The 58,361-nt window shown below is 38.1% G+C and overlaps 2 protein-coding genes and 1 long non-coding RNA gene across 9 annotated transcripts; 2 read left to right on the top strand and 1 right to left on the bottom strand.

The window, feature by feature from the left end:
• The first annotated feature begins 7,991 nt into the window (after positions 1-7,991).
• On the top strand, positions 7,992-20,631 carry LOC125261021. 3 transcript variants are annotated; one of them, XR_007183192.1, is made up of 7 exons: positions 7,992-8,342; positions 8,712-8,839; positions 9,633-9,651; positions 9,776-9,913; positions 14,584-14,666; positions 14,805-14,925; positions 20,106-20,631. It is a non-coding gene; the product is annotated as an uncharacterized LOC125261021 (long non-coding RNA). The 3 variants fall into 3 exon arrangements; XR_007183193.1 differs by lacking the exon at positions 20,106-20,631 and adding an exon at positions 18,278-20,087; XR_007183191.1 differs by lacking the exon at positions 20,106-20,631 and having other exon boundaries at positions 14,805-15,550.
• A 1,083-nt stretch (positions 20,632-21,714) lies between these two features.
• On the top strand, positions 21,715-35,744 carry LOC125261015. 5 transcript variants are annotated; one of them, XM_048179555.1, is made up of 17 exons: positions 21,715-24,454; positions 25,185-25,603; positions 26,172-26,277; positions 26,877-27,094; positions 27,395-27,526; positions 27,717-27,884; positions 27,985-28,121; positions 28,343-28,454; positions 28,556-28,636; positions 30,913-31,093; positions 31,161-31,250; positions 31,395-31,472; positions 31,670-31,730; positions 32,854-32,892; positions 32,983-33,170; positions 34,406-34,590; positions 34,739-35,744. In XM_048179555.1, exons 2-17 carry the CDS (start codon positions 25,187-25,189, stop codon positions 35,132-35,134), a joined length of 2,589 nt encoding a protein of 862 aa, XP_048035512.1. In that variant the 5' UTR covers positions 21,715-24,454; positions 25,185-25,186; the 3' UTR covers positions 35,135-35,744. The 5 variants fall into 5 exon arrangements, with proteins under 5 accessions (XP_048035512.1, XP_048035513.1, XP_048035514.1 ...); XM_048179556.1 differs by having other exon boundaries at positions 21,718-24,454; positions 25,185-25,255; XM_048179557.1 differs by having other exon boundaries at positions 21,719-24,454; positions 25,185-25,225.
• A 1,293-nt stretch (positions 35,745-37,037) lies between these two features.
• LOC125260994 (highly divergent homeobox-like) lies at positions 37,038-41,756 on the bottom strand. Its single transcript, XM_048179530.1, has 7 exons — positions 41,450-41,756; positions 40,953-41,080; positions 39,997-40,159; positions 39,745-39,875; positions 38,978-39,098; positions 38,461-38,621; positions 37,038-37,199 (listed from the first exon to the last, which is right to left on the bottom strand). The coding sequence occupies exons 3-7, from the start codon at positions 40,007-40,009 to the stop codon at positions 37,038-37,040; spliced, it is 588 nt and encodes a 195-aa protein (XP_048035487.1). The 5' UTR covers positions 40,010-40,159; positions 40,953-41,080; positions 41,450-41,756.
• Positions 41,757-58,361: the final 16,605 nt, after the last annotated feature.

The raw sequence follows: 58,361 nt of genomic DNA, 5'->3' as shown, positions 1-58,361 counted from the left end.
CTTTATTCTACTAAACTAATAACCTTTTTCAACATAAGCATGGCCCTCCTGTGTCCTCCTGTGATGCAAGTTAGATTAGCATGAAATTTATTCAAGGCAAAAGATTTTTTAATCAACGAAATCAATTTCACATTAATTCTCTGTTGTTGTCTAAGCAACTTAATTATCTCCTTGGCTGTAGGACTGATACGATGTTGTCCAAGAATAGCAGCTCTTCGCTTGCGTCGCCTTTTTCTCCATCTTCCGGAAGAGCTTGGCTTGTTGTCGTTGGATTCCTTGTTGAACCAAAGCATTCATATCAATTCTAAGTTCAGTTGGTCTACATAAGGGTCTGTCAGCAGAACACACTTTACTAGGATTTGGGCTATCAGGATTTTGATCCTGATAGGTCGAATACGAAACAGGATGGGAATGAGGTTTAGGGGGGTGAGTGTAACGGAGGCCAGCTAGTAGTTGCTGTGCAAGTAAACCTCACTCCTCTAATCTCAAGAGATGCTCTAGCGACTGACGCTAGAGGTTGCGGCCTTTAGCCTCCTTGTTAGAGCGTCCGACTCCCACACCAGAGACCCAGGTTCGAGGCCCACACAGTTGCTTCTAAACGATCAAACCGAGAAACCCCAAGGAGCTTTTATCATGCACCAAAAGTTGTTGTTCATCGGGGGGGGAATGCAAGAAATTGACTGAAAAATGCATGGAAAAGTGGCTTGTAGTCGGGTGGAGCTGAGTCGGATAATGCTTGTGTGTACAGTGACCACTTTTTCAAAAGTTGATATAACTTGCATATGCAACCACTAGTATGCCTCACTCTGAGGACACATAAAAAAGGTGGTGGGATTGTGCCTCTTGGTGGCGCTATAATTGAACAAAACATGAAATTGCCATTAACTACAATACAGTATTATGATATAAAATGCTATGTAAGGAATAATTGATTCCGGGCCATTCAATTCTTCGAAAAAAAATGCACACAATAAATATTATAGGCCTATCAATTTCTGATAATTGACCCTTCACAAAGTACCGCCCCCCTTAGTTACTGTTGGTTTGTCTGACAAACCATGGCGCTGTCATGCCACACAGAGTGAAAAATGCATCACGGAGCAAAAAGGACACTGACAACACGTCGACAGCCAAGACAGAGCAGGTTACTTATGATATTAAACAAAGACCCAGGCAGCTTTCAAACTGTGTAATTTTTTTAAGAAATTCGAACAATAAAAAATGTTTTGTGGCTCTTTAATTTGTTGTGACAAATTGCTGTAGCACCTCAGCTCAAGAGGCTCGTGAATAGATCATCTCTTCTTACTAGTTATTTCATAACATCAAATAAACATGAATGAACATCAGAAAGAATGTTGTTTCAACTGCGGAAAGATGTCATTACACACCATTTTTCAGGTTCAAGTCCACCAACGTAATCTACGAACTCCCCTGACTGCTTTGTCGGACAAAATGGCAGATTCTGCGTTAATATGATTGGTTAGATCGCTTGTCAGTCAAACTCCCGGCGAAGGGTCAGGTCAATTCCAGGTTGTTATGGTCGCATAGGTTGTTTACACATTTAACTCGTGGCCATGAGAAATATGCTGCCTTTGTGTGCTATTGGAAATTTGATAATTCCCACTTCTGAAGTTGTGATTACAAGCTCATCGCATTCAAGTTTCAAAATCGGACGGCGTTCAAGTGCAATTTTTACATAGGAATATCTCGTGGTGGCCACAACAAAACTAACGCAGCGTTCACGCCACCTCGTATTTAACGGAATCTTGAGATGATAACACGTGACGTTGTATTCGGAGCTGTTCACTTCCTTAGACTGGGAATTATGCGTTTCTATAGGTGTGTTCGACATCAGCTGCGGCTGGATGTAACCGATCTGCGAGAGTATTCACGTGCAGTCGGGGAGGAGCTGAAAATGGAGACGTGAAGTCGGACACTTTCTACTTCTTGCCCAGATAGCAAACGGATGTGGGCCACTTTAGGCAATGATGCGGCACTACAGGCCTTCTTATGGCCCCGACAAAATGTATGTGAGCCTTAAGTGGCCCACATGTAACATGGCAAATATGGCCCAAATATTTCAAATCACATGTGGGCCTTTTTAGGCAAAGATGCGGCACTTACGGCAATGTGTAATCTGAATGTGAGCCTGAAGTGGCCCGTGTGATAAATAATGAATATGGGCCAAATATCGCAAACCAAATGTGGGCCATCTTTGGCAAAAATGTGGCACAATCAATAATGGCTAATCTGGCTTTAAACCAAATATGGCCCACATATGCTGCAGCAAATGTGGCCCAGTTATCTTAAAACACAACTGGGCCAGTTTTGGCAAAGATGTGGAAAGTAAACACTGGCGATTCTGAATGTGAACCTTAAGTGGCCCAGACATGGCATAACAAATATGGCCCAGATACATTACACCAACTTTGGACCACATTTGGCTAATGTACGGCACAGTCAGCACTGGCTAGCAGGGTGTAAGCCTAAACTGGCCCACATATAATGCAGCAAATGTGGCCCAGTTATCTTTAAACTTATCTGGGCCAGTTTTGGCAAAGATGACGGAGTGTAATCACTGGCGATTCTGAATGTGAACCTAAAGTGGCCCACAAATGGCATAACAAATATGGCCCAGATACATTACTTCAACTTTGGACCACATTTGGTTAATGTACGGCACAGTCAGCACTGGCTAGCAGGGTGTAAGCCTAAACTGGCCCACATATAATGCAGAAAATGTGGCCCAGTTATTCTTAAAACATATCTGGGCCAGTTTTGGCAAAGATTATGGAGTGTAATCACTGGCGATTCTGAATGTGAACCTAAAGTGGCCCACAAATGGCATAACAACTATGGGCCAGATACATTATTTCAACTTTGGACCACATTTGGCTAATGTACGGCACAGTCAGCACTGGCTAACCAGGATGTAAGCCTAAACTGGCCCACATATAATGCAGCAAATGTGGCCCAGTTATCTTAAAACATATCTGGGCCAGTTTTGGCTAAATTGTGGGACAGTAATAACTGGCAAATCTGAATGTGAACCTTAAGTGGCCCACAAATGGCATAACAAATATGGCCCAGATACATTACACCAACTTTGGACCACATTTGGCTAATGTACGGCACAGTCAGCACTGGCTAACCAGGATGTAAGCCTAAACTGGCCCACATATAATGCAGCAAATGTGGCCCAGTTATCTTAAAACATATCTGGGCCAGTTTTGGCTAAATTGTGGGACAGTAATAACTGGCAAATCTGAATGTGAACCTTAAGTGGCCCACAAATGGCATAACAACTATGGGCCAGATACATTATTTCAACTTTGGACCACATTTGGCTAATGTACGGCACAGTCAGCACTGGCTAACCAGGATGTAAGCCTAAACTGGCCCCCATATAATTCAGCAAATGTGGCCCAGTTAGCTTAAAACATATCTGGGCCAGTTTTGGCAAAGATGACGGAGTGTAATCACTGGCGATTCTGAATGTGAACCTAAAGTGGCCCACAAATGGCATAACAAATATGGCCCAGATACATTACTTCAACTTTGGACCACATTTGGTTAATGTACGGCACAGTCAGCACTGGCTAACCAGAGTGTAAGCCTAAACTGGCCCACATATAATGCAGAAAATGTGGCCTAGTTATTCTTAAAACATATCTGGGCCAGTTTTGGCAAAGATTACGGAGTGTAATCACTGACGATTCTGAATGTGAACCTAAAGTGGCCCACAAATGGCATAACAACTATGGGCCAGATACATTATTTCAACTTTGGACCACATTTGGCTAATGTACGGCACAGTCAGCACTGGCTAACCAGGATGTAAGCCTAAACTGGCCCACATATAATGCAGCAAATGTGGCCCAGTTATCTTAAAACATATCTGGGCCAGTTTTGGCTAAATTGTGGGACAGTAATAACTGGCAAATCTGAATGTGAACCTTAAGTGGCCCACAAATGGCATAATAAATATGGCCCAGATACATTATTTCAACTTTGGACCACATTTGGCTAATGTACGGCACAGTCAGCACTGGCTAACCAGGATGTAAGCCTAAACTGGCCCACATATAATGCAGCAAATGTGGCCCAGTGATCTTTAATCTTATCTGGGCCAGTTTTGGCTAAATTGTGGGACAGTAATAACTGGCAAATCTGAATGTGAACCTTAAGTGGCCCACAAATGGCATAACAACTATGGGCCAGATACATTATTTCAACTTTGGACCACATTTGGCTAATGTACGGCACAGTCAGCACTGGCTAACCAGGATGTAAGCCTAAACTGGCCCCCATATAATGCAGCAAATGTGGCCCAGTTAGCTTAAAACATATCTGGGCCAGTTTTGGCAAAGATGACGGAGTGTAATCACTGGCGATTCTGAATGTGAACCTAAAGTGGCCCACAAATGGCATAACAAATATGGCCCAGATACATTACTTCAACTTTGGACCACATTTGGTTAATGTACGGCACAGTCAGCACTGGCTAACCAGAGTGTAAGCCTAAACTGGCCCACATATAATGCAGAAAATGTGGCCTAGTTATTCTTAAAACATATCTGGGCCAGTTTTGGCAAAGATTACGGAGTGTAATCACTGACGATTCTGAATGTGAACCTAAAGTGGCCCACAAATGGCATAACAACTATGGGCCAGATACATTATTTCAACTTTGGACCACATTTGGCTAATGTACGGCACAGTCAGCACTGGCTAACCAGGATGTAAGCCTAAACTGGCCCACATATAATGCAGAAAATGTGGCCCAGTTATCTTAAAACATATCTGGGCCAGTTTTGGCTAAATTGTGGGACAGTAATAACTGGCAAATCTGAATGTGAACCTTAAGTGGCCCACAAATGGCATAATAAATATGGCCCAGATACATTATTTCAACTTTGGACCACATTTGGCTAATGTACGGCACAGTCAGCACTGGCTAACCAGGATGTAAGCCTAAACTGGCCCACATATAATGCAGCAAATGTGGCCCAGTGATCTTTAATCTTATCTGGGCCAGTTTTGGCAAAATTGTGGGACAGTAATAACTGGCGATTCTGAATGTGAACCTAAAGTGGCCCACAGATGGCATAACAAATATGGCCCAGATACATTATTTCAACTTTGGACCACATTTGGCTAATGTACGGCACAGTCAGCACTGGCTAACCAGGATGTAAGCCTAAACTGGCCCACATATAATGCAGCAAATGTGGCCCAGATATCTTAAAACATATCTGGACCAGTTTTGGCAAAGATGACAGAGTGTAATCACTGGCGATACTCCAACTTTGGATCATATTTGGACCATATGTATTTTTTTTAACATAAATTTATTGGTGTGTTTGTGTGTACAGGTATATGTGGTTTGTGAGGACACAAATATCTATAATGACATTTGCATTACAACCAAATGGCTTAAAAAACATACAAAACGTTTTTCTTTTTTTAATTCAAAACATGCAGAAAGTTGTGTTTGGTGGGTAGGTTTAGGGCTAGGGGAGGGGGATGTACAATAAATGGGGAAGGGGGGTAATAATAAATGATGTTTTTGGAAAATGTAAATTGTAGAAAGTTTTCTGTGATGGGTAGGTTTAATGTAGAGGGATAGGTTATGCAGTTTGTACAGTATAAAAACCATTATGTCTCTGCATGGTCCCCATAAAACATGAAAACACAGCATGTATGTGTGTCTGTACTGTAGAGCAGAAACACAGATGTGCACTATTACAGCTCTTACAGTCAGATATGCTGTACATGTACAAGTAAAGTGTCTGATTGAGAAATGTGTACAACATAGTTAAAATTAGTGAACTATGGTCTTGGAACATATATTTAGTAGAGTGACATTTTGAGCTGCTGTATGTTAAAATCTTTGCCATGGTTTCAAGCAGAACATATTCCACTGTCCATGTTTTGTTGAACTTGTAACAATATCCCAAGGACAAGTTAGTCCTAATGCTACCCTAAACCTAACCCAACCCATTATCCTTAAAGTAAATGATAACCGGCACAAAACCCTGGTTGTATGCATAAACTTGACATAAACTGTAAACTTGTCACTCAAATATGATTGGTTGAATGAAATGCAGGATTAACAATGTAAGCAGGCAGTGTCATTTTATAAACTGCTTCAAGTGACCCTGATATTGTAATAAGTACATAAATGAATGAATGAATGAATAAACTAATAAATAAAACATTACAAAACAAACATTAATAAAAATATTTATTTTGTCTTTATTTTAACTGAATATTGACATTTACATTTATAAATGACTTTTTTATTAATAAAAATAGCCTGTCATATTATTAATTGATAAATTAAATTAAATTATGAATGGGTAAATCAGCACAGCATAAAACTGCAATGAGAACATTGTTTTTTGATATTATTTGATTTGATATTAGGCTATTAACTTTTCAAACATTTTGTATTTTTATTTTATTATTATTATCATGTTATAGGCTTCAGCTAACTTTATTAGAGATCATTATTTAAAGGCAGGGTAGGCAAAAAAATGTATAAAAAACTTTTTTTCAAAATTTGTTTAAACTTTATTTATATATCAATACATAATTAAAATGTAAGTACTCTGAAAAAGAAAGTATAAAAATCGAGTGTCTGTAGACCTCTCACGACTGTTTTAAAGACAGCTCATTATTTCCATTCACTCCACCCCCTCCCTTCTGGGCTCCTTCCAAAGCCACGCCCCCAAAACGCATGAACGTGTGACTCCGACCACTGAGCTGGAAGACGCATTATTTACCTGAGACGAGCGGAGAGGAAGGAGCACAGTGCATGTAGTGACATCATGTCAGAATCACATGTAATAAAAATAACTTTATAATTATGAAGATAAACAAGATGTATTTTAGTACTCACTATCAAGCTAGCATATTGATATTGGTAAAGTTTAAAATATATATTTTTTGAATCGCTAACGAGCTAGTTATCTATAAGGCAAAGCTAAAAACAGGTTGCATGATACACGTTTTTCCATTACCATCATTTACACTGTGATGAAGATGAATTTCGTGTAAGATTCATAACATATACGTTGTTCTACAGATCAACAGAGTAACATACACTCAAATATCAACTCACAACTGCATTGCAGACACAAAATAATAACACACACATACAACAAAGTGTGTACGACACACACAGATACAAGATAAAGACATCAGTAAACATAGGTAGAGAATATAAAAACAAAACAAAGGCGAAAAAAACGTGCAGGTAAACTTACAGGTGAACATGGTAAAAGACTTAGACAGAGGGTAAAATTATGCACAATTCAACACTATAGCTATCATTATTTATCGTCTCTACTACGGCTCGCTAAGTAATGTTATGTTAGCTATATTACGCAGCTACGTGTGCTAATGACACATGCTTCATGAAAAAATAAACAAAAAAATATGTATGATCAAAATACAAAAAGAAAGATTTACCTGTCCAGCAGAAATAAAGCCATCAAGGAGTCACTTTTCAGCCCCTTGAGTTCCCTCAGTTCTCGCCATCGCTGGAAAGCCACGCCGATATTAACTCGCGTTTTATTTCTTTGTTTATCCAAAGACTTTTTGTTCATTGCCTTTTCTTGTACTGTTACTGTCTTCCTTTTTTTGCCTGGTTTGCCTTCACTAACTGCATAGGCCGGTACTGTGAATTTAGCTTGCTGTTTCTCTGCCATTGTTTTGGTATTCCTAGGATCCATGCCTCTTGGATTCCCCAAATCAAACGTGTGCGCGCAAGTGGGCAGGTCATGTGTGGCAAAAGGGTGGTTGCCATGGTTGCGAGAGAGTGACAGCCGCCTAAGCCAATCCTATGTTTCGTCCCGGATGGAAATAATGAGCTGTGTTTAATACAGATTAAACGGTCTAGAGTCACTCGATTTTTATACTCTTTTTATCAGAGTTCTTACATTTTAATTATGCATGTATATATATAGAAAGTTTAAACAAATTTGGAACAAAATTTCTTACCTACCCTGCCTTTAATAGAATTCAAACTGTTTCGAATTCCTATTTCCGGCCCTTTAAATTTAAAAGTAGGCGCGCGGAAAAGGCGCCTAAACAGCAGCACCCGCTTCGAATGTTATCACTCGATTGAATGGGCGTTATCAGTGGTTATCAGCTCATAGATATGGGCCAGAAGGGGCCTGCTGCGCCTACTGGTAGGCTCAGATGGCTGTTATCATCCATCTACATGGTTAATCACCGATACAAATACAAGAGACGATTCCAGATCCAATCAGATCGGAAGTTCACTGGATGACGCGGCATCGTTGCGGTATTTCCCGCCGGTTGATATTTTTCAGGTAAGACATGATAAAACCGAGCATTTAAACTGTAATTAATTAGTCAATAATCGAAAACAATACAGAAAATGTGTTTTAAGGTGGCGTAACTTACATGAGATAACCGTGTTGCAATTGTGTTTGTTATATACTTTATTAACCTATCCTTACATGAGATAATCGTGTTATATATTACATTACTTGCTTTATGTGAGCATTAACGTTGCTAATTAGCATGTTTTACGTGTCTAATGGGGTAATTTAGTTTAATAGTTCAACATTATTGTTTAATTGTTTTATTATGTAATGTTTATAATAGAGTCGTTAGTCTGAGATCGATTCGTTAATCTGAGATCGATTGCTTTGCTTATGTCACGCTCTTTCACACAGTATCGCGAGAGTTTCTCCATGCGAGTGAACGTTATGAAGTGAGATCGCGAGACTTGGCTCATACGAGTAAACGCCATCACTGAGAGCATCATTCATCTCTTCTTATCATTTTCCCTGTTTATTCTCAGGTAAAGGATCAATAAAGTTAATATAATGCATTTAGAAAACGAGTATATAATAGTAAAACTTTTACTATTTTCTTACTAAGTGTGTTCGTGCGTGTTTATGCGCAGAGCACATGGTAGTTGGGCCTAAGGCATGGTTGGGTAATATGGTTTTCGCCATGTGGAAAACCTAAAAGGCGTTTATATATTTTGTATTCTGTTTCATACTGTTTTGTAACTGTTTACGAGTTTTGTAAGAGTGTACGCCACTATTCATGTTTTGAAAAGAGTGAGAAAGGTTTAAGTTAGATAATTTTTTGCGTGACCAACCTGTATGTGAATATGAGTGGTATCTTTAACATGAAAATCATACGACTAAACGCCATCAAAAATATCACTCATCATCTTTTGTGATATTTTCCCTGTTTATTTTCAGGTGTAACACTAGTTAACGTTTCACTGAAGCTAACGTATATTATAGTCATATTGAGTGGAATAGTCAAACCCAAGACGTATTTTATGGCTGTTTGGAAACCCTGGGATCTTGAATAGAATGTAAGATAAAGTTCTGTGGGTTTGACACATGAGGAACCTTACAATTAAATTGATTTATGTAAAAGACGAACACTGGCAATCTATTAGAAGTAAATATTCTGTGGTGTCTGTATGTCACATTTATTGCTGTCCTCAACATTGAACTTGAAAAATAAAACCCAAAGGCACAGGTCTGCCCGTCTGTCTGCTTAGCTGTCTATCTATCTGTCTGCCTGCATAACATTAATATCTCTTTACCTAACTTTTTTGTCTCCCTCTACAGCATCAATTTCCAGTGTGTGGTAAGTTTGTTTTATTTATTTCCATGCTCTATGTCTGTTGAACAATCCAAATTTTGTTTTGGGCTGTTTAGAGAGCCCATTCACAAATCTATCTTGTGCAAGTTTCTCTCTGTTTATGTTTTAGGCCCCTTCTGGCCCATATCTATGAGCTGATAACCACTGATAACGCCCATTCAATCGAGTGATAACATTCGAAGCGGGTGACAGCAGAGAGGATCGGCTGGAGAATTGACGGTTGAAAACTGCACAAAGTAAAGTCAAGGTAAGACTTCATAAAAAATAATGGATTTAAATAATGTTTTTATGTTGTTGGCGATTGCTTCGTTATATTTGATTGGAGTATTTATGTGATATTATAGTTAGCTAATGATTACTTAAATCGTTAGCAAGCAAACGTTACTTAGTCATTTCAACTTTTGCTATCTCTGGATTTTCAGGATTTTATTAAAAAAAAAATATGAATGTTTATGTAGAAGATTTGTAGTTTGTGTAGGCTACAAGTGACCGGACATAGTAATTTGCTATGTTCGCGCTGTTTACATTTTTCTTATGATAGGGCCAGTAGATCAAGACTGATTAGTTCATTGTTTTTAACTATTTTATGTAATATCTCGTGTAAGGTGACCAGATTTCTGAAATGGAAACTGGGGACATTTCCTATGTGAGTGGTCAAAATACCACCAAAATCTAATTTTTTATTATCTATTAATTAAAAAACGGGGACAGTACATTTTTGATTTTTTTTTTTTATTGCTGTGGGTTTCACATTTTACATTAATAAATATTATGATTTAATTTTATTATTAGGATTTTTGGTCTGGCTTTATTACAATTCACCAAAATAACTAGCCAGTAGGCCTAACTACAAAAAAACTAATAAACTGTTACACTATTTTGAAAAATCACATTACAAAATATAATGTGAGATAAATAACACAAATAATATTTGCAACATTTATTATTGAATTGAATATTTTAATTTTCACGAGCTGTTTATACTGTACGAAATTACAACTTTTGTCCAATGACATTTTAATTTTCTGTTAACAGCTTTACTGACATAAAAGGAGCTTTGTTGTAGTATTCTTGAGTAAAGTTCATAAAATGTAGGCTACATTATTTCCCACTGGAATTTGTAAAATGTTCTGTATACCTCCTCTAGGGGGGTGCGGGGGAATGCACCCCCGGAAGAAAATTTTGTACATTTTAAGGTTAAATGCATCAATCTGGTGCACTTTGGAAGCTCAAAATTAAGAGCTTCAACCCATGTACAGTGTGCACATTGAACAAAGAAACAACATTGACTTGTACCTGGATATTAAAGAGAGTTCAAACATCTTTTTAGTTGTGATATAAAGTCTATATCGTTTTAGGTGTTCTAGGATGCCAAACAATTATTACAATAAAATAATAATATAATAATGTTTTAGGCCTAGCTATATAATTATTCATATGACAATAATATCCATATAGGCTATTGTAACAAATGCACTCTAATATATATATATATATATATATATATATATATATATATATATATATATATTTTTTTTTGGTTAGGCTACATTACACAACGTATAGGGAAATTAAAATACTATTTGTAGCCAATTTCTAAGATAAATCCTTGAGTTTTAATTTTGATCACGACACCAGCTGATCGTGTGAGGAAAGTGCGCACTTCTCTTTAAAACACGCAGCACAAACAGACTGAATATATAGGCCTACTTAATCACTGTATTTTGGTGCTTTATAAAGGCACAAAGCCATATCACGGTTTCGATTTTAGTTCGTTGGCAAAATACAATGTTAGAGACCATTAGGCCTATGTTTTAAATTTTCGGTTTATTATGAAACGGTGGCGGCGGCACAGGGTCATTAATGGGAAACACTGAATGAATGTTTAGCTGACACATGTGCTAAAGTTGTCATATCAGTTTTTATATCATAACAAAAACCCTTCAACCGGACCGAAAGAGTCCGAGGCCAAGCGGCAACCTCCCCCAGTTTCTCGTGAAGCCAATACGGAAGTAATTTAAACTGCGATTCATCGACTGGCCGCTATAGGGACAGGCTGCAAAAGGGAGCAGAATCTCATTGACCATAATGTTAAAACAGCCAAGTTTACAGCGGAAAAAACATGTTTACACTCTGGTTCAAATTGAGTTTTGGTCTATACTGCTAATTTTGCCCTTCATGACAACTCTGAGGGGGTGAATTTTTTTATAACTTATCCGTTTAAATTATATTAAGCCTTAAAGTTCTGCATAATTAAGGGCGTGGTCACTTGAGTGACAGGTGGCGCTGCTGTCTGTGAGCCGTCACTTTACCTCAGCAGCTAATTTCAGCCACTGAATTTGGCATCTCAGCCGTATTTGTGCCTTTTTTTCTGGATTATTTTATACAATATATGGCTTGCTGCATACTCGAGACAGATGTCAGTCTGTGTACATGTGCTCGCATGCGGAACACACGTAGTTGGATCGTCGTGGCATTGGCTGAAAGTTTTGTTCCTGAGATTTACTACAATGACAATACCAGGAGGATATACAACTCCGACAGCACTGCTTGGATATAACTAAAACTGCTGCACTATTTTGAAAAATTATACTTTGGGAACGTGCTCATTAGTTTGAGAGAACATTTGAGAGTTATACAAGTGCAACGGATTGGATTCATCTCGCGATCTCTATTAAAGGTATGAAGTCCCATTTGATTTTTTTGTGTTATTTGCACACCCCACACAAATTAATTAGACTACTGGTGTTATAGCATCTATAACGTTATCTTAAAAAACACCGTAGATTGACAGTAAACCTTTAGTACTTTCTAATGATATTGTTATCTTTATTAATATTTTAGATAGTATCTAAGATAGATATGCTAGGCGGGCGTGGTTTCAGCAACAAGTCGCATGGGCTCCAACTATGTCCCGCCTCTTTGCCCATTTTCAGTTATCCGGGAGTGACGTGCGGTGACGCGCTGCTAAGATGGCCGCGGCCTCATTTGCGCGTCAAAACTGATGTTCTCTATGGGTGACGTCACGGACACTACGTCCATATGCTCGAGGCCTGTCGCTGCGCTGAGTGAGTGACAGGAGGCGTGTATGGAGTCAAATTAATGCCTTAAAGTTTTGCACAAAAATAAAGTTTTGCAAAACCAAAAAAAGAATTGAGCAATAAAAAAAATGTTTTGCAAACAAAAATAAAGAATTGCAAAGGAAAAATAAAGTATTGAGCAGAAAAAAATAAGTTTTGCAAGCAAAAATAATAAATTGCAAAATAAAATAACGTAGTGCAAAAATAAAAATATAATCAATTACAAAAATCAATGACAGCTGTAATCCTATTTTATCTTTGCCACATATTTTTCATGCTCAAACCTACTAAATCATTTGCAACGCTCATTTTATTCTGCGTTTCAGTCAAGCGTGCGCTCACGATACCGGCTTTCGTTTGCGCTGCACTGTTCTGTGCGGTTCTCTTTATGGCACTGGTTTGACGTGGGGGTGGAGTCAAGAAACGGGGGCACGCCCCCGCGAAACACGTCATCGGCAGGAGACGCAGATCGCAACAGAACAGATCAAGCATAGAGACAGAGCGCATTTATTATAATCTGAAAACCATGCCCACCGGGGAAAAACAAAAAAAACAACCGTCTCCATTGACTTTGTAATGCATGAGGCTGCCTCCTTGTCTTTTCTGACTCATTACAAAAAAACAGAACAATGCCTAAAAGCTGCTGTGTGACAAGGTGTACAGCTAACAAGCTAAAAAACCCAGAAATAAGTTTTTATAAGCTGTCGACCCCAAAAAACGAATGTTTAAGGACACAAAAGTGGATACAGGCAGTGAGACAGAGCACAACAGGTCATATTACTATAAGAAATGCATTGGAGGGGGTCGTAATTGGCGACAACATATGCTAAACAAACCAACAAAAACAAACCATTCATTATTTTTAACCATGTCAAAGAATTATTTCACCTGTCGTTGATTACGTTCCCCTCCAATGCATTTCGCGGGGGCGTGCCCCCGTTTCTTGACTCCACCCCCACGTCAAACCAGTGCCATAAAGAGATCCGCACAGAAAAGTGCAGCGCAAAAGAAAACCAGTATCGTGAGCGCACGCTTGACTGAAACGCAGAATAAAATGAGCATTGCAAATGATTTAGTAGGTTTGAGCATGAAAAATATGTGGCAAAGATAAAATAGGATTACAGCTGTCATTGATTTTTGTAATTGATTATATTTTTATTTTTGTACTACTTTATTTTATTTTGCAATTTATTATTTTTGTTTGCAAAACTTATTTTTTTCTGCTCAATACTTTATTTTTCCTTTGCAATTCTTTATTTTTGTTTGCAAAACATTTTTTTATTGCTCAATTCTTTTTTGTGTTTTGCAAAACTTTATTTTTGTGCAAAACTTTAAGGCATTAATTTGACTCCATAGGGCGTGGCTCTGTTCAACTGCGGTGTGTGTGAACTCGCTGCCGGTGTATACTGTAGAAAAGCGGTATTGAACTGTTTAACATATTTTAATAGAGAGATATGTTTAGAAAAAATATATATATTTTAATAGCACTATTAAGATTTTTTTGCAATGTATTTGCGGATTATTTTGAATAAAACGGGGACATTTCCGGGGACAGCTCCAGTCGGGGACGGAGCACCAAAAACCGGGACTGTCCCCGGAAAACGGGGACGTCTGGTCACCCTAATCTCGTGAATAACGTTGATTAGTTCACCTCCGAGTCTTTTGAACCGAGTCTCTTTCGTTCATTCACGTCACGTGACGGCATACATTCAGTTAACGTTAGTTTGGTTTTACTTAAGTAACATGATATACAGTTAAGTCCCATGTAGCCCAGTTAAACTGTAAATCCAGTGGTCAATAATACTGAAGTGATACATTGTCTGTCTCCTCAATGTAGATCCTCCTGCTGTAAAAACCAGCATTGACCAGCATGAATTCCCTTTCACTCACTGTTTCCCAACCTGCAGTCGGTTCAGCATGGTACTGTAGACAAGTGTTTTTACTTATGCTTTATTATGGCATAACAGTAAAATAAAAGTATGACTATAATTCAATTGGACATTCATCTATGTATTCATTGTACATTATACTGCACTAACTAGTTGTATTACTTGTCAGAAACATCAGGCTCACAGCAACAGATTAAGAAGAATCCTGCATCAAAAGATGACTTCAACTTGCATGTGAGACAGAGTGAGAAGAGAAAAAGAGGAATGAAGATGGACTGTCTAAGAAACCTGTAAGTCAGTTACACTGTCTATTTTGCTATATGTGTGTATTAATTTGTATTATACTACGAGGATGTTGAATGCTTGAATTAGAGCTACGATAACCGCAATACCGCAGTAATGAGATGCCTACCGCGATGTTGAGGCCATCACCGCCATCACCGCTCTGTTTCTATGGTAACCAAGAGCTCAACTCTATGCCGGAGTGTTGTATCTTGATCTTCAAACTGATGGAACCATATGAAATATTCTAGATTATAACAATCCACAATCTGACTTGTGTTGCTGCCTGAATCACATCACACCATATTCGTTCATTGGCCAGAGGAGAACTGGTCCCTGACTGAGCCTGGTTTCTCCCAAGGTTTTTTTTTCTTCTCCATTTTTGTAACCTGATGGATTTTGGGTTCCTTACCCCTGTTGCCTTTGGCTTGCTAAGTTTGGGACACTTAATATTCAGCAATAATATTGATTTGATTGCACTGACACTATCATATGAGAACTGAACTGAGCTGGACGATGACATCACTGTTTTTTGCAGAGCTGCTTTATAACAAATTGAACTGATTTCATAATTGATTAACTTTATACAGCTATTGAACAGAACTGAATTAAAACATACTGACTTCAGCTGAACAATGACACTATTTCTTTTAGAGCTGCTTTACAGCAGAATTGAACTGGAATAATTTAGTCATTCTCCTGTTTATACCTGTAAAGCTGCTTTGAAACAGTCTATAAAGTGTTAAATTAAAGGTGACTTGACTTTTGAAATAGCCTGATCTGGTAAACAGTAATGCGTTGTCAAAATGTCACCATTCTAGGCAGCATGTGGGCCACATGATTTTTATTTTAATCCACTAGGGTTAAAATAAAAATATACTGTGGCCCACATTAGGGTCAGTTCTGGTTTATTATTTGGTTTGTTATTGGCTTACGTGTGGCATGATTGTGGCTTTATTGTGGCCCAGATCTTTCAAACAGGAGTGGACCGCTCATCATGCCATCATTCATGATTATTGCTTATGGCTGACATGCGGCATTGGTATGGCTTGCTTGTGGCCCAAATCTGGCCAACAGGAGTGGTCCGCCTAAGTGCCATCATTCCATGTGGTATGTGGACCAGAGCAAAGGGGTTGGATCTGTTGCACACTTGACACTTTCATGTGGCCAACATTTGGCAGGAATAATGGCACTTGGGCGGTCCGCTCCTGTTTGCCAGATTAGGGCCACAAGCAAGCCACAGTTATGCCGCATGTCAGCCATGAACAAAACAAATGAAGCAGAACTGGCGCACATCTGGGCAACAGTTCATTTTAATTCTGGCCCAGATCCAACACCTCGCTCTGGCCCACATACCACATGGAATGATGGCACTTGGGCGGTCCACTCCTGTTGGCCAGATTTGGGCCACAAGCAATCCATACCAATGTCGCTTGTCAGCCATAAACAAATCGAATAAAGCAGAATTGGCCCACATCTGGGTAACAGCAAGGTGATGGATCTGGGCCAGAATTCAAATGAACTGTTGCCCAGATGTGGTCCAGTTCTGCTTCATTCGTTTTGTTTATGGCTAACATGCGGCATTACTGTGGCTTGCTTGTGGCCCTAATCTGGAAAACGGGAGCGGACCACCCAAGTGCCATCATTCCTGCCAAAAGTCAGCCAAATGAAAAGTGTCAAACTTGCGCCAGATCTGGGCCACAAGCAAGCCATACCAATGCCGCATGTCAGCCATAACCAAAACGAATATAGCAGAACTGGCCCACATCTGGGCAACAGCAAGGTTGTTGGATCTGGGTCACAATCAAAATGAACTGTTGCCCAGATGTGGGCCAGTTCTGCTTCATTCGTTTTGTTTATGGCTGACATGCGGCATTACTGTGGCTTGCTTGTGGCCCTAATCTGGAAAACGGGAGCGGACCGCCCAAGTGCCATCATTCCTGCCAAAAGTCAGCCAAATGAAAAGTGTCAAACTTGCACCAGATCTGGGCCACAAGCAAGCCATACCAATGCCGCATGTCAGCCATAACCAAAACGAATATAGCAGAACTGGCTCACATCTGGGCAACAGCAAGGTTGTTGGATCTGGGCCAGAATCAAAATGAACTGTTGCCCAGATGTGGGCCAGTTCTGCTTCATTCGTTTTGTTTAAGGCTGACATGCGGCATTACTGTGGCTTGCTTGTGGCCCTAATCTGGAAAACGGGAGCGGACCGCCCAAGTGCCATCATTCCTGCCAAAAGTCAGCCAAATGAAAAGTGTCAAACTTGCGCCAGATCTGGGCCACAAGCAAGCCATACCAATGCCGCATGTCAGCCATAACCAAAACGAATATAGCAGAACTGGCTCACATCTGGGCAACAGCAAGGTTGTTGGATCTGGGCCAGAATCAAAATGAACTGTTGCCCAGATGTGGGCCAGTTCTGCTTCATTCGTTTTGTTTATGGCTGACATGCGGCATTATTGTGGCTTGCTTGTGGTCCAAATCTGGAAAACAGGAGCGGACCGCCCAAGTGCCATCATTCCTGCCAAAAGTCAGCCAAAAGAAAAGTGTCAAACTTGCGGCAGATCTGGGCCACAAGCAAGCCATACCAATGCCGCATGTCAGCCATAACCAAAACGAATATAGCAGAACTGGCCCACATCTGGGCAACAGCAAGGTTGTTGGATCTGGGCCAGAATCAAAATGAACTGTTGCCCAAATGTGGGCCAGTTCTGCTTCATTCGTTTTGTTCATGGCTAACATGCGGCATTATTGTGGCTTGCTTGTGGTCCAAATCTGGAAAACAGGAGCAGACCGCCCAAGTGCCATCATTCCTGCCAAAAGTGGGCCAAAGGAAAGTGTCAAATTTGCGCCAGATCTGGGCCATATCAATTTTGCTATCTGGGTGTAGTGATGCTCGCACTGCGTTTACATATTTTATCACAGCTTAAGTGAAATAAATGCAATATTTGACTAATACACTGCTTACAGCGTCTGTTTTTGAGTTGACAAATCCACATAAATCCAACCTGGTTTAGATCAGGATCAACTGTTGCACAACGCTCGGTATAAACTTTCTCTGTCAACTCAGGTTTAATCCAGAGTTTGCAAAGCGCATGCACCTGAAAGTGTGACACGTGCGGCAAACAGCCAATCACACGTTGGAGATTAATATTTTTTAAATAAAACGGTAAATTGTGTTTTTTGCACCAACAAAGCACTCGCGTCACTTCATAAACCACTGGAGTCACACGGACTACGTTAATGTATTTACTACCTTTCTGGTGTTTGAAAGTAGCCTAAGTTAGTTGTAGACTGTCAATGAAGGGACAGAAAGCTCTCATATTTTATTAAAAAGATCTTCATTTGTGTTCCGAGGATGAACGAAAGTCTTACGGGTTTGGAACGACATGAGGGTGAGTAATAACAGAATTCTCATTTTTGGGTGAACTAACCCTTTAACAAAACATTCATGAAATATTAGCATATCACTTATTAATCATGTATGAGCGTATAGTCATATTTTGTAATCATTAGTTCATCATTAACTATAAACTTATAAATGAACATTATTATGAAGGGTTATCGATATTTGAAAAGTTGTGTTACAACACTTTCTTCATCTATTGTATTCTATAAATATCACATAAAATTCAATTTTATTGCTTACCAAGAGGTGTTGTGGTCCCTGTAGTAGAGCAAAACCACGCAATTCAGTATTATTACGACAGTAAACAGCCTCAAGATCCATTTAATATATGTCATACTCATATTCATCTGTAGCATTGATTTCAGTGTAGAAAGAACACAGGTGCAGGTTTCGATGAGAGAGATTTTTTTTTTTTTTTTTTTACCTCTCACCAAGTGGGTTTGTGTCGGAGATGGGTGGGGTCAAGTTACATGCCTGAATTTGGTCTTCTAAAAACTGGCTTAGTACATGAAGCCTTTTCTTCATGGTTTTCTATGGGGGAGAAGAGGCTCAAAATAACACACACAAAAAATAAAAGACATGTTTTATTATTCAGAGAGATCTTTTCTTTTGGTTAAGAAAATGTGAAAAGTAGGTCTACTCAAGCCAGTAAATAAATCGAACCAACATTGAACTTGGGTTGAATAATGATATTATTGTCTTAAAGTTGCTTTGCAACTAAAATTTTATTTATTTTATAACTGAAGAACTTTGGAGCTTTTATGTCCTTGATTTTTTACTGTGAAGCTGCTTTAAAACAATCGGTATCACATAAAGCGATATAAACATAAATTTGACTTGATCAAGTAACATTTGGCTGGTCATGTGATCTTAACATGAGATGACCTGCTCCCTGTAAAATAAAACATTAATTAGGAAACTAATATGACTGGAATATTAATATCATGTGAGTGGACATGATTTCAAACTTATTTTTTCTAAAGTACTATTCTTTTTTTGTAGGGGTAAAACAATTTGAAGAAGAATTACAAAACCAACCAGCTCAAACACAATGCATGTGATGGTTGATTACAAATGTTTTAAACAAAAAATGTGGCCCAGCCTGTTTATCTGAACAAACAAGTACCATGTAAACCAGTCCATTCCTAAAAGCCACAATGTGATCAAAGAGTCAATAGGCCATGCAGAGACAGTGCCTCAACATGACATTTACTGTATATATTTACAATACCTTTCAGTTAAATTTACTTACTCTATCCTGGTGTAGTCATGGTTCACTCATTTACCCAACACCAAAATATGATGATACTGAAATGTCACTTTGCAGGACAGAATTCATTATTTTATTGTATTTCATTTATTTTATTTTAAATGAGATATTTGAAACCAACATACAAAACCACTGCTAAAAAAAGCCCACAAATATTTGTAACTGGACTTTTAACTTAAAACCTTAGAGTGAAATATACACAGTATAGAGTTTGTAACTTCTCTGTATTCTCATCTCTTCTTTATAGGCCTATTAAAACAAGTAAAACAGTTATTGACAATTAATTTGAGTAATTAATCAACTTTAATAAAAAATGAACAATTAACACTGAAACGCTGAACTGTGTTCACTGTCAACTGTGTATGACAACGGTTCAAATTGTGATATAAAGTCGTTATTTTTGTTTTGTTTTTGAACACAAAACGTATTCTTGTCACTTAATAATATTAAAGTTGAACCACTGTAGGCACATTGACTATTTTAACGATGTTTTTACTACCTTTCAGGACCACAAAAGGTGCAATGACGTTGCTGCCAATGTGTGCTTCAGAAACCCTTGGATTTCATTAATAACATCTTAAATCTGTGTTCCGAAGATGAACTAAGGTTTTAAGACGACATGAGAAAGAAATTTCATTTTTTGGTGAACTAACCCTTTAAAGGTGACCTATTATGCCCCCTTTTACAAGATGTAAAAAAAGTTTTTTGATGTCCCCAAAGTGTGTATATGAAGTTTTAGCTCAAAATACCCCACAGATAATTTTTTATAGCATGTTAAAATTGCCATTTTTATGGGGTGAGCAAAAACGTGCTATTTCAGTGTGTGCCCTTTAAATGCAAATGAACCTCTGCACTCGGCCTAAGAGGGAGGAGCTTAAAGAGCTCATTCTCCAGTGTTTGGAGTTAGTCAGGATGCACTATAATGTCAGAAACTGCAAATATATGGTGCATGGAGATAGAACAGGTATAGTTTAGTTTAATTACTTTTATAACTTATATTGTCTTCTTGTTTTTATCAACTATATTAGTACAAGCCAGTTTACTAATGAGTTTTATAATGTTTATTGTACTTCACACAAAATATGCAGCTTCTGTTTTCACTCTAGAAAATCACTGTAAGAGCTTAATAAAACACGGTGCAAGTGTGCATTAAAATATTATCCATAAACTCTCTCTCTCTCCCTTGCATTATCATCAACATACATAGCGAATTACACAGAAACACTCATTACATCTAACAGTATACAAATATATAAATACCTTACGCCTTTTCAGGTGGTGCTTAATAAACTGGTAAAATTTATATCCGTAAATCAACTCCAATGAACTGTAATAAAGTTTGTACTGATCTATCCTTGAGTAACAAATTTTTAGCACAACCTCTGTTTTGTATTGTCCATTTGTATTGACATTCTTTCACAAAGCAGTCCGGTGTGAAATGATTTGCGCAGATATAAACAAATTTCGGTAGAATTGAAGGAGCATTTTCTTTGAAAACAAAATTAATCCACCTCTTCTTCAGAGGCTCAGATTTCAGGAGTAAATTGAGAGAGCTATGTGGATTAATCCATCCAGCTACAGAACACCTAAAACACTTGGGAGACATCAGTGCAGCAATGGTGGACTGTGTACAACTCACTGTAAACTCGCTCAGGGTGGTTCTATGTTAAAACGGCAGTGTCTGTCAACATTCGTGGACGGGGCCTGTGGCTAATGTGATGTCACATTGCCAGGATCCTGCAAACGACTTGTTCTTAGACACTTCTTATGATTTATGGGGATTAAAAAAAAAAGGAGTGGTTGGATTTTTATCATTATAGGGTGGTTGTGTACACACACTGCCAACACACATTTATGTCCAAACATCATGCAAAAGTGAATTGGTAACACTTTACAATAAGGTTGTATTAGTTAACTTTAGTTAATGCATTAGTTAATGTTAACTAACCATGAACAACACCTCTGTTCAGCATTAGTTAATGTTTGACAACAATGCATCTATTCACGTTATAGTGTTAATTTCGTCACCTATTTTTAATTTAGTCTTAGTCTTAGTCTTGTGCCAAATGTCCTTGTTAGTTTTAGTCATATTTAGTCATTCACATATCTTTTTTTGTTAGTCAAGTTTTAGTCGACTAAACGTCTCGTCATTTTAGTCTAGTTTTAGTCAAAAGAAAACTCAAGGTAACTTAGTCAAGTCTTAGTCGACTAAAAGTCTTTTAATTTTAATTTTAGTCTAGTTTTAGTCAAAAAATTGTAGTCTTTTTTTTTTTAAATAACACATTATTAACACATTACTGAGATTATTACTGATAAACATTTCAGTAAAAAAAAAGTGTTTCACATATCTCAAACATTGGTTAAATGTCATAATTACCTGACAAAATACACTTGTTGAAAGATTTTTGTTGAATGCAAATGTTAAACGTGTCTGGTTTTCAATTTTTGATTTAGGAGACACACACAAATGATTAACCTGTTCTGAAGAGTATTTTATTTTAACCAACACAATTCAAAAGCTAGCATGTCGTCGTCGCTCGTCACTCGTGTTCGCTTTGGGTGTTGTGTGTTCAGCAGTTTCGTGTTGCAGCCACAGGCGTATGAGACCTGTAAAGCCTCGCTTACACTGCATGTGTGTGCGGCTCGTTACAGCTGCGACGCGGCTACCGGAGCTGATACACGACCACTCTAGTCAATGCTTGTGTTTATGGCAAGCCAAAGTACTCACAAACGCCTGGTCGGACGTCTGATTGCACACTGACTCGTCAAAAGCGCGCGTTTTGACAGCAAAACGCGCGTCCTCGACGTGTGATTTGCGTTAAGAACACGCGTTCTTAACGCGCGCTTTGGTATCATGGGAAACGCGCGTCAAGAACGCGCGTTTTTGTGTGCCAAAACGCGCGTTCTCGGCGTGTGATTTGCTATTAAAACGCGCGTTCTTGACGTGCGCTTTGGAGTGATCAAAAACGCGCGCTTTTGACGTGCGTTTATCATAACAAAAATGGGCGTCGAATACGTGCGTTTTGAGTCAGACAAAACGCTCGTTATGAACGTGTAAACGGGTAAACCAAACAGGCAGTGCAAACGTGTGTTTAAAGTGTCCATCAGGCGAAGAGAACGCGCTCTTTCCTTAGAGTTCTCAAAAGTGCATGTCGAAAGCGTGTGCTCACTCTTTAGGGCTTTGAGTCTGTTATGTTTTTGTCCGCTATAGGTTTAGGACAGTATTATCATTAAACTCAACCAAAACAACTTGGAATTGTCGAGGATAAATTTGGCAGATGATTATAATGGTTGAGTTATAATCCAGAATAATTAATATGAAATATGCATATGAAAACGTAAAACTATTATTTAAAATAGCCGTGGGGGGATGACAGTGGATATACCTTCGATCAAGGCCAAAACTTTGTAAATTTGTAAGGAGCCAATAAAATACTACACCATATGTGTGATCATCTTGGCTATATATTACGGTGGCGTATTGCCTCATACATAATATTTTTTTCCCCTCAATTATGTCGTTAAGACATCTTTTCTCGTAATAACGAGAATTTATGTTGTTAAGACATCTTTTCTCGTAATAACGAGATGTTATGTCGTTAAAACGACATTTTGTTGGCATATATGACGTGAATGTATAGGCTATACCTTTATCTGATCTATAATAGAGAATTTATCATGCCTTTATCACACTTCCGCACTCGAAAAGCAGAAGCAAATATAGTGTAAAATACCTTTAGATGCCTGTATCGATGGCAATGCCCATAGAGTAATGAACACAATATTATTGTTTTATTGGCGTGTAGCCTATGCAGTTTCTAATAGCCTAATAAAACACAGTTTTATTATTTAGCATTACTTACTTTCTGGAAAATAACTCGCACCTGATTATGCCACATGCACCAAGTCAAGTTTTTGAGAGAAAAAAATTATCATTGGTGTTTCAGTCGCATTTTATTATAGGTCTATTCAAAAATAATTTTGCTAAAATAAACAGGCCTGCGCTACGGATACAACAATAATGCTATATTGTCATAGATCTATTCAAAATAAAACTGATGAATGAAAGTGGAGACAATAGTCTACCTCAAAAAAGGTCTACATTACTTTTTCAACATTTGTGTCATTATTCTTAAAAGTAGCCTAATGTAAATTATGTTTGCAGCTGTAGGTTTATTGGCCTCGATGAGTCTGAGATTCCCGGTCAGAGATTGTGTCTTAGACGGCATTAAATAATTCGTGAATATTTGTAAATATTCGTGGCTTAAACAGCTGGAAAAATTCCTGTATAGGTATACTGCAGTTCTGTGGATGTTTTGCCTTGGCAAGGTTATTAGCCTATAGTTAACTAAAAAAACTATTCAAAACATTTATGCTAATCGAAATAAACCTGAAATATAACAAAATATAGCCTAAATATTAGTTGAAAATTATATTTTCAATATAATTTCCTTTCCCCAACGACCTTCAACCGACGCGATCCTTTCATTAACCGACAAGATTATGTTAAATTAGAACTAAATGAAATTAGAATGAGGAAAAAAAAAATCCCATGGCTTTAGTTTTAGCCGAGGCTATATAGGAGAAACAACAAAACATGAGGATTCATTGCATCACCACCCGCTTCGAATGTTATCACTCGATTGAATGGGCGTTATCAGTGGTTATCAGCTCATAGATATGGGCCAGAAGGGGCCTGCTGCGCCTACTGGTAGGCTCAGATGGCTGTTATCATCCATCTACATGGTTAATCACCGATACAAATACAAGAGACGATTCCAGATCCAATCAGATCGGAAGTTCACTGGATGACGCGGCATCGTTGCGGTATTTCCCGCCGGTTGATATTTTTCAGGTAAGACATGATAAAACCGAGCATTTAAACTGTAATTAATTAGTCAATAATCGAAAACAATACAGAAAATGTGTTTTAAGGTGGCGTACATGAGATAACCGTGTTGCAATTGTGTTTGTTATATACGTTATTAGCCTATCCTTACGTTACTTGCTTTATGTGAGCATTAACGTTGCTAATTAGCATGTTTTTACGTGTCTGAAATGTCTAATGAGGAAATTTAGTTTAATAGTTAAAACCAAAGTTAGCCTGTGTAAAAATTACTTTTTCAAAACTGTAAAACAATAAGGATTATTGCATATTGTATCTGATCGTTAACGTTTCACTGAAGCTATATCATACTCATACTGAGTTAAATATTCAAACCCAAGACGTATTTTATGGCTGTTTGGAAAGCTTGGGATCTTGAATAGAATGTAAGATAAAGTTCTGTGGGTTTGAACAAAGCTTGGCTGCATTTGATCCCACATGAGGAACCTTGGGGAACTGCGTTAATTTTAATCAGGCTGCTGCTCTATTAGCACACCTGTCACCTGTCTGTCTGTCCATCCATCCATCCATCCGTCCATCCATCCATTCGTCTGTCTGTCAGTCTGTCTTCTCAGGCACCAAATACATATCCCTCATCTGCATCCCATGTTCACTGATGTGTTTCTGTCTTTTAGGCTGTGATAAGAAGTACAGGTTGCACTTTGGTTTATGTAATAATTGCCAAATATTTTTATTTCAGATATGGGAAAAGCACGTTTGAGGAGTGTAAAGATTAAGGTGGTGAGGAGGTGTATCACTGGCCCTGCAAAGGTTTCGTACCTTAGTCATTGTCTTCCCCAGCCCAACTCCAAACAGACTTCCAAACCTTGCATGTCTATTACACCTCAACAGGCTGAACATGATGATGTGGCACCGAGTTCATGTTCTGAGACTGCATACAGTAAGGCAAAGAAGAGAGAGCTTCATGCCTGGGATGCAGTCAAGGATGACATGCTTAAAGTGTCTTTTGAATGTTCAGCACCATTCACTACCCAGTGTGTTGTCTGCCTAGAACAGGCTGATTATAGGTGCATTGAGTGCAGCACCACTGCAGTGTTTTGTGGGGCTTGTCTGAAGAAGACTCACAGAAATTCACTGCATCTTCCTGATAAGTGGAATGTAAGAACAATCCGCTTGTTAAGTCGTGACGTAAGGAACGCCGTTACTGGGTCTAAGCCTTGACACATTTCACTTGAGAATGCCATCTCCACAGATGTTTATGAGCACTATTTATTCATAATAAACATTTAACATTTTAAAGTTAAACATTTAATATACTTACAGTCTACAAAACAGTCTCCATGCTCACAGCATCACAGACATTAATATTTTAACGATTTATAAAAGATGAATCACTGTCTGGCCATCTGGGATTTTGGTATGGAGATAAAGGTTATTTTTATCATTTTTTGATAGTATTACATCACATCGTGTGTGTATATTAGCACCATTTGTTGTTTTCTTGTGGTATGAGATTGGACCCGTTTGGACCCGGAAGCGTTATTCACGTGACGTCAGACTTAACAACCGAATAGCATGCAGTCACACATACAAACATCAAACTCACAGTAATTTCAACAGATTCACTAGATTCTTCAAATTGTTTTAGCACCATGTAGTATCAACTGTTAGTGTCTCTAGTTTGTTGTTTTAAAAACATTGTTAGAGCTATCAATCTTTCTTACAGAATGCCTACTATGAGCCATCCTCCCTGGGGTTATTCCTATATTTACCTGAAGGCCATGGCACCCATGCTGTGTATACAAAGGACATGAAGGTCATTGTCAGTACAGGTGTGTTTTTTGACATGATACAAAGGTTAAGGAATCTAATTGTATTACATGTGGAATAATGATTTTCTATAAGGAATTAATCAAATTTGTGATACATTTTTGAAAATTCTAATCTGTGCCTGTTTCCTGATTCCAAAAATAACAAACATTAAGTTATTAAAGAGGGTATGCATGTAACGTCACGTTTATATAAAGTGTTCACAGGCAGATTTGCTTTATGTACTTTTCTGTCGTCGAAATCAGGCACATGTAAATGTCAGGAAACATGACTCCTGGCTGCATGTCAATATCCATGGATTAGGTTTATTTGACAAGTTGTAAGGAACACTTTCCAGCCCAACCTTTAGAGTAATCGTTTGTTTTACTCGCATTTTCACAGTTTCCCCTATTAAATCCAGTCATGCAGCAGGTTCTTTTGCCACTCAGTCCAGCTGAGGGAGCGCGTTCTGGTGGGAAAGTGACTTCAATGCATACCCTCTATAGGTGACACACTCAAGTGATTTAGTCTATGCTGATATGGTAGTCTCTATATTAGTACTTGTTTACTATACTAGTACTTGGTTATGTTTTTATTTTATTTCCCTCTTTTTATTTTGCAGGACGGCTCTGCACCGTCACAGTCAATATGTGTGCGTGTGAACCAGAAACCTGCACTCTGCTAAGGTATGGGCTCTGGCCAGCATCAGCCGACAAGCCCCAGACAGCCTTCTCCATCCCTCTGCTAGAGCTTTTTGTTTGTCTGTCACTGGAGTGTCAGGTTTCTGTTGAGGGTTTTTGCAACACCCTGCGCTGGAAAAATAACCTCACACTTGCAGAGGTAAGTCAGTTTGCAGTGGTTCTTTCATGGAATACTGTCGAGTCCATATAGATGTGAAAATTACACCTTCTGTACACTACACTACTGTACACTACTTCTCCTTTCTTTCTTGATTGTACTACATCATTAATTATCACAACTAAAAGTAAATATTTATGGAACCATCTAGGAGTGTACAGATGAATGCAAAAGTATTCTGGATATTTTTCAATAAAATAACAACTTCTGAGTGAACCACCATCACCAGATGTTAGTATATGAAACAGTTTGTTTTCACTGACTGCTACTTATATACCTTAGGTTAACACACTCTACAGAGCCCTGGTGGGAGAATCCATATCCCATTTTAGGCATCACCACTTCCGACAAAGAAGTTTGGTAGATATTTGCCCTCAATTAGATGATGGGACCATATGCCCAGCATGTCCAAAGGTTGGTTCTAGTTCCAGCATGGTTCTTATTTGATTAACCTGATTGCATTTTCCATGACCTGATGGCATTGAATTGATAACTGCAAAATTTGTTAATTTTTGTATAAAGTATTATAATAAGATAGTAATAGTATAAATGTATAAACCTGGTGCAGATACAAAACCAGGATTACTATGTGTTTGTTTTCCAGGCGGATGGAGATATGATTGTGACATTGGATGCCAACTTTGGCCTTGTGAGGAAGCAAAGCTCAGGTACAAGTGTGGTTGAGCCATTACATGGAACCCGCATGTTTGTTGATGAAAAGGATGTAGAAGAATACCTGCTATCACATCTTGACAGCTCAAAGCCTCACGAGGTTAGTCATAGTTGTAGAATTTATATAAATAATAAATATTTATTTAAAAAGATCATCATTCCTCCCATAAATCGCATAAATGTTTTCCTTAAATCTTTAGGACTGCAGTAACTTCAAGGCTGGCAACATGCTGAGGTCACAAAAACAAGCAAAGAAACTTGATGTTACAGGAGTGTTTGGAGCTTCTTGTCGTCATGAAATGCCCCTAATGTTTGTCAACATGAGCCAAGGAGAACGGCGAGTCTATGCCACAGTAGTGACATCTCTGACTATTGACCCAGTGTTCCAGAATGATAATTCCCCTGTTTGATCCTACCGATTTATAAATTGCTTAGAATAGCATGACCCTAACATAAGCTGTATTTTATATGGTATTTTGGCAATGTATATGGGAGAGTATTCATTTTTACTTTTCCTCAGTATAAAGTGTCATTATTAATTTTTTTGTGTTGAAATAGATTAGCCTATCCCCTGTATGTCATCGATGAGCTACTTCGAAGATGTGAGGACAAGAACATACACCTGCGAGTAGTCTATGACATTGCCTGTGTTGTTGCCTCACATTTGCATGTAAGTACAATTTTTTTTTTTCTGTTTAAAACTGAATTATTGTTTTGAGAAAAGACCATGACACATTAACTCAAAAATTATGCCATACTGTGTTCAATCAGAAATCAGGGGAGGGCATACCACACAACATCTCCTTGGCTGTACCAGCATTTCACGTTTATGGACACAAATTGCCCTGCCAGGTGATTCATTGACTTTATAGAGACATCAGGACCTGTCACACATCATTCACTCCCTGTTTGGTCTCCATTTTCCTGTCTATCAACTGCACAGCTGAAATTAAGTAGATATGCCTAAAAGTAATCTTTAAAGAGGGGTATCACACATTAGTTTCTCATGCCAATCTCATTTTAATCTTGAGTACATATGCAGGTACATCTCAATAAATTAGAATGTCGTGGAAAAGTTCATTTATTTCAGTAATTCAACTCAAATTGTGGAACTCGTGTATTAAATAAATTCAGTGCACACAGACTGAAGTAGTTTAAGTCTTTGGTTCTTTTAATTGTGATGATTTTGGCTCACATTTAACAAAAAACACTATTCATTATCTCAATAAATTAGAATACTTTATAAGATCAATAAAAAAGGATATTTTAAACAGAAATGTCAGGCTTCTGAAAAGTATGTTAATTTCTATGCACTCAATGGTTGGGCATGCAGTAATCCGAAAAAAGCCGAGCTCCTGGAGGCGTTCCTGCTGTCAGTGCTGTGGGCAGAGCTAAAGAGTCGCATCTAAAGGCTGAATACTTCATCAAAGATGTCATATTTAAGAAAAGTAACCGTAATTAAATTGACTGATATTCATTGTAAAATACTGAAATTTCTTTCTGATGGGCGTGATCTTGCTCTGGGTGATGTGTGTGTGTGTGCACGCTTATCAGGGAGAAGTGCCTATAGAAGGAATTCCACCCTTTATGACATGGTACATTCATACCATGTCATAAAACATTCAGCGAAAACATTGGGCGAAACATGTCCACAACCTGAAGTTGTATATTTGGCACAGAAATACTCCGTCATATGACCAACTCGTGTTTTGGCCATGTTTAGGATGAGAATGCAAATCTTTTACAATGTAAATTAGTCAGAAAGCATGAAAAAGCATTACACCCCCTCTTTAATGTAACATTTTTCCCACCTGGTGTTTGCCTAAACTTGTTTCAGAGATGCACTGTTTAGAACCATACAGTGCAAACCGCTTATCTCACATCTGTCTGGGTCAAAATAATCACTGTAAGCAGATGATTGTTATAACCAATTTTTTTTTCTTTTTCTTTTTAATTTATGCAGATTACTATGTAATGTGTATAATTATTACATGGATATAATGTAATAAAATGAACAGCTTTGCTATTTTTACTGATTTAAAGATAAAATAATATAAGCTGCGCCAAAGCCCTCTCCTGCTCCAAGCCCTGTCTAAATGGTCAGGGTGAAAGCATTATTGGTGCATTCAAGTTATGGTGGATTTACGAGCTGAATGCACATGAACGCCACCACAATGTCGTAAATACCAGTGGGAATCTCTGGATTTGCCTTAAGCTCCGATCTGTACGAGTTGGGGGCGTGTCAGTGAGAAGCATGGCGAAATACCACAATGCTTAAGTATTTAGCAGTGACATTGTCAGGCTTTTCTATTTACAATGAAGTAAGCTGATTCCCAGAAAAAAATACGATAGCATCTTGATATAAAAATGTAACATGTAACAATAAAGTTTACAATGGCTTCATAAATTAATTAAAAACATAAAAAAGCAACATACAACCATTGCACATTCTTTGCTCTACATTTTACACAAGTGTTGTTATTTTGTGTAATTAATTTAGAGAAGGCACACCGCCATCATACTCATTCAATGTGAGATTCTATGGGATGTTATATTTGACCATTAGTTTGTGTTATCAACTTGTTAAATGTAGTTTATTAGAGTGCTGTAAACGGGTGAATAGTGCATTGCATGAGATGGCGGCAAAGTGTGTGACATCATACTCTGACGAAAGTGACTTGAACGCACCTACCGTCGTACACACCACTTCCCACCTCGTAAATATGAACTTCCCAGGAGGACTTGAACGCACCAATACACTCCACTCACATAACATACAGTAGGCCTACCTGCTGCTGTGAGAGAGCGGGGACGATAATTATGCACCATAAAAGTCCCAAAAAAGCCAGCAGAGCAGGAATGGGTAGGCAAAATAACTCAGTAGACCACAGCAGTGTGGGTAGAGGAAAACATCACATGACACATAACAAGCATATGTACACACACACCCCAAACACACACAATATGAACATGGTAAGCGGACTACTTGATTACTATAAACAAATTATTTGGTTAATTATTATGTGGTTGATCACTGTAACCATGATCATTATAAGCAGTTTCCAATGTAGTAGGATCATGCTCAGTGTCAGTGTCTGTGATATTCTACCACTTTGCTTTAATCACAGATCAAGTACAGCACCAGGCGGCTTGATGGGTTTGGGCTCACAGACGGGGAAGGAATGGAAAGGCTGTGGTCTTTCCTCCGAAGATTTGCCAGAGTCACAAAGGAGATGACACCATCTCACCGCCTTGACCTGTTGACTGATGCCCTTTTGCATTATGGACGGAGGAAATCAACTGACCTAGGTTTGTCCACAGCTGATCACACACAGATAGCATAAGTCAGCATAAGTAAATTAAACTGTCTTTGCAGAGATGCAGCTCCTGCAAAGACTAGACAAAGCAGAGAAAATATCGATTCTCGCTCAAGAAGACATCTCATCTGTCATCAGAGAAGCACCAGGTAAACAATGCACATAAGAAACAGGTAAAAATAGTTGTAAATGGAAACATTTTAGATTCCATTTACAAGCACATTTTGCACGGAGTATGTAGCATTGATGGTGTCTTGTTTCCTGTTTTTTTTTTTGTTTTGTTTTTTGTCTAGTGTTGGTTTCTGAGGAAGACATGGAGAAATGGAAGAAAAGGGAGATGGAGCTAGCCCAACAGAAACAAAAACCAATAAGTAAGCAACTGAAGTGAATGCATGAATGTTTTGAATATTGTAAGAAGGTCATGAATATTATTAGCAAAGGATATTGCAAATATGTTATCCTTACCTTTCCGTGTACAGTAATGAAATATAATCCTGTAAGCTATGTGAAGAAGTAGCATGAAATGAAGCACTTTATTAGAGCAGTAGTGTCTTTATCTGTTCTCCAGACACTGTCTGTAGATGGAAAAGGGACTACATCATCAAGCTGATTCAGTTCTACAAGTTCAAGTAAGAGTTCAATGTTTTTATGTAAGACTATATGGTAATTACAGCCATCTTTAAGTGCCCTACTTATGTGCTTCAACATGGAAGCCTAGGTGTGATTAGAGTAACAGCATAGTTTTGAAGAAAACCGTCACAATAAAGTACCTCAGGATGACGTGTTTTTGTAGGTCAACCCGGAAGTTAGTGGCGCACGGGTTCCCTTGAACGAAAGCTTACGGTGTCCCCATAAACTTTTGGAAAATTGCAAAAAATAACCCTTAGTTAAACACAATTCCTTAATAATTCCTTACATTTATATAGAGCTTTTCTGGGTACTCAAAGCGCTTTACATACAGAAGGGGGAATCTGTAAGTGTCATAAACACAGAGCTTATGACACAAGTTTTGTCTATTAAGATAATCTTTACAAGATAACACAACATTTACACATTTTGAAGCCTAAATAAAGTCGTCAGATATAAAAGGCTAACAGTTAGGCTATAAACGGACTACAGCACACCATGGTCGCAGATCAACGTCACCACCACCAGCTTCCTCAAACTTTTTTTTAAAAACAACTTTATTTAAAAACATGCTCGCTGATTATGATCTGCGCTGTGTATGAATACTCATCCACCTTTCATGAGAAATGCTGTCCAAATGTCCCATTTTTAATGATGACGTCTAAAGTCCCCGCCAAAGGAAGTAGTCCCTTTTAGCACTTTTTAGCAACCGCTGTTTTTAAGACACAATAAAGGTTTAAAAAACCACAAGGGGGTTATAACTGGTGTGTTTTATGTCATAGACCAAAACGGGAAAGTATTTAGAGGCTTTGTTAACCACAGACCTTATTTCAGGCGAACCCATTAAAAACACCCATTGACTTCGGGACGATGGAACCGGAAGTCCTAAAATGCTAACTTGCTTCAGGTTTTGCCTACAAAAACACGTCATCTCTGAGGTACTCTATGGTTATAAATTAAGAGTTGCTGTAATACTGCAGTAATTTAATATGGTGTGATTAGTAAGCAATTACCACCAAGGCCTCCCTTATAACATAAACAATGTTTGGTCAGGTGTACCACAGTAATGCTTTCTGCTTAGTAGCTACTGAATTTTTGTGCTGTTTTTTTTTTTTTAATGTATAGATCTGGGACTCGTGAGCCATACATGGAGTGTGAAACAGAGTAAGTAAGCAGTAATCTGTCTGTTACTGTTCTATAAAAAAAAAAGTGTGTAAATAACATTTAATAAGATTTATTTGCTGACCATTGTAGAATTGAGGACTCTCTGCTGAACATGGAGAAAAAACACCGGATTGGGAGAAGATGGCAAGAATCTGATTCAGACTTCCAGTCTACCCTTAAAGATGTTGACTGTGAGCTCAGAGGTCAGCTGATCTGCAAGGCTAGAACTGAATCAAGGGAGAGAGCAGTCCTCCTCCATCTGAAAAGAAAATATCCAGGTAAAGTGCTGTGGATAAGTAGATACATTAAAGGGGTGGTTCACTGGTTTTGATTGTGTTTATGGGGCACAATCAAATGCTTTGTTTTTTTTGAAAACACTGTATTTTTCATATATTTTACCTTTATTCCACACCTCTGGTTCCACTGTCATATGAATGGCTCGTTTGACTTCCTGCTTCTATGAAGCCACTCCCTCCGAAATATGCAATGTGCTCAGATTGGTTAGCTGGCCCAGTGTATTGTGATTCGCTGAAGCGTCCAGAAATGCCATGCCCCTTACCATTAGTTGTTGCATGTGCTTCGGTGGAAATGTAAATAATGCCGTCTATATATATTATGAAGAGGGTCAAGCAGAACCTCTGCAATCGCGGCTTTTAAAGGACGTTTCTGAATGGCATTTCATTTAGTATTTGTGTCAAAGTGTTTAGATGCTGTCACTGCTGTTTGTTAGCTTTCAATATACAGTTTTATCCTGATTAAAGCTTTACTGTAGCCGAATACATGACTGAGTAGTCGCATTTTTGTAAAGGCGGCGTTTAATTTATAGCATGAACAACTGTTTGTCTATGAACATTGACGTTTGTTGGAGAAGTATGCACTAGAATTTAGCTAACTGGCTAGCGAAAACGCTTTGGTCTTTGTTTGCGTCCTTGATGCAAAAATAGCAACATAACTATAAGTTTAAAAGACATGTACAAACAATAAAAGCCTTTGTGTAAATCCAGCATTGAACTCGTGTAGATTCTGGAAGCTGTCTTCAGCGCTGCATCCAGTGTAGAAAACATTAGATTATAATGGGTTCTATTTTCTTTTGACACGTCGAGTTGCGACGCTCGCGTAAGGTGTACAAAACTCTTCCGCTTCCATTATGCTGCACCACATGGCCTCGCCCACTTTGTTGCTTGTTCCGGGGGGGGCGTGTTTTGCAGGGTTTATGATGTCACCAACCCGGGAAGAAGCTCGTTGTAGTCCAAACCGGGTGTTTTAAGTCCAAACCGGTAGGCATTAAACTGCCATAACTTTAAAAGACAATATCTCCGTTTGCATTGAACTTTCAGCACTGTAACTTTGCAGATACTGTTTATGCTCAAGCAGCAACATTACACACTAACTACTAAAAATGAAATCACAATGAACCACCCCTTTAAGACATTAAGATCCAACTCTGAAAAGGACCATAATACAAACTAAAAAATTTATTTATCTGCATGCATGTTTCCTAACTTTGCAACAGATGGGCAGGGCATTGCCATTAGACTGTCCAAGCAGGTAGCCAGCTCCAACAAGAGACTGAGACAGGCAATAAAAGAATACAACAGCATTCAGTGGCCACCGCAGATGAGCATCTTCCCTGCAACAATTGATTTTCAGGAAGCATGTGATCCCTCTTGGCATGTCTACTTCTGCTTTGATGACACTGTAAGTATAGTTACCTAACCCTAGTAACCACACAGCAGTCACTCTAGTAACAATCTGATAACCGCTTACTAACCACAACTACCTGCCCATCATTGTAGAAACCACCTGGTAACATGACATAGCACTTTTTATTTTTTTTGTCTTCTAGATTGAAGAAGATAATGTTTCGAGGAGTCTAAAAAGGCGAGGGATTGATGCCTTACATATGAAGACACGAGCAGCTGAGGAAAAGCACATGCTTTACCAGGAAATGAGAACTATAGCTGAACACCTCCATCAGCAGCATGCCATTCTGTGCTCTGCCATCAAAGACACAGATCAGCCTGGAGCAAAAGCTGCTCTCATCCAACGTCTCCATCAGCTGGAAAGAAAACGACATCAAGCCACTGTGATGTTTCACCCACATGTACCAGACATTGTTCCTGCAGACAACCCCTACTTGTTTCAGGCCCTCCCCATGTCAAGCATACAGACACTGGTATACAATGATGATGGTGATAATGATGACAGTGAGGATGATAATGAGGATGACAATGATAACTAGGACTGTAAGCACTGGTATGACAGGACAGGGCCTGTATTTACAAAGATTCTCAGAGTAGAAGTCCCAACTGTCCTAAAATCTGCAGACTGAATATTCAAACCTGTTTTTAGGCTGAGGTGCACAACAAGCACTTCATAAACTTTTTTGAATCCAAAGAAATTATTCTGATCTCTGTTAACAGTCCAGTTTTGTCTGATATCATTATATTATATGAAAAAAGAATGATGTCTTAAAGTGTAAATACAAAGTGGTAAATATATATGTTGCTGCAGATCATAGAAACCTTTCATGGTGGAGGAATATGATTACTGCCTGCCTTGTGCAGATGTGTTGTTTTACTAGGTCTGATCTATTTTAAAACTTGGGTACTGTATTTAAGCACAGATATTGCCACTAGTCTGTGTGAGTACAAAATAGTTTTTACCATATTGTGATATTAATTATTTACTGTAATGTACAAATGTGTTCAGTGTTTGAGAGCTGTGTTGTTTTTGTGAGCTCACCAAACCAAATCCCCTTCGACTGAGTTGAAATGACAATAAAGAATTGAATCTTGAATCCTCTGAAACAACTATAAGTTTGCAAAAATAAAAGGGAACATGCAGGTGTATTGACATTGTCACAGCACTTATTCACAGCACACTTTAAGTCATTGAAAAGTAATTTACTTAATAATGACAATGATTTTACCCTCATAATCCGCCACACAGTGTGCCACATACAGTAGCCGTTATTGGCTTGAATTGCTCCAGAGCCAGGGGCCTCATTTATAAAGCGTACATATGTATAGATTTGATCTTGGAGTGTGTGTAGGCTCAAATCCACGCCAACGCTCATATTTATAAAAACGGTCTTTGACGTGGAAAAGTGCTTAGAGCCACGTCGTTGACTGCTTTCGTATTATTTTCACATTCTTCGTTCAGTGATTGTATATTACAATTAGTTGTATCTTTAGTTCGTTGCTATGGTGGTTGCTATTGACGCTGCTATAGCTGAAACCACGTAGCTGCATGACGTACTTCCGCCCGAAAGTATTTTATTAACAGACACTTTTTTAAATGATAAATTCAACATTTGTCAACAACTTGATAACTCAAAAATACGATATGTTCATGTTAAGGTTATCACTTTTAACAATTTCTTCGATTCTGAGAAATATTTTTTTTGTAGCAGAAGGTTACGGAAGTGCATTCTGTTGTGGGCGGGGTTTGCGAGTTCTCATGTTTTAGCTAAAATATCTTAAATAAACCAACATATTTACATTTTCTTAACGTAGAAAATTTAGATACAGTGTAATTAATAGTTTGGCTGAACTAGATATTTGATATATCCACTAGATATATCTTTTTAAAACCCTAATTTACAACCCTACTTTGCAAACCAGAAAAACTACAACTGTAGTGCTGATTTGTATCAAGCTGTATTGCGTAGCTATAGGGAATTGTAGTTTTTAAAACATTAGTGTTTTTCTTAGAATTGGAGGTTGTAAATAGTGAGTTGAGAGTACAATGATGACTTTAGGGGGATTGTAAACACATCTATGTAATCAGATTTTAAATGTCTATTTTTTAAATGAGTTAAAATTAATTTTAACCATACTTGTTCTCAAGTATACAGTGATCCAAGTTGTTGACTATATTCACATGATAACTGAGGACAAGAGCTCTCTATAACAGTTGGTCCCATGTCTGTAGCCCCTTTTATTGCTTAATTATAAGCCTTCAAACATGCACCAAGTTGATGTTTCAAAGGTCAGTATTTCAAAACAGGAGCCATGTAGAATCTTCATACTTATTTTTGTTACTCTCCAGGTCAAGACCTTTCTAACAATGTATTTGGTTTAGCTCTACAACAAAGTTTTAATTTTCTCATTTCACGTACACAAGCCATCTCGGGTGTAGTTTTAGAGAGCACTTTGAAGGCCCAATAGGCATAGCATATATAAAATTATGCTTTTTAAATCAGTGGCCCCTTTGCTGCTTACTTCGTATACTTCTAAGCTGGAACGTTGGCGGTCAAAAGATAATATGGCCGTCTCCACACCCAAATCCTCAAGCTTAGACACCTTTTCAATATTTAGATAAACAAGACAACCACAAAAATTTTAAATTGATTATACACAAGACAACCTACTTTTAAAAATCTAACACACACTAAAGAAACATCTAAAGAAACAGGGCTCAGCAACATATGAAAACAGTGTTGTCACACGTAGCAAATAAGTGGTCAGGGTTACATTAACTACTCATAGTTTTCAGTCACGTGACTGTAGCGGAGCCCTGGAGGGCAAAACAGCCATGTACTGCAGCACAAGCCTGTCAATTTTCCATCTTAAAAACAAAAATATGTGAACGAGATTCAAGTTTTGGCCACTTGTGATCAAAATACAGTGATTTCAAAAAAACTACCGTGAAAACACTAGGGTGGGTTTTACCAATAAGGATTAAATTAGTTAAAACTAATCATGAAGGATTTGTTGATCTGGGTTTTTACTTTAAATCGAGATGTGTTGCACCACTTAATTTTAAACACAGATTAACTACACAGAAAGACCGTTAGAGTTAAAGGGCTGATCAAGCAGAATAGACAGAAGGTGAACCGATGCCAGGCTAATCAACCAATCTTTAAAGTGCTACATCCTTAAATGTACTAAAATGGTAATATTAAAAGATTAAATTCAGTTTAACCCTTTTTGATGATGAATACTATACAGGCAAGCAGATGGCCCCAGATTATGACCGCAATGCGTTTTTTTTATTATGGTTTTCGATGGAAAAAACGCTTAATGAGAAACGTTGTGTTGCATTAATCAATTAGGTATATATTGAATCTGGTCTTTTAATATCAGTCTTACTACAAACCTGGTAAAAATGACTGGCGGTTACATGGAGGAAAGCCTCGTTTGCCCGCCAGGGGGGCGTTCCCCTCAGGGCGTGACATCACGTGAAAACTATCAATACATAAGCTGTGTTTACATTGAGTCCTATATCCAACTAATAATTTGACTCTCAGCCATTTGTGACTACTAATGCTTAAATTTACCACCTTGATCTGAATAGACTAGCCCAACCAGTAGGAATTTAGTTTGAGAGGGTGGTATGAGCCTTTGACAATTTCTTCAGTGTAAGATTATTTGATGTCATAGCCCTGTAAACAAAAATCAGCTGGAATATTTAATTGGGATGAATTTGTTTGAAATGAGAAAATCTACAGATGAACAATCCAGTTGTCTGTCACGTGTGCTCACATCACAATTGCTGTCGATCATCTTCCCATCTAATACTATAATACCACTAGTGCCTAGCAAATGAAGCCTCTTTCCAAACCTCTAACTTTAGCTTCTTCAGGTGCATTTTAATTCGGGCATCTCTCATTTCAGGGCTAAGGGCCTGTCCAGATGCCCTCAGTGCTGCTGCCTCTTCACTGTATTTCTTTTTTGCATCTTCCCCCAATGTGGCCCACCTACCCTTGATGTCATTCATTGTGCCTGAGGAAAAAATAGATGCACAGAAAACATAACACTTTAGAGTCAGCATCTCTTTTTTAAAGTAAATTCATACAACAACAATCTGTCCAACACACTGGTTTACTTGGCTTGTAAACCCATTTCTCTGTAACAACTCTGTAAAAACAAGATAACGTGTAAAGATGGCCTGATGATTCTTTAAGACACACTGCAGTCTTAATCTGATGAATGCAACTTGAGTGAGTGAAGTACTTGCCAAATACTATTTTGAAAATCTGTTTCACGACCCCTGTAAACCCCTGATGTAAACGGGGCAACTATGTAAAACAACAAACCATTTAGTATAACAAAAGCATCCGTTAAATATTGTCTCTCACCTTTGTTTGACAGTACGTCTCTACAAAAGAGATTATATGGGGAAAGTTCTCTAACATGTACTTTGGCCTTTGATGGCCGAGGCTCAGAAGAAGCTTTCCTTTTGTAATTACCAATCCAGTTCTGAAATAGAAAAACAAAAAATAATGAAAAAGAGTATTACACCAATTAAACTAAATGTTAAAGGTGCTAAAGAGGATGTTTTGTTTTATACATTTTTGCAATATTACTTGAAACTGTCTTTACTAACTGATAAAAGACTATTTATTAGGTGCACTGAAAGGAATAATATTAATATACATCATCTGTGCACGAGGTAGGGCCTTAAAAACATCAGCCAATCGTTTACACGATGATTGGCCCTCTGGCTTGTCATGGCCCACTGCCATGACGTTCCTTGTGCGAGACGTGCGCAGCTGCGCACTCCAGTAACTTTCCACACTCCACAGGCGGTAACAACTGCAGATTATGAGTTACCTGCGGTGAGTCCAACATAATGAATCCAACAACATGATACAGCAAATGCCGGTGGTAAACACTCGTGTTCCAATATGAGTGTTTATGATTTTTGGGAGGCGTTCCTTTGAAGGAGGGGGGCTGTTCTTACGCATGCGCTCATTTCAAAAACTCAGTAACAGTTTTTGGTTTCTCAGTCGCCGAAGAGATCCTCTTTAGCACCTTTAATGAAACACTTAATTTATACAGGCAGTACAGCAGAATGATACATTTGACATGTTGATTGTTAGTGTGGCACTAAAGTAAACCTTACTTCTATGACACTGGTGTCCAAACCCGTAGCCGATGCCGCTCTGGGAATCAATTCTGACCCAACTCGGGTCATGCCATCTTTAAAAAATGTTTTCAGAGTTTCTTTCTGTTCGTCATTAATGCAAGTTCTCTCTTGTTGAATAATAAAAAAGAAAGAAAACGCTAGTCAGTAATAAATCAGTAATAAATAAGACAGCGTTACAGATCATACCATCACACTTGCCTAATGCTTTTAGCAACAGTAAGGGCTTACCTCTCTGGGCCATCTTCAACCTAAAACATAAACAGAGAGAAACTTGCACAAGATAGATTTGTGAATGGGCTCTCTAAACAGCCCAAAACAAAATTTGGATTGTTCAACAGACATAGAGCATGGAAATAAATAAAACAAACTTACCACACACTGGAAATTGATGCTGTAGAGGGAGACAAAAAAGTTAGGTAAAGAGATATTAATGTTATGCAGGCAGACAGATAGATAGACAGCTAAGCAGACAGACGGGCAGACCTGTGCCTTTGGGTTTTATTTTTCAAGTTCAATGTTGAGGACAGCAATAAATGTGACATACAGACACCACAGAATATTTACTTCTAATAGATTGCCAGTGTTCGTCTTTTACATAAATCAATTTAATTGTAAGGTTCCTCATGTGTCAAACCCACAGAACTTTATCTTACATTCTATTCAAGATCCCAGGGTTTCCAAACAGCCATAAAATACGTCTTGGGTTTGACTATTCCACTCAATATGACTATAATATACGTTAGCTTCAGTGAAACGTTAACTAGTGTTACACCTGAAAATAAACAGGGAAAATATCACAAAAGATGATGAGTGATATTTTTGATGGCGTTTAGTCGTATGATTTTCATGTTAAAGATACCACTCATATTCACATACAGGTTGGTCACGCAAAAAATTATCTAACTTAAACCTTTCTCACTCTTTTCAAAACATGAATAGTGGCGTACACTCTTACAAAACTCGTAAACAGTTACAAAACAGTATGAAACAGAATACAAAATATATAAACGCCTTTTAGGTTTTCCACATGGCGAAAACCATATTACCCAACCATGCCTTAGGCCCAACTACCATGTGCTCTGCGCATAAACACGCACGAACACACTTAGTAAGAAAATAGTAAAAGTTTTACTATTATATACTCGTTTTCTAAATGCATTATATTAACTTTATTGATCCTTTACCTGAGAATAAACAGGGAAAATGATAAGAAGAGATGAATGATGCTCTCAGTGATGGCGTTTACTCGTATGAGCCAAGTCTCGCGATCTCACTTCATAACGTTCACTCGCATGGAGAAACTCTCGCGATACTGTGTGAAAGAGCGTGACATAAGCAAAGCAATCGATCTCAGATTAACGAATCGATCTCAGACTAACGACTCTATTATAAACATTACATAATAAAACAATTAAACAATAATGTTGAACTATTAAACTAAATTACCCCATTAGACACGTAAAACATGCTAATTAGCAACGTTAATGCTCACATAAAGCAAGTAATGTAATATATAACACGATTATCTCATGTAAGGATAGGTTAATAAAGTATATAACAAACACAATTGCAACACGGTTATCTCATGTAAGTTACGCCACCTTAAAACACATTTTCTGTATTGTTTTCGATTATTGACTAATTAATTACAGTTTAAATGCTCGGTTTTATCATGTCTTACCTGAAAAATATCAACCGGCGGGAAATACCGCAACGATGCCGCGTCATCCAGTGAACTTCCGATCTGATTGGATCTGGAATCGTCTCTTGTATTTGTATCGGTGATTAACCATGTAGATGGATGATAACAGCCATCTGAGCCTACCAGTAGGCGCAGCAGGCCCCTTCTGGCCCATATCTATGAGCTGATAACCACTGATAACGCCCATTCAATCGAGTGATAACATTCGAAGCGGGTGGCATCACATGCAACGCTTCTGTGAACGAAGAAAAAACAAGATGAAATCTTATAAAAGGAATAAATAGCCTATTTCTAGCTAGGCATACACGAAATATATTAAACCTAAATAATTAACATATTAAGAAAATGAAAGAAAAAAAATGCGACAAGTAGACCATGAGTTTCGATTTTGAGAAGTTCATGGAAAGGCATTGCTTGTCTTTATTTTTCAAGCAATGTTTTATTGTGTGAGTGCAAATAATAGTTACAATAATAGTTATACCTACACAGATTCGAATGGTGTTACTCTTATGACCATAAATGTCTGAGTATTTTAAGTTGTTTATGCTTTTATAAGAAAATTCAAGTGAACGCGCCGGCGCCATATCAGTTTTAGCTAGGCTACTATAACTTGAAATCGCACGCAGCCTGTTTATTGTCAAAACAAAATACATTCAACCAAAAACAGAAAAAGCCACTGCTCATTTTAAATAGTCTGTGTACAATCAGGGCTGAATTTCCCGAAACCTTGTTAACTCTACGTCGTTAACGTTAATACATGTTTCCCGAAACGTTCTTAGTGAAGTATACCTTCTGTAAGTCATACTTTCGTAAGGTTGGTCTGGACCACTCTTAACTATACCTTATCGCTGCTGACAGTCTATACGAATATAATTCTGAAGTTGTAATGCACCCAGTGTTCAATTAGGATAATGACAAAGAATAAAATGCAAAGATTCACTTCAAATGTGCTTTAGCTCTGATCCAGAGACAGACGCGCTCAGCTCTTGTCATATATCACAACTATATTTAGTGTTTTCAACCCCACATCAGGTTTATTTAGATTTCAGTCATTTAAATACACATATGAATGAGGCACTAGGCTATATAAAAATACATTTATAGTTTGTTAAATTCAAATTCAATACACCGATGTCTATAGAAGCTGCAATAATAACCCTTTCAATTATATAATTTGACGAAGTGTTTTATTAATATCAGATACACATTGTGTATGAAACATAAGTTTACTCTATTCTTCTCCCAGTTCACCAGCCACATACTTTAATGTATTTCGGGGAAAATTAAGTAAATCCGACAGCTCTGAATTGCGGTGCAAACATTCTCATCGCGCGACAAAAATTCACTTCCACATATTTTACAATCGGAATATATCATAAAATGCTTGGTGTAGTTAACAAGTTTGTGAATATTTTGAATAATAAAGGAAAAACGATATAAACGAGTTACATATCTGCCAGCTGCATGACGCGTCTCCAAGGAATTAATACATTCTAAAATGATGTTCTAAATAACTGTCGCCTTAAACTCGCGCTGATGGGGGCTCCGCACCCCCAGAATATAGATAAATTACAAGATAGATTTAGTTTGTAATTTGGATTATTTTTATAAGATCCAATGAGTCCTGATAAATGCATTTTCTACTTCTGAAGTGCTTCTTTTTATAAAGAACACCGATTTCTCACATAGTGAAGCAGCCCCTGTATAGAGTGAATTATCGATTCTCGAGCCATCGATATCAACCAATTCAGCTTCAGTGCCATGGGCAGCACCTGGTAACGTCGGACTTAATAAGGTATATCTTAAGCAACCTCCTAAGGTATAGTTCGGGGAACATGCCTGAAAAAGGTATACATTCAGTTAAGGTATACTTTAGGGTCTTCGTAGCGCGCTGAGAGACAACGTTATCGGGAAATCCAGCCCAGGGCTGCGTTTCCCAAAAGCATCGTAAGCTTAAGTTGATCGTAGCTCTATTGAAACCAATGGAGCTACGATCAATTTAGGCTTACGATGCTTTTGGGAAACGCTACCCAGAGCGTTTAAATAATAAATAGGCTATAGGATTTTGATCCAAATAGTGCATATGGAAACATTTGGATTTATGCCAAATGGGTTTCTATTTCAGTTTAGCTTGAAATTAATTTGGTTTGGGGTTGACGTTTATATATTATATTTGTCATTATTGTTCTGTTTTTCCGAATACCATTAAATTTAAAAGATTTGTAGCGCAAGGGGAACTAAAAAAGCCTACGCAGTGGTGGGATTAAATACCCCTACCCACATGGAAAGAACCTATATAAACATATATGTTTCAATATAGGTTTTGATATAGGTTTTTAATATATGTGACATATATAAAATTGGCCGTTTTCCTATATTATATGTACATATATGTACATATATGCACACATATATATATACACATATATGTACATATATATATATATATATATATATATATATATATATATATATATATATATATATATATACACATACACATATATGTACACATATAGCTATATACACATATATGTACACATATACATATATGTACACATATATACATATATATATATATATATATATATATACACATATATATATACACATATATGTACACATAATATAGGAAAACGGCCAATTTTATATGTCACATATATTAAAAACCTATATCAAAACCTATATTGAAACATATATGTTTATATAGGTTTTTTCCATGTGGGACCAATTTCACGTGTTCGTGTAGCTGAGTGTTTTCTGCATTGCGTCGTAATCAAAGACAGACTGCGAAAAATCTTGCCATCAGGTCCTCACTTTATTCTGTATAACACAAATGGCAATATATGAGGACTTGTGCAGCTTACAAACAGCGTGCGGCAGCAACGCACAACGCTGAGAAAGAGAGATATTAAAAGTAACTTAAGTAAAGAAAAATAATCAACGAAACATCTGAATGTACATCACAGAGGGGTTTTGGATTACAATCATACAAATATATCATGTGAATTCAGCTGTTACATGAAACATGGCTCTTAATTGAATCACCGCAAAAACTTTGTGCGACCTACCGCTGTGATGTCTCATGCAGACTGGGAAGCAGCCAGCAAAGTGCGTCAACACCCCAAGTCAGCATGGCGGCAGGAAACCCCAAATATGGTCATGGCAAGTGGAATCACAAAATAATTGTCTAAATACATAACTGCTACATTCGCACATACATAAGTTCTTGCATAATTTTTTTCGTTAATTCTTAGTTTTTGCCTTGATAATAGAAAATATGAGCTAGGCATCATGCATGACAGTCAAAAATGAGATATGAGCTACAAAATGACCAGATCCTGCCATTAGCTATATAGAAGACATATCTTGTATGTATAGGGTTTATATGTGGATATGAAGAAGCAATACAGGAGACCTATATTTTCTGTATATGCACATATATGCACCTCAATTTTGCCTATATGTGGCATATATACGCATATATGCAGTATATATACGGCATATATGCAGCATATATGCGCATATATGCAGCATATATATTATCATATATGTGCATATATGCAGCATATACGTGCATATACACTGCATATAGGTTTCATATATGCGCATATATCCACATATAGGTTCTTTCCATGTGGGCATGCCAACCTGAAGCCGGGCTAGCCGGTAAAAACTAAATTTTTACAAAAAAATATGCTAAACATGTATTTTAGGCTATTTCCACAACAAATCCTTTAAATTGTTCTATACAAAATATAAGTATTAAATAAACATAAATTATATTGGCATTCATTACCTACAAACAATATTTTAAAGCCTAAACTACTAAATTTTGTTATACATTCAAGTTAATTTTACTGCACAGAAATAGAGTTTTAAAAACAAAATAGTGTTCAAAAGATTACATGTATTGGAAAAAATATTAAAAAGAAAATGTTAGCCACATATTGCCAATCTAGACAAATACAGCCAAAAATAGCCTAAAGTTTGTCGATATTCTTATTGAATATTCATGAATATTTAGAATGATTAGAAATAAATTCAACAGGGATTGACTTGATATAGGCCTATGTATTGTTCATGCATAACATTTATTAAATAGGCCTATATCGGCCTATAGCATATATATTTTTTTAAATCCCTCATTTGGGGCTGAGCCCCACTAATATTGAAATTATCGACCCTGTTCCAAACATGTTTTTGCGCATGTGAGTGCTGTTTTGGGACACGAAAGCATTGTTTAACAACATAATAGGCGTACATATATTTTAATGTCCAAGTGCTAATACACAATTGGATTTGTGCCGAATGAGAGCCCAACAGTGTCAATTTAAATACATTTTTTAGGCTTTTAAATAAATATTGTTTGTAATGAATGCCATAATTTGTTTATGATTATTTTATACTTTTTATAACAATTTTCAGTCTTGTTTTGTATTGAATACCATTATGGATTTGTTGTGGAGATAGCCTAAAATACATGTTTAAAGCTTAAAGGCAGGGTAGGCAAAAAAATGTATAAAAAACTTTTTTTCAAAATTTGTTTAAACTTTATTTATATATCAATACATAATTAAAATGTAAGTACTCTGAAAAAGAAAGTATAAAAATCGAGTGTCTGTAGACCTCTCACGACTGTTTTAAAGACAGCTCATTATTTCCATTCACTCCACCCCCTCCCTTCTGGGCTCCTTCCAAAGCCACGCCCCAAAACGCATGAACGTGTGACTCCGACCACTGAGCTGGAAGACGCATTATTTACCTGAGACGAGCGGAGAGGAAGGAGCACAGTGCATGTAGTGACATCATGTCAGAATCACATGTAATAAAAATAACTTTATAATTATGAAGATAAACAAGATGTATTTTAGTACTCACTATCAAGCTAGCATATTGATATTGGTAAAGTTTAAAATATATATTTTTTGAATCGCTAACGAGCTAGTTATCTATAAGGCAAAGCTAAAAACAGGTTGCATGATACACGTTTTTCCATTACCATCATTTACACTGTGATGAAGATGAATTTCGTGTAAGATTCATAACATATACGTTGTTCTACAGATCAACAGAGTAACATACACTCAAATATCAACTCACAACTGCATTGCAGACACAAAATAATAACACACACATACAACAAAGTGTGTACGACACACACAGATACAAGATAAAGACATCAGTAAACATAGGTAGAGAATATAAAAACAAAACAAAGGCGAAAAAAACGTGCAGGTAAACTTACAGGTGAACATGGTAAAAGACTTAGACAGAGGGTAAAATTATGCACAATTCAACACTATAGCTATCATTATTTATCGTCTCTACTACGGCTCGCTAAGTAATGTTATGTTAGCTATATTACGCAGCTACGTGTGCTAATGACACATGCTTCATGAAAAAATAAACAAAAAAATATGTATGATCAAAATACAAAAAGAAAGATTTACCTGTCCAGCAGAAATAAAGCCATCAAGGAGTCACTTTTCAGCCCCTTGAGTTCCCTCAGTTCTCGCCATCGCTGGAAAGCCACGCCGATATTAACTCGCGTTTTATTTCTTTGTTTATCCAAAGACTTTTTGTTCATTGCCTTTTCTTGTACTGTTACTGTCTTCCTTTTTTTGCCTGGTTTGCCTTCACTAACTGCATAGGCCGGTACTGTGAATTTAGCTTGCTGTTTCTCTGCCATTGTTTTGGTATTCCTAGGATCCATGCCTCTTGGATTCCCCAAATCAAACGTGTGCGCGCAAGTGGGCAGGTCATGTGTGGCAAAAGGGTGGTTGCCATGGTTGCGAGAGAGTGACAGCCGCCTAAGCCAATCCTATGTTCCCGGATGGAAATAATGAGCTGTGTTTAATACAGATTAAACGGTCTAGAGTCACTCGATTTTTATACTCTTTTTATCAGAGTTCTTACATTTTAATTATGCATGTATATATATAGAAAGTTTAAACAAATTTGGAACAAAATTTCTTACCTACCCTGCCTTTAATGCTTGTATAATGTGTGACATAAAAGACCAAACTCAGTAAACACCATACTAAACCATACTATGTACAGCAAAGCAGATGAGCCCAGAATATGAACGCAGTTCGTTTAATTAGCCTACATTAAGTGTTTTTCTCTTATAGAAAACCGTTATAAAGAAAAAGCTCAAGGTCGCTTAATGTAGCCTACTAAGTGATAGGCTAAAAGATCAAATTCTGCACGAATACATTTTTCTGTGTAGTATATGCTTTCTTAGTAGGCTACAACGTTTAATATATAGGCTAGGCCTACACATTTTTCTGGACATCGCTCATTGTTTCTACCCAACACCTTAATACATTGTTTAAATTAATATGTTAGCTAACTACATATAGCCTATGTAGGCTATATATGTCTGAAATTAGGCCATAACTTGTACAGTCACCTTTGATAACAGATTAGGTACTCCAAATTGTAATGTTAAAGCATTTCCTATAAAGCTGCTTTAAAACTATAGGCCTAAGTATTGTGAAAAGCGCTAAAAAAATAAATGTAAATTGAACCGATATAGGCTATATAAGCTCTATAGATCAGATAAAGGTATAAAGGTATTTTTCGTACACGTCACGTACAAAATATGTGATTTTAACGACATAACATCTCGTTATTACGAGAAAAGATGTCTTAATGACATAATTGAGGGGAAAAAATATTATTTATGAGGTAATGCGCCACCGTAATATATAGCCAAGATGATCATACATGTCGTTATTGGCTCCTTACAAACTTACAAAGTTTTGGCCTTGATCGAAGGTATATCCACTGTCATCCCCCACGGCTATTTTAAATAATAGTTTTTTTTAGTTACGTTTTCATATGCATATTTCATATTAATTATTATGGATTATAACTCAACCATTATAATCATCTGCCAAATTTATCCTCGACAATTCAATGTTGTTTTGGTTGAGTTTAATGATAATACTGTCCTAAACCTATAGCGGACAAAAACATAACAGACTCAAAGCCCTAAAGAGTGAGCACACGCTTTCGACATGCACTTTTGAGAACTCTAAGGAAAGAGCGCGTTCTCTTCGCCTGATGGACACTTTAAACACACGTTTGCACTGCCTGTTTGGTTTACCCGTTTACACGTTCATAACGAGCGTTTTGTCTGACTCAAAACGCACGTATTCGACGCCCATTTTTGTTATGATAAACGCACGTCAAAAGCGCGCGTTTTTGATCACTCCAAAGCGCACGTCAAGAACGCGCGTTTTAATAGCAAATCACACGCCGAGAACGCGCGTTTTGGCACACAAAAACGCGCGTTCTTGACGCGCGTTTCCCATGATACCAAAGCGCGCGTTAAGAACGCGTGTTCTTAACGCAAATCACACGTCGAGGACGCGCGTTTTGCTGTCAAAACGCGCGCTTTTGACGAGTCAGTGTGCAATCAGACGTCCGACCAGGCGTTTGTGAGTACTTTGGCTTGCCATATGCCATATGTGTTTACACCAGCCGCGCCGCGGTGCGTTTGAGAAGCGTCCCAGAAGCAGCTCGACGCGCCGCTTCGCTAAAGATGGGCACCTCGCCTCCAAGACGCAAAGCTGAAATACAAAACAAAGTCAAAATAATCACCCTGTGTAAACTCCCGCTCATATTTTACATCACTAGAAACTGACGACAAGAGATTCGAAGTTGAAAAACTTGAAATTTCTTTGTTTGAGTTGACATCGCTCGTTCTGAATATTTTAAAGGCGTAACCGCTGATGAAAAAGCAGAGACGATTGTAGACGAAAATGAAGAGAGATTTTATCTTAGTTTTTATTTTATACAAAACATTTTCGTCTCGTCTTTTTTCGTCAACAATAATGCATGTTAATTTAGTCTTAGTCAGCGTTTTTGGACAGTGGTGCAGTCTTGTCATCGTCTCGTCTTAGTCATGAAAAAAAAGGTCGTTGACGAACGTATTTCGTCTCGTCTCGTCTGACGAAATTAACACTATCACGTTAACAGCGCAAGTAGTTAACATTTGTTAATGCATTAGTTAACATTAAGTAACCATGAACAACAAACACCTCTGTTCAGCATTAGTTAAACTTTATTAATGTTAAAGGTGCCCTAGAACTTTTTTTAAAAAGATGTAATATAAGTCTAAGGTGTCCCCTGAATGTGTCTTTGAAGTTTCAGCTCAAAATACCCTATAGATTTTTTTAAATTCATTTTTTTAACTGCCTATTTTGGGGCATCATTATAAATGAGCCGATTCAGGGCTACTGGCCCTTTAATTCTCGTGCTCCACACCCATGGAGCTCGCGCTTGCCTTGAACAGTGCATAAACAAAGTTTACACAGCTAATATAACCCTCAAATGGATCTTTACAAAGTGTTCGTCATGCATGCGGCATGCATGCATCGGATTATGTGAGTATTGTCAAAGACTATAGAATAACACTGTTATATTGTTTACATTTGATTCTGAATGAATTTGAGGCTGTGCTCCGTGGCTAACGGCTAATGCTACACTGTTGGAGAGATTTATAAAGAATGAAGTTGTGTTTATGAATTATACAGACTGCAAGTGTTTAATAATGAAAATAGCGACGGCTCTTGTCTCTGTGAATACAGTAATAAACGATGGTAACTTTAACCACATTTAACAGTACATTAGCAACATGCTAACGAAACATTTAGAAAGACAATTTACAAATATCACTAAAAATATCATGATATCATGGATCATGTCAGTTATTATTGCTCCATCTGCCATTTTTCGCTATTGTTCTTGCTTGCTTACCTAGTCTGTTGATTCACCTGTGCAGATCCAGACTTTACTGGCTGCCCTTGTCTAATGCCTTTCATAATGTTGGGAACATGGGCTGGCATATGCAAATATTGGGGCAGACACCCCGACTGTTACGTAACAGTCGGTGTTATGTTGAGATTCGCCTGTTCTTCGGAGGTCTTTTAAACAAATGAGATTTATATAAGAAGGAGGAAACAATGGAGTTTGAAACTCACTGTATGTAATTTCCATGTACTGAACTGTTATTTGACTATGCCAAGATAAATTCAATTTTTCATTCGAGGGCACCTTTAACTCATGCATATCTGTTCCTGTGAACAGCATAAATGTATAAACAGTTAACATATGCATTATTAATGATCTGTTCAATTAACATAAAGTTAACTAATCATGAACATTGTTATTAACTCACGCATATATCTCTTATTTAGCCTTAATGTTTTATGGTTAACTTTAATGTTAACTCACGCATATCTGTTCCTGTGACTGTACTTACATTAGTTTATGTAGCAGTTGACACATTACTAGCCGTTCATTAATGGAATTTGTGAACCTTATTGTAAAGTGTACTATTTCAACGACTGTGTTACCTTGACCTTTATTAACATGACCCATTAAAAAGCATTTATTAATGGAATTTGTGAACCTTATTGAAAGTGCGTTTTTGTCAGGCGGAGAAATGCAATTTTCATGCACAGTCTGTTTCTTTCCTAGATGTCTCGTCTGAGGGAGTACGCATGACCCTGGATTGGCCAAGTCCAGATTCCCGTAAGGCCCTACAGAGGTTTCTGCCAATTTTTACCGGCGGTTCATTCGAACTTCAGCCAACTAGGCGCCTCGCTGCCTTGACCTCCCCCAGAACGACGTTCAGGTGGTCCGATGCCTGAGGCTGCATTCGCCAAACTGAAGGGTCGCTCGTTTTGGCCCCCATTCTCATAGCCCCTGATCCCTCACGTCAGTTCATGATGGATGTCGATGCGTCAGAGGTGGGGGTAGGTGCAGTGTTGTCCCAGCGTTCGTCCACAGACGATAAGGTGCATCCTTGCGCGTTTTTTTCCCATTGCTTATCACCAGCCGAACGTAATTATGACATTGCTAACAGAGAGTTGTTGGCAGTCAAATTAGCGTTGGAAGAGTGGCGTCATTGGTTGGAAGGTTCGGGGGTACCTTTTATCGTTTGGACTGATCACAAGAACCTAGAATATATCAGATCTGCCAAAAGACTAAACTCCAGGCAGGCTCAGTGGGCACTTTTTTTCAGACGATTTGATTTTTCTCTCTCGTACCGCCCGGGTTCTAAAAACGTCAAACCCGATTCTTTGTCACGTATTTTTGATCCTTCCGAACGCCCGTCTACTCCCGAGTGTATTTTACCCGAGACATTAGTGGTCTCCACTCTGACATGGGAGGTCGAATCGAAGGTCAGGACGGCCTTAGAAGGGGTAACGCCTCCGCCCGGTTCCCCACCGAATCGATTATTTGTGCCGGAGGGGTTACGGTCCAATGTTATCAAATGGGGGCATTGTTCCAACATTACTTGTCATCCAGGGGTTAATCGCACCAGCTTTTTGGTCAAGCAGTGATTCTGGTGGCCAGCTATGGCTCACAACATTCGCAATTTTGTTTTGGCTTGCTCGGTTTGTGCCACTGGTAAGACTTCCAATCGACCCCCAGATGGGTTACTCCAACCGCTTTCTGTCCCTTCGAGACCCTGGTCCCACATTGCGCTAGATTTTGTCACCGCCCTCCCACCCTCCCAGGGGAACACGGTTGTTTTGACCGTAGTGGACTGGTTCTCGAAGGCGGCTCATTTCATCCCTTTGTCTAAATTACCCTCTGCTAGGGAGACAGCGGTAGCTGTCGTAGATCACATTTTTCGGTTACATGGCCTCCCGATGGATGTGGTTTCTGACAGGGGTCCCCAATTTGTGTCCAAATTTTGGCGAGAATTTTGTAAATTGCTGGGGGCGACTGTCAGTCTTTCTTCGGGTTTCCATCCACAGAGCAATGGTCAGACTGAGAGAGCCAACCAAGAATTGGAAAGAATGTTGCGATGTTTGGTTTCCAAGAATCCTTCCTCCTGGAGCCAACAACTCTCTGTGGTTGAGTACGCGCATAATTCGTTACCAGTGTCATCCACGGGCCTCTCGCCATTTGAATGTAGCTTAGGTTACAAGCCACCTATCTTTCCCTGTCTGGAATCCGAAGTCGCGGTCCCCTCCGCTCACGCTTTCGTCCAGAGGTGCCACCGCACTTGGAGTAGAGCCCGTGAGACTGTTCTTCAAGTGGGGGCGCGCACCAAGGCTAAGACTGATCGCCACCGGTCGAAGCCTCCCGTATACGTCGTGGGTCAAAAAGTGTGGCTTTCTACTAAGAACATTCCGCTCCGCTCCGTGTCTAATAAGTTAGCTCCTAAATTTATCGGCCCGTTCCCTGTCACCAAGATCATTAGTCCGGTGGCAGTCCGACTCAAACTTCCTCCAGCGTACAGGAGAATTCATCCCGCCTTTCATGTGTAGAATTAAACCTGTGTTTCGTTCACACATTAATCCGCCGACCCCGGTTCCCCCACCGCTGCGACTCATAGACGGGGAACCCACATATTCGGTAAATTGTATTCTGGACTCGAGACGGAGGGGACGCGGATTCCAGTACTTGGTGGACTGGGAAGGTTACGGTCCGGAGGAGAGAAGTTGGGTACCTGCTAGGGACATCCTGGATCACTCCCTTATCGATGATTACAATCGACATGTAGGTGCTTCTGGGAACGCCAGGAGGCATTCCTAGGAGGGAGGGTACTGTCACGGTTGGTGATCCGCTGTCTCATTCTGGTGTTTGTGTGTGTGTGTGTGTGTTTCGTCACGTTAATTGTTTCATGTGGGCATCGCTGCTGATTGTCTATGATCAGCGGCAGCTGTATGTCATCTACCAGCCTATTTATTGCCCTGTCTTTCGTCTCATGTTTGTCAGATCGTTGTTTGGAGTTCCCTTGTGCTGTTCCCTGTTTTTTCCTTGTGTGTTCTTCAGCTGGAGTTGTGGTCTTCGTGGCGTTCTGTTCCTGTACCTGTTCTTCGTTGGATTCTTCACCTGGTCACCTGCATTCACTTGGGCTTCCCTCCTCGATCTGCACCCATCTGTTCCTGGCAACCCGTCGAAGTCCCTGCATCACCACTCACCTGCTGCTGCTACGTGTCCCTGGAATAATCTGTGTGTGAAGCTCATTAATGAGAACTTTTTACTTGCACTTGCATCTGCTTGTATTTCCGTGACACTTATTGTAAAGTGTACACTATTTCAACATTAACTGATGTGTTACTAACATTTGTAGATCCTTTATTAACATGACTTACCATTAACTTACCATTAGCCTGGAGTCAGTTTTGTCTAGCATCTTGTCTGGGTGCTGCTTCTTCTCCTGGTTCTGTGTGTCCTGTTTTTCAGGTGGAGGCAGCAGATCTGACCATTGGGTCATTGGGTCTTCAGCAAGTCCTGAGCCATGTCCCGACCTCCCCACCGGCCGTATGACTGTGCTATTGACCTCCTCCCAGGCACTTCTCCGCCCAAGGGTTGGTTATATTCCCTTTCTGGTCCTGAACGAGAGGCCATGGACAGGTATATTCAAGAATCTCTCAATGCTGGCCTCATCCGCCCCTCTTCCTCACCCGCTGGGGCAGGGTTCTTCTTTGTTGAGATGCAATGCCCCTGCATTGACTACAGAGGGTTAAACGACATTACAGTCAGGGCTGGGGAGTAACGAAATACATGTAACAACGTTATGTATTTAAAATACAAAACTTGAGTAACTGTATTTCATTACAGTTACATTTTAAATAGATGGTAATCAAATTACAGTTACATTCAAAAAGTATTTTAGATTACCAAAGTGATTACTTTGAATTTTAATGTCATTTATTGCATTTAATAAGATATTAACGTAATCTGTTTGAGGATTTTTAACCAACGAGCCAATGTTGATGATTCTCCAACTCTGTCTGTTTAAAAAAAAAAACGCGCGCAGCCTGTTCAGATATTACCAACCTGCAGAGTGCAGACATGAGATTGCACGCAAAAAATGGATGGGAAAACAGGACATAACGCTTTTCTCTAGTGGAAATTCAAAGACAGTTTTACTTATGAACATGAAAAAGGACGTACAGTAACATGCAATGCAAGCTATGTCTACCTGCAACAAAACTTCTATCGGCTTCAGGATTCAACATCTAATCTGAAAAAGCATCTTGAGGTAGGCCTAAGCTGTTCTTGGTTTTTGAAAATGTTATTTTCCTTATTTACTCCTTATTTTCCTATTTACTCGTACGTTGAGCTTTGTATGTTATCATTAGGCTAGCCGTTTAATATTTATAAGAATTTATTAGGTCTTTGAAAAATAAATCCTCATAGAATTAACATCCACTTAATCATGTGTTAAATGATGTGTTATAAAGCCAATTTCTTGGTGTACTTTACAGACAAACTTTAAATCTTAATAATTCATTATGTTTATTTAATGTATGTTAGGCGCACGCGAATTCATGATCAAAAATAGAGATGCAGTAGTCAACTGGTCATAAATCCAATGGTTTTTTAGTTTTATTTTGGTCTGTCTTTATTCCGGGCTTGCAAACAAACTGCTTTGTAATAATTTCCCAAATTTTCGGGAAACATTTACTAAGCCTGTAAACAGGACGTTAACACAGGTACACGCTGAATACGGACACAAAGAGGAGAACAGATGCGTTAGCAGAGAAAATACTGCACCATGCGCAAGCTCACTGTTCGCAAAATATAGGATGAATAACATAAATATTAAATTGTGGTTGATAATGTATCTCTGAAGGGAACTGTCTTCAGACATGTTTTGATGGCTTTTCCTCTTATCTCCAGCGCAGCGCTGCTGTGTGTGTGTGTGTGTGTGTATAGTGGTAACCATGGAAACGCTATATCACTGCTATTCCATAAGCGCCACCTACTGTCAGAGAGTGAATTTACATTTCATTCAGTCCGTCTGCTGATTTTGTTTTGTGCAGGTGTCTTATAACAAAGTTAAAGTAAGACCATGCTATTTTTGCTGTTAATCTTGAAATTATACATTAATTTAAATGAAAAACAACTGATAATGTTCATAACATCTTTGTTGGGATTGTGATAAAAATGCAGTGTTTGCCTCTAATATCAAAGAGCTACACATATTTTTTGAACAAATAAACACCAAATAAATTTGCTTTTAAAAAATTTGCAACCAGTATCAGAATCTGCCAATTTGCTTCTATTGGCCATGAAAAATCAAAATAGGTGCATTACTAATAATAATAAAAAAAAAATAAGGATTATTTAAAAAAATCAAATAGTTTTTTTTTCCGCTGTTTGTTGTTCATATGGTTAATATTAATGCAGCTATCAGTGCACTAAGGTTAAATAAAAGTATAAACATATTTATACTAGGGATAGTTCACACAAAGTGATCACATTTTTTTCCAAACCTGTAAAATGGAGAGATGCAAAAAACTGTTGAGAAACCTTGAGTCAGCTCTGAATATATGCCTTCTCTCAAGATTATTGGGTAGATCATTTCATTTCATTTTCTTTATAAACATTCTAAATGTTACAAACAAACTTTGTTTATAAAGCAATTTAAACCACTGTGCCAATTCGACTCTACACCTATAAAACAACCTATATTATTAACAATATTTTATTGTTGTTATTTAATATTTTGTTATCCCTCTGATGCACATCTTTACAAATATAAAAATATAATTTAGGAATGATATATCAATATTAATTATATATAGATGTGATGTTAAAAGAAACAAATATTTTCTTTATTTGTTTATCAATATTTTAAATTCTTTACCAATACATAGGTTATGTCTAATAAATTGCAGATATATATTTTGTAACTGATGTTAAAAATAGAGGATAGAGGTCATTTTATTTACAGGTTGTAAACTTGTAAACAGAACATCAAGTTAATATGGTCCTTTAAGTATTTCAAAGTATTCCAAAGTATTTAGATTAAGTTACTAAACTTGAGTAATGTAACGAAATACGTTACAGATTACTTTTTAAAGCATGTATTTTGTAATCTATAGTGAAATACATTCTAAAATTAACCTTCCCAACCCTGATTACAGTTAAGAACAGGTACCCACTACCTCTCATGTCGTCTGCTTTTGAGTTATTGCAGGGAGCCCAGGTCTTCACCAAGCTAGACCTCTGCAACACTTACCACCTGGTGCGGATTCGTGAGGGGGATGAGTGGAAGACAGCATTTAATACCCCTTTGACCAACACTTTGAATACTTGGTCCTACCTTTTGGTCTGACTAACGCTCCAGCTGTCTTCCAGGCCTTGGTTAATGACGTGCTGAGGGACATGGCAAACAATTTTGTCTTTGTGTACCTTGATGACATTCTCATCTTTTCCCCTTCTTTACAGGTGCACACTCAGCACGTTCGCAAGGTCCTTCAATGGCTGTTAGAGAATCAGCTCTTTGTAAAGGCGGAGAAGTGCGAATTCCACTCCAAGTCGGTTACATTCCTGGGGTATGTCATCTCAGCTAATGGGATCAGGGCTGATCTTGCCAAGGTAAAGGCCGTAGCCGAGTGGCCTGTCCCCAACACCCGTAAGGCTCTGCAGTGGTTCCTGGGCTTCGCCAATTTTTATAGGCACTTCATCAGGAACTTCAGTCAGGTAGCTGCACCCTTAACAGCTCTCACCTCCACCAAAGTACCTTTCAGATGGAGCAGTCAGGCTCAGGAGTCCTTTGATGTTCTTAAGTCCAGTTTCATCTCTGCTCCTGTTCTCTCTATTTCAGATCCTGATCGGCAATTCATTGTCGAGGTGGATGCCTCCGATGTTGGGTAGGCGCAGTCCTGTCTCAGCGGTAGGGTTGTCACGATACCATAAAAATGTCTTACGATACTATACCAGCTGAAGTATCATGATACCAAGTAGTATCGCGATACCATTCAGGTTACAAAATGAACTTTCATAAAAACATGAAAACAGACCAGATTTTTCTTTGAATACTTCATTAATGAGAATGAATAACAGGCTTTTATTACCAATCAAATTAATCATTGTAAACAAAATTCATCTTAGCACTGCACAGAAGCTGTATGAACTGACATTATGATGTAGCATTTACACTTCAATTACAATTCCATAAATAATGTTATGATATTAATGTTTCAAATATAAAAATTTGAATATAGAAATAAAAATGTTGGCGGAAAAAAATGATAGAATAGGCCTACTTTTAGATGGGAGACTAAAGTCACCAGTAGGTGGCAGCAAGTGTTAATGATTAAGTCAATGAATCATTCAACCGATTTGTTCAAAACGGCTGATTCATTCAGGAATGAAGCAAATGACTTTTGTCTTAATGAATGGATTAGTGAGTCAGTGACTCGCCCAATTTGTTCAAAAACAGATTCATTTAGAAACAAAACAAAAACAGCGCTCTTGCTCATGTCACGGACTATCAGGAGCATTTTTGCCAGCCTATCTTGAAATATCTAACCCTGACTGGAGAGCAGTATGTATATTAAAACATATAATACATTTATAATTATAAAATCACGATTGATATGGTTGATAAGAACCGAGTGCAAGCCCGCTATAGCTTATTGATGAATGGAATTGCATTTGTCTGAATCGTGTTTGCAAAGATGTTTCTAGAAACAAACTATTTCATCTTTTCCAGAAGTGGTCAAATGAACAACGGAAAAACTGTGAGAGTTCATTCTTATATAAAGATTTTATGATGATAATTAAGTGAATTTCAGACCCTTTCTCCAGATAAAATGCACTGCGAACAACAACGTGCAAGTGCAACTTTATCTCATTGCAAAATTAACTGAAGCATCAGGAAACAATAAGGCGCTAATTCTACAGAGCATTTACTACACAGGGCACAGTAGACAGTCAACGGCAGTCTCTTGTAATGTTTTTGCAGGCACGCATGTTCAATTGAAGTGTACCTGCCGCACATACAACATTCCTTACGGTACTGACGATACTACCGTTTAAAAAATACAATGGCATCGCCAGTATTTTGAAGCTTTAGTATCGCGATACTACCGTAGTACCGGTACACCGTGCAACCCTA

Source organism: Megalobrama amblycephala, unplaced genomic scaffold (assembly GCF_018812025.1).
Source record: "Megalobrama amblycephala isolate DHTTF-2021 unplaced genomic scaffold, ASM1881202v1 scaffold230, whole genome shotgun sequence".
NCBI classification, from domain to species: domain Eukaryota; kingdom Metazoa; phylum Chordata; class Actinopteri; order Cypriniformes; family Xenocyprididae; genus Megalobrama; species Megalobrama amblycephala.
The sequence above is the reverse complement of the archived record's forward strand: the minus strand, read 5'-3'. Positions and strand labels throughout refer to the sequence as shown.

What these genes read in the sequence shown, in the direction of transcription:
- LOC125261015 (XM_048179555.1), top strand. Translation starts at nt 25,187, where the DNA reads ATGGGAAAAGCACGTTTGAGGAGTGTAAAGATTAAGGTGGTGAGGAGG. An exon ending in ATAACCTCACACTTGCAGAG is followed by an intron (nt 27,095 to 27,394) that starts GTAAGTCAGTTT and finishes TATATACCTTAG; the next exon opens with GTTAACACACTCTACAGAGC. An exon ending in ACAGCTCAAAGCCTCACGAG is followed by an intron (nt 27,885 to 27,984) that starts GTTAGTCATAGT and finishes TTAAATCTTTAG; the next exon opens with GACTGCAGTAACTTCAAGGC.
- LOC125260994 (XM_048179530.1), bottom strand. An exon ending in TGGACACCAGTGTCATAGAA is followed by an intron (nt 39,099 to 39,744) that starts GTAAGGTTTACT and finishes TTTCTATTTCAG; the next exon opens with AACTGGATTGGTAATTACAA. An exon ending in AGACGTACTGTCAAACAAAG is followed by an intron (nt 38,622 to 38,977) that starts GTGAGAGACAAT and finishes TTTTTTCCTCAG; the next exon opens with GCACAATGAATGACATCAAG.